This window comes from Dendropsophus ebraccatus, chromosome 4 (genome assembly GCF_027789765.1).
Source record: "Dendropsophus ebraccatus isolate aDenEbr1 chromosome 4, aDenEbr1.pat, whole genome shotgun sequence".
Lineage (NCBI taxonomy): Eukaryota > Metazoa > Chordata > Amphibia > Anura > Hylidae > Dendropsophus > Dendropsophus ebraccatus.
In genome coordinates this window covers 24,525,571-24,597,659 of record NC_091457.1, presented here as the reverse complement: position 1 = coordinate 24,597,659, position 72,089 = coordinate 24,525,571, and the positions used below count along the sequence as shown (strand labels likewise).

Here is a 72,089-nt window from a genome sequence, read left to right as displayed (position 1 = left end):
GAGCTTTTTGTGAATTAACGGATTGTCTCGTGGCCCGTTGTTGGTTTGGATTATGGGTCATTCGTATGTGACTCGAGGCGCGCAGCGAGCTGATGTTCGCGCGGAGGGACGGCAGCTCGGTTTTCCTAGGGATGTGGCTGTGGTGCGCTGGCTCGGCAAGGGGGGCATGTCGTGGAATCGCGTTCTGCCGGAGTTTCACTGTTTCGCACGACTGGACAGGCCTCCGGATATCTTGGTGTTGCACATTGGAGGTAATGATCTGGGGGTTCGTCCATTCCGCGAACTGATTCGTGATGTGCGCTACGACCTGTTGCGCCTCTGGAGGACATTTCCAGGGGTGCTGGTGGTTTGGTCGGATATTGTGCCTAGAAAAACGTGGCGGGTGGCCAGGTCGGTTGAGAAGCTTAATAAGGCTCGCATCAAGGTGAATCGGGCGGTGAGTGCTTTTGTGTCTCGGAACGGGGGTGTGGCTGTGCGGCACCGGGATTTGGAGGAGTGTTCTGTGGATTATTGGTTGGGTGATGGCGTTCACTTGAATGCTGTTGGGATGGACCTGTGGGCGTTGGCTTTGCAGGAGGGTATAGAAAGGGCCCTGGGTCTGTGGAGGAGCTCTCACGTTTGAGGTGTTCAAAGTGCTCGCGGTGGCGGGTTAGGGGGTCCTTGGGGTTGGAAAAAATGAAAAAATAAGGGGGGCACGTGGGGAGGTGCACCCCTATTTCCCCTTGGTTGTATATTGGGTCATCTGGGGACATGAGGATTGTGGGCTCCTGACTGGGTGGTGTCCCGGGGAGTAATCTGGGGTTATGGATAATCGGCCAGTGTGTTTTTGAACTGTGGTAGGGCTTCTGAGCCTGTGGGAACCGGCTGGGGGTCAGTGGTAACAGTGATATAGACGGTTGGTTTAACCGATGGGTTGCCGGTTGAGTTTTAGCCTCAAGGACCTCCTTCCCGTTCTAGTAAGTATAGGAATAGTACGGTTATGGTTATTTATTTTCTTGATGGGTTTATGTTAATTATTTTTTTGTCAATAAAATTGGCTGCTGTGGCCAAAATTTTCCAAAAATCATGGTCGGTCTTTATTTACTGGGGCTATGAGGGGTGGTGGTTGGAAGGTTACAGAATGATCAGCTTTCCCTTGTCAAGAGAAGGCCGGACGAGACGAAGTTTAAGGGAGGCCTACATGACAGGGGAAATGGCACGGAGGGGGTTAATAGGGGAGCTGGAACTCGAGCGGGAGTTGCTAGGGGGAGGTCCTGGGTGGGGAGGAGATATAAGGGAGGCTCTTCCGGGTTGGGGTCAGTTACCTCACGCGGAGCAGCAGCGAGGAGTCCCGCCCGCCCTCCCTTTTTACTATGTTTTTGTTAGTGGACGGAGGGGGTTCCCTGCCGGGTTAGTGGGGGTGGCGCGGTGGGGGTTGTCTTTTGTCATAGCAGCGGTTGGCGGGTTAGGGGGTCCTTGGAGTTGGAAAAAATGAAAAAATAAGGGGGGCACGTGGGGAGGTACACCCCTATTTCCCCTTGGTTGTATATTGGGTCATCTGGGGACATGAGGATTGTGGGCTCCTGACTGGGTGGTGTCCCGGGGAGTAATCTGGGGTTATGGATAATCGGCCAGTGTGTTTTTGAACTGTGGTAGGGCTCCTGAGCCTGAGGGAACCGGCTGGGGGTCAGTGGTAACAGTGATATAGACGGTTGGTTTAACCGATGGGTGGCCGGCAGGGCCGTCTTAACCATTGGGCATGGTAGGCGGCTGCCCGGGGGCCCATGCGTCCTAGGGGGCCCCTGCCCTGTGACATATTCCCTGGCCCTTTAACTGGGAGTGCTCCTGATCAGCGCTGGTAGATAGGGGCTGTGCACAGCTCGCTCTTGTGGCCGGAAGCTGCATTCTGCTTCCGGTCACTAGAGGTCTCTCTCACCCCCTGCATTCCCGTGCGGAGCAGGAGAGTGACGTCACCAGCAGAGCCCTGAGAGGAAGGAGAAGCTGGAGGCCTGAAGCACAAAGCCTGAGAAAGTATGTGCTGATACCAGAGGGGGGAGGCTAGCTGGCAGGGAAGGGGTTAATCATGGGAGTGCTCTCTGCAGGGATGCAGACAGGGCCGTGGGTGAACTGTAAACAGGGGGGGGGGGGAACAGGGGTGTAACTCCTCTGAGTGTGTATATATATCTCCATTCAGTGTATACAGCAATGTATTATATACTTATCCTCCTCCTGAGTGTGTATATATATCTCCATTCAGTGTATACAGCAGTGTATTATATACTTATCCTCCTCCTGAGTGTGTATATATATCTCCATTCAGTGTATACAGCAGTGTATTATATACTTATCCTCCTCCTGAGTGTGTATATATATCTCCATTCAGTGTATACAGCAGTGTATTATATACTTATCCTCCTGAGTGTATATATATCTCCATTCAGTGTATACAGCAGTGTATTATATACTTATCCTCCTCCTGAGTGTGTATATATCTCCATTCAGTGTATACAGCAGTGTATTATATACTTATCCTCCTCCTGAGTGTGTATATATATCTCCATTCAGTGTATACAGCAGTGTATTATATACTTATCCTCCTCCTGAGTGTGTATATATCTCCATTCAGTGTATACAGCAGTGTATTATATACTTATCCTCCTGAGTGTGTATATATATATCTCCATTCAGTGTATACAGCAATGTATTATATACTTATCCTCCTCCTGAGTGTGTATATATATCTCCATTCAGTGTATACAGCAATGTATTATATACTTATCCTCCTCCTGAGTGTGTATATAATCTCCATTCAGTGTATACAGCAATGTATTATATACTTATCCTCCTCCTGAGTGTGTATATATATATCTCCATTCAGTGTATACAGCAGTGTATTATATACTTATCCTCCTCCTGAGTGTGTATATATCTCCATTCAGTGTATACAGCAGTGTATTATATACTTATCCTCCTGAGTGTGTATATATATATCTCCATTCAGTGTATACAGCAATGTATTATATACTTATCCTCCTCCTGAGTGTGTATATATATCTCCATTCAGTGTATACAGCAGTGTATTATATACTTATCCTCCTCCTGAGTGTGTATATATATATCTCCATTCAGTGTATACAGCAGTGTATTATATACTTATCCTCCTGTCAGTGTGTATATATATATATATATCTCCATTCAGTGTATACAGCAGTGTATTATATACTTATCCTTCACCTATCACTCCATTGTTGTCTCCCTGTATGTATACTGTATAATACAATATACAGGGAAACAACAGGGTTCTCATATATAATAGTTATGTTGTTGCCCCTCTGTATATATGAGACATGTTGTTGCCCCTCTCTATATATGAAACATGTTGTTTCCCTGTATATTGTATTATACAGTATACATACAGGGAAACAACATGGTTCTCATATACAATAGTCATGTTGTTGCCCCTCTGTATATATGAGACATGTTGTTTTGCCCTTCTCTATATATAAGCCGTGTTGTTTCCCTGTATACTGTATAATACAGTATACACATACTCCCTGTATTATACAGTATACAGGGAGACAACATGGCGTATATGCAGAGGGACAGCAACATGTCTCATATATAGAGAGGGGCACCAATATATATTAATTAGGCTTTTACCCACCACCTGTATACCCCACATATACCTGTACCCCCCATATATATATTTGTACACATATATCACTATTATAGGCTATATAACCACCTACCTACTGCTCCACCCTTATACCTGTATCTATATGGTAGATAAATAGGTGGTAAGGTATATTGCCTGTAATAGTGATATACTGTATGTGTGCAACATATATGACAATCACTATTATAGGCAATATACAGTGGTGCCTTGGATTACGAGCATAATTCGTTCCAGGACCGTGCTTGTAATCCAAATCACTCTTAAACCAAAGCAAATTTTCCCATAAGAAATTATAGAAATGCAGACAATTGGTTCCACACCCAAAAAATAATGATTTATTATTCTGAATAAGATGTAAAACAGATGAAACAAACATATTGTGATATTATAAGTTACTGTACAGTAATGGAGAGGATGGGAAACACAAGGGCGGACAGAGACTGCAGGGAGCAGGAAGGAATGAGCAGGGCAGATGTGGGTACATACATGCAGCACTCTCTGTCCGGGGAGAAAGGGGTTACATCTATGGAGAGATTACCTCCACAGACCTGTCCCCTGATGTAAGCCCCAGCCTAAAGTGGATCTGATATGATTTGGCAGGTGAGGGAGGCTTCCTGGGTCAGAGTACAGGGCTGTAGACCCCGCTATTCAGACCATGTCCCTCCTCCACCCGCCCTCCCACCCACCCAATACAGGGAGCTCTTAAACCAAAACAATGCTCTTAAACCAAGTCACAGTTTTGAAAAACTGTGAGCTCTTAAACCAAGTTACTCTTAAACCAAGGTACCAGTGTACCTTACCAGATAAGAGGGGCGGCGGCCGCTAGGGGGGGGGTGTTAATTCGCACCTCTGCCCAGGGGCCCATAATGCTGTTAAGACGGCCCTGGTGGCCGGTTATGTTTTAGCCTCAAGGACCTCCTTCCCGTTCTAGTAAGTATAGGAATAGTACGGTTATGGTTATTTATTTTCTTGATGGGTTTATGTTAATTATTTGTTTGTCAATAAAATTGGCTGCTGTGGCCAAAATTTTCCAAAAATCATGGTCGGTCTTTATTTACTGGGGCTATGAGGGGTGGTGGTTGGAAGGTTACAGAGTGATCAGCTTTCCCTTGTCATGTGAACTGACATGTCAGTTTTCGTTGTGGCCACTTGCAATCCCGGCTGGAGAGTATACTATGTGTATAAACTCTGGTCGGGATTCCATTGTGTGCAGCACAATGTAAATTCTAAATTAATCACGTCCGTTGTTGCAATTTGCTTAATTGCCAATTTACGATGTGTGAACTTAAGCCCCTATTCCACGGGCCGACTTAAGGAGCAAACGAGCGCTCTCAGTGCTGCCAGGGTGATCGCTAGATCGTCCGGGCAGCCCATATCATACAGCAGCGTCTGCTGCCGACGGAGCAACGGCAGCAGATCGTTGCTGTATCAGTTGTTTGTTTTTCAACATGTTGAAAGACAAACAACGTCAACGATCAGCCAACATGAACGATGTCGGCTGATCGTTGTTTTCTATTTCACTGGACGATTATCGGCCGTAACTTTAGCCTAAAGGGGAAGGTGTGATCAGAAAAGAAGGAGAGGGAGCAGCGATCAATACTCATATGTGGCGCTATATTATAAATGGGGGGGGCACATCCTTTAATGTTTGAGACCCATGGAAAGCATGCAGCACTGTTTGTATAGTGATGACAGTCCCATCTCATCATATATTATTAGGCTCTGTAATCTATATTTATGATTTTATAACTTCTAGGAGGGCCGGAGCGGAGCCACAGGCGTACGTGCAGGCCCGCATGACTGGGTTTGTAGGCGGTCCTGCACGTAGGCCAGAAAAGGGGAGGAGTGATGTAGGCGGCGTAAGCGCGGGCGGGCGGCATTCGGCGCCAGGACAGCGAGCAGTGCGGTCGGGTGCCGGCGATCTCCTCACCTCTCGATGTCCAGCGTGGCGGAGCTCCTGGAGCGGCTTCGCGCGGCTGCCAGCTCATCAGACGCCTCATGGATGGAGGTGAGACTGCGGGAGCTACTAGCTGCCGCTCCCCCGGCGAGGGATCCCTCTCCCCCTCCTCCCGCACAACCCATGCGGCGTGCCCCCAGGCGCACTCGGCCTCCGGTTCGGCTGAGCCCTGAGCTTGCGGGCACTCGTACCGGGCGGCGCCCACGGAGCCCCTCCAGGGACCCTCCAGGCCGAGTCCCGAGGCCTACTGCTTCCAGCAGACGGGCTCGGCCTGAGAGGAATCCGTACAGGCGGCCCAGTACAGCGGTGCGGCGCAGGTCCTCCCCCGGCCGGGGGGCGGGGCCTGCCCGTGCTTCCTCAACGGCCCTCATCGCCTCGACGGCTGCGGTATCCGGCGATGAGCCAGTCGGACCGCCGGCCTCCACAGCACGACGGGCAGCAGGGGGGTCACGTAGGCCCTCTAGCACCTGGCGTGGTGCTTCCTCCTCGGGGGGGCGCAGGCCTCCCTCGGTCGCGGGGGTGGGTCCCGCCCGCTCCTCCTCGCCCCACGACAGCGGCAATGCGGCAGCGAGGTCTGGCGACGATCCAGTCGGCCCGCTGGCTGATTCCAGTGGGGATGAATGGCAGCAGACCGCGCGGCCTAGATCAGTGATCAGTAGGCCCCAGGATGTCCCGAGCGGGGTGCTGGACATGGCAGCCTCGGGCCTGCTCGATTTTGCTGCTGATAGCCTTCCGGCCCCCGCGGTGGTCGTTGGTCGCGGCCGCCCCTCCAGCTCTACGCCTCATGCCACAGGAGTGGCTGCCAGAGGAAACGAGGACTCCACGGCATCTGAATTCCGGGACCGTCAGGCGGATCCTTCCGTTCCGGCTGGTGGGCACACAGCACCTGCGCAGCCCGGTGAGTGTTTGTCTTTGTCTTTTCCGTTCCCACCTATACTGATGTCACAGGGGAGTGAGAATAGGCCCGAGGGTGGTTCACAGGTCACGTTGGGGGGGGCTTAGGGGTCAGTGGACAGGGGGACAGCATTAGCGAATTGCTCGGCAGTGTCAGGCAGCTCCTGGCTCAATGCGATTCGGGACTGGGCTTTGGGGGAGGTGGATCCCCTATAAATGCATGGGTGCAACAGCAGTCGGGTTCTGTTGGTACCCGAGTTGAGAGTGCGATAATGGGGGGGCAGGGTACTGTGTCAGCGGGGCAAGGGGGAGTTACGGTCTCGGTGCAGACAGAGAAGGAGAAAGAGGCGGATCAGGTGAGATTGGATGACAGAGCCCGGGAAGAGGTGTATGTTTGTTTCGAGGGTCCCCTGGGTTCCCATTTAAAAAAGGAAACAAGAGAAAAGATATGGAAGGACGAGTATGTAGAGATATTCTCGCTCCTTCCATTGGAGAAATTTAATTTAGATAAAGCAAAAAAGGATGATAGCAAGAAAGAGGATGAGGAAAAACGGAGATGGCGTTTGATCCCCCAGACGTTTAAAAATTGGCTGCAAGCGTTTGCCTTTTTGGCGAGCGTTATAGGGGAAAAGGCGCCGGACAATTGTTCAGCCCTTTTTTGCTACATGGACGCTATCAATGAGGCTCATCGGGTGTACGGCGGCCAGGCTTGGCTCCGTTACGACGAGCAGTTTAGACAGAGGAAGGCTGTGCGACCGAGTATTAGATGGGATCATAAAGATATCGGTCTCTGGCTGAGAGTAATGGCCCCCACTTGGTATGGGCACCCCTTTCAGGGAGTGGCCGGCAGTGCCGGCCAGGGCAGTAGCTCAGGAACAACGTCTCAAGGGGGACAGGCTGGCGATAAAAAGACGGGGGTTTGTTGGCAGTTCAATGAGGGACAGTGCAGATGGGGATACTGTTGCCGGTTCAAGCACGCTTGCTCCATCTGTAACGGGACAACTCATGGTTCGGCAAAATGCTTCCGGAAAGGGAAGGGTAGAGGCCAAGGCTCAGGGGGTTCTCATGGGGGAGACGCCAGTGAGGCTCCGCGCGATGCTGCCGCATCTAAGTAGGTTCCCTGACAGGGAGAAAGCGCAACTGCTGGAGGCGGGTTTTCGGGAGGGGTTTGTCATCCCGGCCCCTGCTCACGAGATCCCGTTGTCGCTGCGTAACCTGAAGTCTGCTTATCAGCACCCGGAGTTGGTTCGGGACAAATTGATGAAGGAGGTAAGTTTGGGAAGGATGGCGGGACCATTTGTCTCGCCACCCTTGCCGAACTTGGTGATTTCCCCCTTAGGTTTAGTCCCAAAAAAGGAGCCGAATAAATTTCGGCTCATTCACCACCTATCTCATCCAAAGGGACTGTCAGTCAACGACGGTATAGACCCTGACCTCTGTTCGGTGGTGTATACGTCGTTTGATGTGGCACTGCATTGGGTCAGATTATACGGGAGGGGGACATTATTGGCGAAAGCGGACGTGGAAGCGGCGTTTAGGTTGCTCTCGGTTCATGCGGACAGCGTGCGGTTGCTGGGGTGCTACTGGGACGGTGCATATTTTGTAGATCGTTGTTTGCCCATGGGGTGTTCCATCTCTTGCGCTTACTTCGAAGCTTTTAGTTCTTTTTTGGAGTGGGTGGTAAGGGACGTGGCGGACATCCAGTCCCTGATCCACTACTTGGATGATTTTTTATGCATCGGCCCGCCGGGTTCCCCTGTATGCCGCACACTGTTAGGCACCCTGGAAGGAATGGCGAGGTCCTTCGGTGTCCCGTTGGCTCCCGGAAAAACTGAGGGTCCGTCGACGGTGTTGAGTTTTTTGGGCATTACCATAGACTCTGAGGCTATGGAATGCAGGCTGCCGGAGGACAAACTCCAGTCCTTGAGGCATGAGGTAGATAGGGCGCGGCGGTTAAAGAAAATCACATTGCGGGAGTTGCAGTCGCTGCTTGGAAGGCTCAACTTCGCCTGCCGGATCATCCCGATGGGGCGGGTCTTCTGCAGGAGGTTGGCTGCTGCTACATCCGGCATTAAGGCCCCTCATCATTTTGTGCGGTTGACTTGTGACCATAGGGAGGATTTGGGGGTGTGGGGGTGTTTTTTGGAGCAGTACAATGGCAGGTCGCTGATTATGAGGGAGGTGATGGACAATGCCGATTTTGAGCTATTCACGGACGCAGCTGGTAGTGGAGGGTTCAGGCCTACTGCCAGGGTGAATGGTGTGCAGCGCGTTGGCCGACAGCTTGGGGGGGACGGGATTGCTGAGGAATCTGGCCTTTCTGGAGCTTTTTCCGATAGTGGTTTCAGTGTTCTTATGGGGGGGGAAGTTCAGGGATTGTAAAGTACGTTTTCATTGTGACCATATGGGGGTGGTGATGGCCATTAACAGTTTAACAGCATCATCTCCTCCTGTGGTCAGGTTGCTGCAGTGTTTGGTTTTGGAATGCTTGGGGCTGAATTCGTGGGTGGTGGCGGTGCACGTGCCTGGAGTCCTGAATTCAATTGCTGATTCTCTTTCTCGCTCGCAGTTCGACCGATTCCGGCAGCTGGCACCGGAGGCGGAAGAGAAGGGCCTGGAGTGTCTGGAGCATCTGTGGGACTTGGGCTGCAAGCGGCGGAGCGGTTTATCCGGGGTTCCTTGGCCGCTGGTACGTGGGCCTCCTATGAGTCAGCTTGGCGGTTGTGGTCTGCATGGTGCGCTGGTTTGGGGGGGGGGTTGACTCGGAAGAAGGGCAGCGCGTGGCACTGCTTTGTTGGGTGGGGTTTATGTCTGTTGAGGGCTGGTCGGTGGCCAAGTTGAATAGGATTCTGACGTGTTTAGCTTTTGGGTTTAAGGTTCGCCGGCTGCCGGATATTACAAAGGACTTTGTGATAGGGCAAGCTGTTAGGGGTTTTAGACGAGGTCGGGTGCAGAGGGATACGCGCAGGCCGGTGGGGTATCAGTTATTGGAACGTTTGGGGGGGGTGGTTGATAGCATTTGTCGCTCTCCTTACGAGGCGGTGTTGTTTAGGTTGGCTTTTTCCCTGGCCTTTTTTGGGGCCCTGCGGATTGGGGAGTCGGTGGCTCCTAGTGGCAAGACAGCGGGAGGGTTGCTGAGGGAAGATGTGTGGTTGTCACAGGACAGGGTGGAATTCTGGATTAGACGGGCGAAGACGGATCAGGAGGGGCGGGGCAGACGGGTAATCCTTGGGTCAGTGGAGGATTCGGTAGTGTGCCCTGTCCGGTGCATGGATGGATTCTTGAAGCTTGGTCCGTTTGTTTCGGGTCCGCTATTACGCCATGTGGATGGGTCGTTCTTGTCCAGGTACCAGTTTACGGCAGTTTTCCGCCGTTGTTTGGAGGCTGTCGGTTTGGATTCATCCCGGTTTGCACCTCATTAGTTTCGGATTGGGGCAGCTACGGAGGCAGCGGGTTGGGGTTTGGGGGCGGACTTGGTGAGGCGGATTGGGAGGTGGGAATCGTCTCGGTATAGATCTTATGTTAGGTCCCAATGGTTGTGAGCTTCTGGAACGACTGAGGGAGGGGGGTTTGTGTGGCTGGGGTGTAGTTACGGGATGGGGGGGGGTGTTTTGGATAGTACTTGTGTGGTGAGTGTTTGTCATTCCAGGAGCAGCCCCCTGCCTAGTATGGATCCTGGATCACTCCTATGTGGTCCGAGGAGCGCGTAGGGTGGACATGCGCCCGGATGGCAGACAGCTCGGCTTCAAGAGGGAAGTAGCGATTGTTCGGTGGTTGGGGTTTAGCGGGCTGGTGTGGAGCAGGGTGTTGTCTGAGTTCCAGCGTTTTGTGGGGCTTGATAGAGCCCCTGATGTTTTAGTCCTACATGTTGGGGGAAATGACTTGGGGGTGCGGCCAATGCGGGAACTAGTCAGGGACATCCGCAATGATTTGTTCCAGCTGTGGCTGCGTTTCCCGAAATGATAGTGGTCTGGTCGGACATAGTGCCGAGGTTCACCTGGCGTACGGCTAGGTCTGTGGCCAGGCTTAATAAAGCTCGGATAAAAGTTATCAGGACAGTTTCGGGTTTTGTGGGACGCAATGGGGGTGTGTCAGTGCGGCATGGTGAGCTGGAAGGGGGGCTGGAGGCGTATTGGTTGAAGGATGGCGTGCACTTAAACGCAGATGGTACGGACATGTGGGCCTTGGGGATCCAAGAAGGTATTGAGAGAGCTTTGGGGCTGTGGTGGGCCTCGCAGACTTGAGGGGGTCAAGGTCAGCTCGTGGTGGCAGGGGAGGTCCATGGGGTTGGAAGTAAAATTGGTGGGGGGACGGGGGGATCATCGTGGGGTATGACCCTCCTCCTCAATAGTCGTAATTAGTTCTGGTGGTCTGGCGCAAATTTTGGGCTCTCACTGGGGTGTAGCACCAGAGAGCAATAGGTGGCATGACAGCCACAGGTGGATGGTGTCTCCGAGTTAGGCGGGGCAACTGGAGGCAATAACAAGAAAAACTAAGTTAAGTGGGCGTCAGACCTTGTGTAGCTTCAAGGACCTCCTCTAAGAGTTTAGGAGTTAATTATTGTTTTTATTGCAATTTTATTCTATTAATTGTTGTTAATTGTTAATAAATACTGGCTGCTGTGGCCATAAATTTTCCAAACGGTGACTCTGTGTTTATTTGCTAAGAGGGGATTTAAGGGGGTGGAGGGAAAAAGGAGGGGTGGCGGAAAAGGGTGTGTGTAAGGGGATACAAGTCTTTGGTGGAGTGGTGTCCGGGCTGACCGGGCTCTACAATACCAAAGTCATGCGAGTGTATGGACTAGCATGAAAATCAAGAAGATCTAATCCTTGTGTAAACAGGTGATGCGTGTCCAATAACAATATTGTTAATGGCCGCACAAACTATACAGGGATCGTTCAGGAGTTCCTGCCGCTCAATAAGTTATGCTGTCTTAGGGCATTGCAAAGAGCGCTGATCTCACTGAGCGTCACTCATTTGTGGCCACAGATGGCCGAAGATTATTAAAGTTACCAAACAGCCCAGATACGTCAGGACATTCCCAATTTTGGGGTGCTGTCCCAGAACACACACAGTGACCACAATATCCACCACCTCCATTGCTGCCCTGTGTTAATTAATGTTGCTGCATCCAATGCCCGACAATCCCATGCAACGTTAATTACTGTTCTCTGGATGACACAGGCACAGAGAAGCTGTGCCTGTGTCATCTGCGGCGGGTCCCAGCTGTCAGTGATTGGGATAACTGCCACCAGGGGCTGGCTGGCAAATTTTAGCCTGGGGGGCAGCCACATAGCAGTGGCCCATGAGTAGCAGGCCAGCGGCCCATCCTTCAAGGACAACTCTGGCCCTTACCTATTATTAAATCTATCTATCTCCTTTATCTATCTATCTCTTATCTATGTATCTATCATCTCTCTCCTATCTATCTATAATCTTTCTCTCTCTCTCTCCTATCTATGTATCTATCATCTCTCTCCTATCTATCTATCTATCTATCTCCTATCTATCTCCTATCTATCTATCTATCTATCTATCTCCTATCTATCTATCTCCTATCTATCTCCTATCTATCTATCTATCTATCTATCTATCTATCTATCTATCTATCTATCTATCACATGTCTGTCTAATATCTATCAGGCAGTATGAGGATTGTGCTGTAGCTGATGGGCCCAGCATGGGGCACATATTTCAGCTACAGGTTACAGCAAATTTTAGGATTTATAAAGAAAAACCAAAAACACATATATAAAATTAAAATAAAACATTTTTCTATGCCTAATACTGTACATGTCTAAATAGCCATCAGTTATCAGCACCATGACCACCACCATCATTACAATTAGAGGTGAGTGAATCTACAGTACAAATGAAGTGAAGTGCCTCATTCCTATATCTGCATTCAGCTTATCAGACTGTGGGCTATTCTACTCTGTGTCACTCCTCCCCGAGTGCTGGGAAAAGATGGATCCAGTCCTGGGAAACTGGATCCCAGCACCCGGGGAGAAGCGGCAGCAAGCAGAGCGGACTGCAAAGCCTGCAGCCTGATAAGCTGAATGCAGATAGAAAGCGCTTCGCTCCATTCCTACTGTAGATTAGCTCATCTCTACTCACAACATAGCAACTGATACCACTATACCGGAGGGTCAAACTCACTACCCTCCAGCTGCTGCAAAACTACATCATGATGGTAACAGCTGGAGGGCCACAGCTGACACCTGTGTTCTGTATGGTGACTGATAGAATCCACAATATAAACAAATATTACTAATCATACCCGGATATACTAGTGCAGTTACATCCAAGGCGTCTTCTCTGTGTGAGTTGCAGGTGATGTGTTGTTAAGCAAAGTTGTTTCGCTTTCCATCTCCATCTGGCCCGGCCATCACAAAGACTACTCCAGTCCATGAATAGTCTATGCAGAATTAACCAGAGAAACATGTTAGACTCTTGGCTCCAGCACCACCCTTACCTCTATACACTCCCCATCTCTATTGCTCCACACTATAACAGTGCCCACTTTATGCCCCCCATAGTATTTAGATCCAGGCTGGCAGGCTCACTCTATGTCCTCATCATAGGCAGATTATAATGAGGGCAATCTGTGCTACCGCCCAGGGCCCTGGGCTCCGGGGGACCCAGGGACCCAGGGAGATTGCCCCCATTATAACACAGCCACGCACACCACTGCTCATGGCTGGAAAATATCCTCAGCCGGAATGCACCACACTGATTGATGCCGTCTAGTCTCCCTTTTGATTGCTAGCCCCCAATCTCCACAGCTACCCCCAAACAGTAGCGTCCGTGTTGGACGTCCGGGTCATGTGGTGCACCCTTGTCACCGAGGGTCAGGAGCGGCGGTGTCAAAGTGTGCCTACCAAGGAGGACATGCCAGGGAGGATAAAAGGGGCAACCGGAAGAGATGTTGCAGCTGCTGGTGATGACAGACTACCTGTCTGTCTCTGCTGCTTCTTATGGTGAGACTGTCAGGTGCCAGGGGCAATATGGGTCATATATGTCTGTATATATGTGTCTATATCACTGTACAATACTACAACCCACAATTTCTAAACTGCCCGGGTCCTGTGGTACCCTTAATGCGCCCCTGGTCCTCATATAATAGAAAGACACCCCCAATCTGTACCCTCATATAGCGGATAAGCCCCCCATTGTGCCTCCATATATAGAGGATAGACCCTCTTTGTGCCTAACCAATCAGATATAGTAATTAAACCCCTCTCTGTGTGTCCATATAATAGTTAAACCCTCTTTGCCCCCATTACACAGAGAAATGCATAGCCAATGGTGGATGCAGGTGGACAGGTTTAGTCTATGTTCACACAACGTATTATCAATTAATCAAGGCTGTTGTTGCAATTTGCAACAATGGCCATGATTAATTGATAATTTACATTGTGCTGCAGACAACGGAATCCTGGCCGGAGTGTATACACATATACACTCCGTCCGGGATTGCAAGCGGCTGCAATGAAAACTGACACGTCAGTTTTGTTTTGCTGCTATTCATTGAATAGCGGCCGCACAAGACTGACAGTTCACACAATGGAGAGTGCGGCCGGGGCCGCACTCTCCATTGTGTGCAATGTTGAATTGGGATGGGGGTGCACATGGCTGGGTCACAGAACGGTCGGTGTCTTACCCTGTGTGTGAACCCGGCCTTAAAGTGCACAATCAGCCGACAAGTGAGCTGATTGCTGGTCATGTAACATGGGGCGATATCTGATTAGGCAGAGAATCGCTCTATGTTATAAACATTTATGGTGTCATTATGTCATATGTTCCCCAATCTGTGTGCCCCCAGTTGTAGCAAAAATCTCACAGCTGGAACTACAACTCCCACCCTGACCTCACAGCTGGAACTACAACTCCTATCCCGACCTCATAACTGCAGCTACAACTCCCATCCTGACCTCATATCTGGAACTACAACTCATGTCCTGACAGCTGGAACTCCAACGCCCATCCTTACCTTATGGCTGGAACTAGGGGTAGGCAATATGGGCAAAACATTAAATCTCGATTTATTTTTTTTTCTCAATTCTAGATTTAAATCTCGATTTTTTATTTTTATTTTTTTTTTTTGCTAATTATGATGGGTGTAGTAGTAGAGGCATAGTGGATAAGGGGTGTAAGTAACAGTAGAAGCGTAGAAGGTGAGGGGTGTAGTAGTAGATAAGGGGAGTAGCAGTTTTGGGAGTAGTAGTAGTAGTATCAGGAGTGGGGGTAATAGTAGGAATGGTAGTGGGAGAAGTATTGGGGGTAGGAGTAGAGCAGTACTGGGGGTAGTAGTAGAGCAGTACTGGGGGTAGTAGTAGAGCAGTACTGGGGGTAGTAGTAGAGCAGTACTGGGGGTAATAGTAGAGCAGTATTGGGAGTAGTAGTAGAGCAGTACTGGGGGTAGTAGTAGAGCAGTACTGGGGGTAGTAGTAGAGCAGTATTGGGAGCAGTATTGGGGGTAGTAGTAGAGCAGTATTGGGGGTAGTAGTAGAGCAGTATTGGGGGTAGTAGTAGAGCAGTATTGGGGGTAGTAGTAGAGCAGTACTGGGGGTAGTAGTAGAGCAGTATTGGGAGCAGTATTGGGGGTAGTAGTAGAGCAGTATTGGGGGTAGTAGTAGAGCAGTATTGGGGGTAGTAGTAGAGCAGTATTGGGGGTAGTAGTAGAGCAGTACTGGAGGTAGTAGTAGAGCAGTATTGGTGGTAGTAGTAGTGCAGTATTAGGAGCAGTATTGGGGGTAGTAGTAGAGCAGCATTGGGGGTAGTAGTAGAGCAGTATTAGGAGCAGTATTGGGGGTAGTAGTAGAGCAGTATTAGGAGCAGTATTGGGGGTAGTAGTAGAGCAGTACTGGGGGTAGTAGTAGAGCAGTATTAGGAGCAGTATTGGGGGTAGTAGTAGAGCAGTACTGGGGGTAGTAGTAGAGCAGTATTAGGAGCAGTATTGGGGGTAGTAGTAGAGCAGTATTAGGAGCAGTATTGGGGGTAGTAGTAGAGCAGTACTGGGGGTAGTAGTAGAGCAGTATTAGGAGCAGTATTGGGGGTAGTAGTAGAGCAGTACTGGGGGTAGTAGTAGAGCAGTATTAGGAGCAGTATTGGGGGTAGTAGTAGAGCAGTATTAGGAGCAGTATTGGGGGTAGTAGTAGAGCAGTATTGGGGGTAAAGGATCCCCTATACTCACCTAGAGATCTGGCAGGCTTGCGCACAGCTCCTCTTCTCCCCGCTGCAGACGCGTGACGTCACTAGCGCGCGGGTGGCCGGAAACAGCGTGGCGGTGATTGACAAGGCAGACAGCCAATGGGCTGTCTGCTATTAGTGCGCCTGGGATTCCCGTCTGACGGCATCCCCCTCCTTCTCCTACAGCCTGACGCTGGCTGGGTAGTGCGGCTGCAGGAGCTGGAAGGAAGCTGGGGGCGGGGACAGAGCCAGACATCCTCCTCCGGCCTGTTGCTAGGTGAACGGCCGGCCGCTGCGGCCCTGGGTCCTTTAACCTGCGGCCGGGGGGGGGGGGGTGAGAGCGGGGGAGCAGAGGCGGACTTCATTCTCCTCCGCACACAGGGTAGGCGGCCGCTGCAGCCCCTAACCTGTATCCGGAACACACGGCCCATTGATATTGAGTAAGACCGGCCCGGGGGGCACATGCCCCCCTGCCCCCCGGCCCAGCCCGCCCCTGACTGCCACACAGAAGGGACACAGAGGGGAGGGCTGGCACAGAGGGAAGGGATGGCACCAAAAAGGGGTACAGAAAGGAGAGGACTGACAGAGGGGAGGGCTGTCACAGAGAGGGGAGGACTGACACAGAGAGGGGAGGACTAGCACAGAGAGGGGCACAGAAAGGGGAGGACTGATCTGAGAGGGGACACTGAAAGGGGAGGGCTGGCACAGAGAGGGGGCAGAGATGGAAAGGCTGGCACAAAGAGGAGAGGGCTTGCACAGAGAGGGTAGGGCTGGCACAGATGGAATAAAATACTGTAATAAAAGTGATGTGTTGCCCTATGATTGTGGGAGAAGTATTTGGTATTGTTGGGGGGTGTCTTGGGACGTGGGTGTGGTTGGGACATGTCTATGTCCCTCTTTACACTCAGCCAAAGTTGGGAGGTATGAATTATTATGTTTGATAGGACCCTTACCCAATGTTTTGAATACGTAGGAGGCAACTACACAGGGTTTGTAACACATCAATTGGTGTGGGGGCCCACTGTGCTACCCAATCGGTTTGGCTAGGTCGCTTTTCAAGAGTGGCCTGAGTATAAGTAGTGGCCTGCCAGCAAGGCAGTGGAGTAGGTCCAGACTCTGGCAAGTGGCACAAGTTCAAGGTCAGCCATGTGGGTCAAACATAGGGGGTCAGCATATGCAAGGTGTGATGTCCCACCACGGTGTTGCTGGTATACACACCCTTCGCAAAAGCCTGTACTCTAAGTAAATGTGGTGATGCAGTCGTACCTAAGTTTTGCCACTAGATGTCGCTAGTATGTATATCATAAAACTGTGTATTTCACAGCTGTAGTATTCAAGGGGTTATTGTTCTTTGTGATTTATGCACCAATGAGAGCTCTTTCCTCTTAAATGAAGACACAACTCAATTGTACATAATACTCATGTTTTTTTTATTTTTGTAGTGAAGCCTATAGTTGTGTACAGTAGTGGTCTTTGGCACCAAGCACCCTAAGCAATCGCTTGGGGCCCCCACGCCCCGCTCTTCTCTTGTGCTCAAGACCGCTAGACAGGGCCGCTGCCCCGCTCGCTGCTGTGATCTGAACTGTAACTATGAGCACTCGTAATGAGCGCTCACAGTTACATGCAGCAGCAGCACTGACAGGGCGGGAGCCATTGGTTCCCTTCCTGTCAGTCACTCTTGTGCCTGCAGGAAGTGTTTTCCCTGCGGTCACAAGTGGCTGCTCTGTCCTTGTGGTGTCGGTGCTCCAGTGACATCACTGGAGCATCGGCGCCAGAACAAGGGGAGTGCGGCCACAAGAGTGAAGAGAAGAGGAGACGCCCGGACCCAGGTGAGTATAAGTGTTTGTTTTATTCTGTTATATACTATATAGGAGGGAGAGCACACAGGGGCCTGTGTAACTGGGGGAGCGCACAGCGGGGGTCTATATAAATGGGGGGAGCACACAGTGGGGCTATATAATGGGGAAGACACAGGGGGGGCTATATATAACTGGGGGAGCACACAGGGGGGCTATAGACTACTGGGGCTTCACAGAGGGGTCTATATACTACTGGGGTAGCACACAGGGGGTCTATATATTACTGGGGTAGCACACAGGGGTCTATATACTACTGGTGGGGCACACAGGGGGTCTATATACTACTGGGGGAACACACAGGAGTCTATAAACTACTGGTGGGGCACACAGGGGGTCTATATACTGCTGAGGCAGCACACAGGGGGTCTATATATAACTGGGGGGCGCACACAGGGGTCTATATACTACAGGGGCAGCACACAGGGGGTCTATATACTACTGGAGGAGCACACAGAGGTCTATATACTACTGGCGGGGCACACAGGGGGTCTATATACTACTGGGGGAACACATAGAGGGTCTATATACTACTGGTGGTGCACACAGGGGGTCTATATACTACTGGGGGCAGCACACAGGGGGTCTATATATAACGGGGAGCTCACTGGGGGTCTATATATAACTGGGGGAGCACACAGGGGGTCTATATTTAACTGGGGGAAGCACACAAGGGGTCTATATACTGCTGGAGGAGCACACAGTGGTCTATATACTACTGGGGGAACCACACAGGGGATTTATATACAACTGGGACAGCACACAGGGGGTCTATATACTTTTGGGGAGCACACGGGGGGGCTATATATAACTAGGGGAACACACAGGCTTCTATACACTACTGGGGGAAGCACACAAGGAGTATATACTACTGAGGGGAAGCACACAAGGGGTATATACTACTGGCGGCTGTGCACAAGGGGTATATACTACTGGGGGCAGCACACAGCGGTCTATTGTTGTGGAGTGTGTGTTGGGGGGGGGGGCCCAGACATAACTTCGCTTGGGGCCCCAGAAATGCCAAGACCGCCCCTGCATATAACTCTTTTTTAGGTATTATAGAGAGTAGTGGGGAAGCTGATTAAAGAAGAAGTCTGGCGTCAGGGAGGAGGTAGCTGAAAATAACAACATGAACCTACTGTACCTCCCCGACTCCAGTGCTGGGATTCGCTGTTTTCCACTCCAGTTCCTGGTCCCCCGGCTGCTTCCTGGTCTGAATGGGGATCCGGGTAGTGATGTGTCAGCCCTGCTCAGAGCAGGGGGATCGGGAACCGGAGTGGGGGACATCGGACCCCAGCGCTGGAGCCAGGGAGGTAGGTGCATGTTTTTATATTCAGCCACCTATTCCCTAGCTCTTTTGAAGAAAAGAAATCCCGGACGCCAGACTTCTCCTTTAACATTCTATATAATAATCAGGAAGCTGTCAATATATATCTAGACTCTACATGACACAACACTGTGCCTAAATAGTTTTTTTTATTATTACAGTGATGTCACCGTCCGTCCCCACCACATCAGTGACACATCGCCAATTGCTACTCCCTCCCCTTACATGCTCCTAGCTCAAGGAATACTACAGCAATGCCGTAACTTATATTCTGAATTAAATACTTCCGAGTGCTCTATATTCCTTTATATACCAGAACTTTCTGTTCCTGTGAACGATCCTACATATTAATGGTTCAGGGTTTGATGCAAATGGACAACCCTATGACATGCAGGAGGAGGCATTTGTGGGATTCAGCCATGCAGTGTCTTGGTATACATCCTTTAGTCACCAACAGTATGGTTCTCGATACTCACCGAGATGTGGGTTATTTCTCATCCCTGGTATACATACATACTGCTCAAATGGCAAACTGGGATTTTAGGCTGGGTTCACACTACGTATATTTCAGTCAGTATTGTGGTCCTCATATTGCAACCAAAACCAGGAGTGGATGAAAAACACAGAAAGGATCTGTTCACACAATGTTGAAATTGAGTGGATGGCCGCCATTTAATGGCAAATATTTGCTGTTATTTTAAAACAACGGCTGTTGTATTGAAATAATGGCCATTATTTACTGTTATATGGCGGCCATCCACTCAATTTCAACACTGTGTGAACAGATCCTTTCTGTGTTTTTAATCCACTCCTGGTATTGGTTGCAATATGAGGACCACAATACTGACTGAAATATACGTAGAGTGAACCCAACCTAAAGGAAAAAGGTTCTTGTAGTAACACAAGACAAATAGCACAGAACTGTATAATTAATCTAGCCCTTGTCATAGGTGTAATAATCCTGTGGTGTATACTCTATATAGGCAGGTTATGAAGCTTTTCACGGGAATAAATGTAAGCAGGGTGCTGGCTGTGGATGAGTATTTTTCTTTTTTTCCCCTTTAAAGCGACTCTGTACCCACAATCTGACCCGCCCAAACCACTTGTACCTTCGGATAGCTGCTTTTACTCCAAGATCTGTTCTGGGGTCCGTTCGGCAGAGGATGCAGTTATAGTGATAAAAACAACTTTTTAATTCGGCAGCGCTGTGTCTAACGGCCGGGGCTTACATTTGTATATGCATTAGGCTGGCACACCCTCTCTGTCCTTCCTCCCCACCCTACTCATCATTAGGAATACTCCAGGCAGATTGCTTCCTATTCCCCACCTGTATCAGCCCGACACATGGGCTGGATCGTTAATACACCTGTGCAAAACTCAAACAGCAGTAAATGTTCCTGGATCATTCCTAATAATGAGGAGGGTGGGGAGGAAGGACGGAGAGGTGGTGCCAGCCTAATGCATATACAAATGTAAGCCCCGGCCGTTAGACACAGCGCTGCCGGATTAAAAGTTGTTTTTATGACAATAACTGCATTACCTGCCGAACGGACCCCAGGACAGATCTTGGATTAAAAGCAGCTATCTGAAGGTACAAGTGGTTTGGGGGGACAGATTGTGGGTACGGAGTCGCTTTAAGTACCACCCCCTAAACACTGCCACCTTAGGCAAGGGCCCGCAGGTGCCTAGTGGCAAATACAGCCCTGACTGTATGAAACAATGTATAATGATTCGGTAAGTATTAATACCTAAACAATGTAAACCACTGTTTATCAGGATGCTGTTTCCCACTATCTATCTATCTATCTATCTATCTATCTATCTATCTATCTCCTATCTATCTATCTATCTATCTCCTATCTATCTATCTATCTATCTATCTATCTATCTATCTATCTATCTATCTATCTATCTATCTATCTACTGTTCAAACAGGTTCCAACAGCACCAGGAAAATAAAGGCTGGGTGCCTGCTATCAACGCCCGATCAAAGGCGATAGCAATATAAAGTCCAAAAATGTAGCGGCACTTCCAATGCAGTGAGTAAGTGTTTATTTGCTCAAGAGTACTTTTCTTATGCATTGACTCTCATTGTTCTCAGAAGAGTTATAGCCACTGGGACCAAAGTCTAAAGGGGAGATTTATCAAAGTGGTGCAAAGTGAAACTGGCCCAATTGCCCCTAGCAACTAATCAGATTCCACCTTTCATTCCTCACAGACTCTTTGGAAAATGAAAGGTGGAATCTGATTGGTTGCTAGGGGCAACGGAGCCAGTTTCACTTTACAGCATGTTTGATAAATCTCCCCCTTCATCTTTTCTTGTACTGCTTAGTCCTCCACACATTGTTGTGCTCCTTTTTTTCTCAGGAACTTTGGCGGTATGGGACCCTGCTATTACTCGTAACGCCCCTGGCATGAGAACTCATAGCATACTTGTTTACGCAGCCATATTTGGCCAGATTTGTCAGCTATAAGCTCCTCGGTTCCCTATTATCAGAATAGCACTCAGTGTCCTGGAGTACTGCTGCTTGATCTCGATTGTGGGAAAAGCAATGTAGCCGATAGCTATCTCACTAGCAGGGTGGCGGGCATAACACCTGCTATGAGCCCAAAATTAAGGGGGAATCTAGACATAAGCATATCTCCCAACATTTTGGACAGCCAAAGAGGGACAGTTGTGGTTCATGCTAGGAAAATTTTACAGGCATTTCTTTTTAATTTAAGACTATGGTCACACTACGTAAAACTACGGCCGTAGTTCTCACCGCAGAACTATGGCCGTAGTTTTTAGGGGTGGAACATAGCCTTATTATGAATGGGATCCCGGCCGGAGCATACACGCATTGTATACGCTCCGGGATCCCGTGCGGCAACGGAAAAAACTGACATGTCACTGACAATTCACTGAATTCCGGCCGCAGAAAGACCTGTCAGTTCACACAGTGAAGCAAGCGGCTCCGGCCGCTCGCTTCATTGTGGGCTATGGAAAGCTCTGATGCGGGCGCCGTAAAGATCACCCGGGATGATCCGGGCTGAGACCGGCCGTTCCGTGACCCGGCCGGGGTCACGGAACGGCCGGTCTCACACGCAGTGTGAAGATAGCCTAAGGATGCATTTACACATCCAGGATCTGATGCATTTAGTTACATCGATATCTGCAAATCTGCAGATCCTGTATGTGTGACTGCATCCTTAGGCCGCATTCACACATCAGTAACGCTGTCTGTAATTGTGGACCCAAAACTGCGGACAGGATTACAAATGTGGTTCAGTTCCTGTCGGCATTTGCAGGGACCCACTTTCATATAGGTGACACAGACGCACAATGGCTTCATAGTTTTGTAGCAGCATGGATCATGTCCCCAAATGGATCAGAAACACCTACAGATGTGTGTATGGGGCCATAGAACTCAATGAGTCTGCATGTGCGGCCATAATGTCACATGATTCATGGGAATATAACAATTTTTAGGATCCAGCTTGCACCACATGATAGAATAATATGCAAGTTTGGGTCTATTATACAGTAAGGCCGGGTTCACACTGAGCAAAACTAGCGGAATTCCGCAGCGGAATTCCGCGGCGGAATTGTCCGCCGCGGATTGCCGTTAGCTTCCCTCTCATAATTTGAGTCAATGGGAGGCGTGCGCTGCTGTTCTCACGTTGTCTCTCCGCGCTGAAGAATGAACATGTTCATTCTTCAGCGCGGACAGAGCAGGAGCGCGCGCCTCCCATAGACTCCCATTATTAGAGGGAGGCTAACGGCATTCCGCAGCGGAATTCCGCTAGTTTTGCTCAGTGTGAACCCCGCCCAAGAAACCAGACAGTTTCTAGAGCAACAGTGACGGTTTATTAATGCAAATCTAATTCCTAGGTCAAAAAGAGGGACATGTAAGGGGCAAAGAGAGACAAATGGACATGGGTCAAAAGTAGGGTCTGTCCCTCCAAAAGAGGGACACTTGGGAGGTATGCATAAGGTGCAGATATTGATGCCTACGGACAATGTAAGGAAGGCCCATTCTAAGCGTTATTATAGAACCCCATGGTTACCCCTGCTGTGTGCATTATCGAAGGCCCATTCTAAGCGTTACTATAGAACCCCATGGTTACCCCTGCTGTGTGCATTATCCTCACTCTACTGCATTACATTTTGCTGTGACATCACTACTTGATCTCTGTTCTGTGACATCATATGTGCATTATCCCATTGATATCAATGAAATATATTATCCATTGTGCTGTAAGTTAACTGCACACATTACACGAATGTGACATAGCTGTCACAACAATTGTAACAACACTCACTGGCCAAGATATTCGTTTTAGTGGCCAACCTATTTGGGGACTTAAAGGGGTACTTTGGCAAAAGTCTTTTTCCAGGGGGAGATGAACTGTCATACTGACGGCTGATCACCTGTGATGCTGGCACTTGTGCACCTTTTGGCTAGGTTCAAATGTTTAACAGCGTCCGTTGCTGCTGTTAAACAGCCGGGCGCACGGAGGTATTGGCTGCAGGCACGTTCTTCTTTCACAATTGATTTGCGGGCACCGGCGGCTGTGCCCGAAAAACAATTAGCCAATCACTCCAATGCAATGTGTGGCCGTGCTGCACATTGCGCTGTGTGAACAGCTGATGTTTCCAGACGCTGTTCAGTGAACAGCGTCTGGAAATAATTGACAGGCACATTATTCTAATCGCTGTGAGAACACAGCGGCCGGCATTGCATTGACTTCAATGCAATGCCGCCCCTGCAGTAAAGAACGGACGCTGAGGCAATTGCAATCAGCGTCCGTTCTTTACTTAAAAAGAACGTTGTGTGAACATAGCCTTTTACTGCATATGTATTGGAAAAAAGCCTGTTAGTAACCTCCATGAAAAGGCGTATTGGCGGACAGTAACACTCACTGACTGAGATTTATTAATGGATGTAATTTATAAACTGGTATAACCTGCCTATAGCAGTGACATCACTGTGTTTATTTTGACTGTACTATGACATCATTATTTTTATTATTCCTGAACTTTGATTTTAGGAATGTACAGCAGGCACAGCACCTGATGGTGCCGAAAACGGGAGTGCCAGTATCACTATAAAGCTCCTTAAAACTGCCTGTTTCAAATAAAACTCCTTAAAGGGGAACTCAGGTTAAGAAATATTAAACCCTGTTAAATACCCATACCTAATCTATGCTTGTTTGTAATATGTTTCTATTACATGAATAGGGCCATTTGTCTGTAGCACATCCTGAATCACAGCCTGAAGCTGCTAAAAATCCTCACTGCCTAGTTAAAGGGGTACTCCGGCGCTGATAAAAAAAAACAATCAATCAAACATAGTTTTTACATTTACCCTCCCTCCTGAGTCTGTCTCAGTTTGAATTTCCCGCTGTTTGCAGGTCCCAGAAGCTCCAGTTGGTGGCTTCATTTTTTCTTTGCTTCCTGGTTTGGGCTTTCCCATGATGCACTTTGTCTCCTGTGATGTCTAACTGAATCTGTTAAACTGTTAGGTGGCTTACATCTTGTTCAGTTTATCAGAGCTGAGCAACCGGAGTCATCTGACAAAGGGAGGTTGGCTTAACAGGGCTTAGACCTGCCTCCCTCTTCATGATGTCATTGTCATAAAATGACTTCCACAGAAAAGCCTGGGGTCAACAGTCATTAGGTAAGAATGAGTTTACCTTACTTCCTGGTGGGGGGTTGAGGGGGGGGGGAGATAGGGAAGAAGGGCAGATAGGTGATTGAAGCATATTACAAAGTTATATAACTTTGTAATGTGTTTCAATTACTGGGAAAAAGCTTTTCGCTGGAGTACCCCTTTAACTCTGTCTCTGCTCCTCTGTCTTCCCCCTGCCTTCTGAGACAGACGTCACATGATCTCTGTCTCTTTTGTTGCCAGGCAAGCTGTAACACCTCATCTGTAATTCTGCCCACCACTGACATCACACGGTAATCACCTGGCCAAGGGGCAGGGTAACAACAGCCTCTCCAGAGTAGTATAGGGGAAAGGAGACACAGTTGTTTCATCTCTCTCTAATCTATCTATGTAGATGAACAGATAGATAGATATTGTGCAAAGCAGAAGCAGATCAAGCCAGTGTTGGGTACCCTGTAGTTGGTTATGTGCAATGTATGCTGGGAGATTATCGTTTCCTTGCTGGGTGCTAATATTTAAAACTGGGATCATTTGTAAAAGTTTAAATATAGATCTAGGAGAGGCACAGACAAGTGGAAAAGGTGTCAAACAGTGCGGAAAAGACGGTTTTGAAATTCCATTGTGGGAATATAGCCTTAAAAAAACATGGCCACTTTTCTCCAGAAATAGCATGACTCTTGTCCCAAGTTTGTGGTTTTGCAGCTCAATTCCATTAAAGTGAAAAGAGTGGCATTGCAGTACTACACACAAGTGCGGCTGTTTTTGCAAGAAAGTAGCTGTGCTTTTTCGAATCCCGGATAGCCCTTTTACCTTTAGCCAAAAGTGAGACATTTAGGTCAGCACGCCAGCTATTCTTGAGCGTATTGTTAAAGTTTTAACCGTATTTGCCAACAGACTCCACGTAAAAAAATGTTTTTATGAGCGCAATCTGGCAGCAAAATAGTTAATTTGCTTAAGTAATTGTCAGGTGTTTATGAGCTGTTTGCATCATCCTTTGTGTATCTTCCTTCTCAAATCGCGAATAGTCTGAACTCCCTTTGCAAACATGAACAAGAGATCACAGCTAGAGCCGGCAGCTGCTTCAACCCCGTCCAATAACGCTCCTAGGAAGAAGAGAACAGTAAGACAGTTGGAAACTCCTAATGAACATAAAATTAATGAACATTGTTTAACCTTCCCATGGACCATTTCACGCAAGCAATCTGGTTTCTTTCCACCAAATTCAATTAAGTTTAGTGCATGTGAAATAGTTGATTGTTTAGAACTGTCATGGTGCCACGCTGCAAACTACACCATGGATGGCAACCGGACTGAAAATACTAACGGATGTTAAACTACAAAGGCCTCGTGTAACATTTAGGAGACTTCCAGCCAAGACTTAACAATGAATGTATACAAGAAAAATCTATTGATTTATTTAGGCCTTTTTATATGGTACACTGCTTTTCTGGTATATACATGGAAGACGGGCGCCGGTGCAGGAATGCCACTGCTGCGGCCCTTTTTTTTGAACCAGCACCTGGTTCCCACGTATGACATCGGTCTATTCCCTGGCATCGACCAGGGGTGAAGCACTGGAGGCGGGCCAGCCCGCCCTCAGTGGGATGAAACCCCCGTCCTACTTATGATGCGCTTCCATTGATAAAGGGGAGGAAGTTTCCCCCCACTGGAGGCGGGCCGGGGCTTACATAGTTACATAGCAGTGAAGCACTGAAGGCGGGTTCACACACTGTCTATTTTTGGCTGCAATTATTTTTAGGCCCAATAGTGTCCGTTATTTGGCTTCAAAATGACGCCCATCCTAAAAGACGTCCGTCAAACGGCCAATAAACAGACTGTGTGTAAACATAGCTTTACTCAGCATGACACTACAATTATGAATTGTGGTGCTACCTCTAAATTTCTAAATTTTGGTGTTTCCAATTACAATACTTAATTTTTTTTTCATCAAAAATGTCATCTTTGACAAAATATGCATGTGGATATGCAGCTAAACAAACTAATTCATAGCACTCACCACTTGAGGGTATGTATTTCAGTGCTGGGAAATCAACATAAGAGTATCAGCCTACAGTCATTCTGCATCCCCTGCTGCTATCTCAATCTATGCAAAATAGTTGTGGCTCACACTTTACATTTGTTTCTCATTGTACACCTTCACCAACTCCTGTATACCTGCTGTACTCACAAGTGGCTAACGTTGTGAGTTTTCTTCTTCTGTTTTATTGTTTTGTTATACTTAGTAACACCTGTACAGCATCAGTAAATAGGTCGTTTCACACAACGTCCAAAAACGGCCGTTTTATATTAAAAAAACTGCAGTTTTTGCCGCGATTTAACTGACTGCAATGGCAATGCATTAAAGTCAATACCAAAGTAAAAACGTCCGTTTTTCAATGCATTGTGTGCATTGGACTTCCGTCCTCCCATTGACTTCTATGCATTGCCATTGCAGTCAGTTAAATCGCGGCAAAAACTGACGGTTTTAATATAAAAACGGCTGTTTTTTGACGTTGTGTGAACCTAGCCAATGACAATAAATAAGAAGCCTCAGCAGGGGTGATCATTCTGAGAAATAAAAAGGTGCTATGTGCTTAAAGGGGTGCCACTTTATAATAAAATTGTTCAGTTAACAATATTAGTAACTGTACTCACTGTATATACTGACAGCAGCTTCCTATGTACCTTATAGAGCTAACATCAGACTTCCCTCCTCCAGGCTGTGCTGCTCTGTGGTAATTCGGTTCATAAGATGGCCGACATGGAGGAGCATGTGAGCATGCCCCACCCCAGTGTGCTCCACTTAGCCTGTATATGCCTATGGTGGACACTGGGAGGGCGGGGCATGGTCACATGCTCTTCCATGTCGGCCATCTTATGAACAGACTCACCACAGAGAAGGACAGCCCAGCCTGGAGGAGGGGAGTCTGATATTAGCTCTGTGAGGTACACAGGGAGCTGCTGTCAGTATATACAGTGAGTTCACTTACTAATACTGTACACTGAACAATTTTACTATAAAGTAGCCAACCCCTTTAAGTAGTGTTGGACAAAGATTTGTTTTAGTAGAAGTAAAGGGCTTTTCCAGCTAAAATATGATGCTTACAGTACTGTATTGGTGCTACAATCATGTGTCATGCAAAATTGGTGCACCCTGGAGGGTATAATCTGGCAGAACAAGTGATTGGCAGGGGAGGGGGTACAGTCATTGAATAGAGATGAGCGAACTTTTCAAAAGTTTTGTTTCGCGGGCTTACCAAACTTTAAAGGGACAGTGTCACATTTTTGAAAAAAAATTTAATAAAAGGTGATAAGAAAAAATAAGTGTGTTGTATTTTTTTTTTTTTTTTTTACATAAGGCTTGGGTGTTTTTATCAAATTAATGTTTGCACAGGGGGCTGCCATGTTTATAGTGTCTGTGTGTGACGTCATTTCACGACACACACACAGACACTATACGGCACCTCCTTAACATTGAAGTGAACCGACGGAGTCCGTCTGGTTCACTTACACTGGAGGCTCCGTCACTGTGTACTGCGCATGTGCATGGACATGCGCAGTACACAGCTGAATTGCAAGGGGTGGGGTGGCGGCGCCATTTTCTTGAAGGACCTGTCCAGCTAGAGGCACGAGAACGAGGGAGGAGAGAAACCGCACAGTGAGTTGGCAGAACTGTGTGTGCAGGTCTCTCCCCTCCCCACACACAGTGTTGAACTGGGCAACTCCCCCCACTAACAGTTCCCCTCCTAGTACAGCGCCGCGGTGAGCTTCATGCACGGACAGGCTGTAATACACTGTCCCGGAAGCTCACAGCTGCCGGCTCTCGGTGCCCGGACTTCTCTCCTGCTCAGTAGCGCCGCGATGTCACATGTCCGCTGCTGAGCAGGAGAGAAGTCCGGGCACCAAGAGCCGGCAGCTGTGAGCTTCCGTGACAGTGTATTACAGCCTGTCTGTGCCCGAAGCTCACCGTGGCGCCTTACTGTACCTGTAGCCTCTCCCCGTCACTCCAGCCTCTCCCAGCCTGTCACTCCAGCCTCTCCCCGTCACCCCAGCCTCTCCCAGCCTGTCACCCCAGCCTCTCCCCGTCACTCCAGCCTCTCCCAGCCTGTCACCCCAGCCTCTACCCCCCTGTCACACCAGCCTCTACCCCCACTATCACCCCAGCCTCTACCCCCCTGTCACCCCAGCCTCTACCCCCCTGTCACCCCAGCCTCTACCCCCCTGTCACCCCAGCCTCTACCCCCCTGTCACCCCAGCCTCTACTCCCCTGTCACCCCAGCCTCTACCCCCACTGTCACCCCAGCCTCTACCCCCACTGTCACCCCAGCCTCTACCCCCCTGTCACCCCAGCCTCTACCCCCCTGTCACCCCAGCCTCTACCCCCCTGTCACCCCAGCCTCTACTCCCCTGTCACCCCAGCCTCTACCCCCACTGTCACCCCAGCCTCTACCCCCCTGTCACCCCAGCCTCTACCCCCCTGTCACCCCAGCCTCTCCCAGCCTGTCACCCCAGCCTCTACCCCCCTGTCACCCCAGCGTCTACCCCCTGTCACCCCAACCTCTCCCAGCCTGTCAACCCAGCCTCTCCCCCCTGTCACCGCAGCCTGTCACCCTAGCCTCTACCCCCTGTCACCCCAGCCTCTACCCCCACTATCACCCCAGCCTCTACCCCCCTGTCACCCCAGCCTCTACTCCCCTGTCACCCCAGCCTCTACCCCCACTGTCACCCCAGCCTCTACCCCCCTGTCACCCCAGCCTCTACCCCCCTGTCACCCCAGCCTCTCCCAGCCTGTCACCCCAGCCTCTACCCCCCTGTCACCCCAGCGTCTACCCCCTGTCACCCCAACCTCTCCCAGCCTGTCAACCCAGCCTCTCCCCCCTGTCACCGCAGCCTGTCACCCTAGCCTCTACCCCCTGTCACCCCAGCCTCTACCCCCACTGTCACCCCAGCCTCTACCCCCCTGTCACCCCAGCCTCTACCCCCCTGTCACCCCAGCCTCTACCCCCGTCACCCCAGCCTCTACCCCCTGTCACCCCAGCCTCTCCCAGCCTGTCACCCCAGCCTCTACCCCCCTGTCACCCCAGCGTCTACCCCCTGTCACCCCAACCTCTCCCAGCCTGTCAACCCAGCCTCTCCCCCCTGTCACCGCAGCCTGTCACCCTAGCCTCTACCCCCTGTCACCCCAGCCTCTCCCCCCTGTCACAGCAATAGCCTGTACTCTCCTCTGTGTGTGTGTGTATATATATATATATATATATATATATATATATATATATATATATATACACATGTATATATACATATACATATATACACAGGAGAGTACAGGCTATTGCTCTCTGGTGTCAGCAGTGTCACACGTTACATGGGTAGAGGAGGTGTGTATATATATACACTTTCCTGTATGTGTGTGTGTATATATATATATATATATATATATATATATATACACACCTCTGTGTAACGTGTGACACTGCTGACACCAGAGAGCAATAGCCTGTACTTTCCTGTGTGTGTGTGTGTGTATATATATATATATATATATATATACACACATACATACACACAGGAAAGTACAGGCTATTGCTCTCTGGTGTCAGCAGTGTCACACGTTACACAGAGGTGTGTGTATATATATATATATATATATATATATATATATATATATATATATATACACACACACACATACACACCTCCTCTACCCATGTAACGTGTGACACTGCTGACACCAGAGAGCAATAGCCTGTACTCTCCTGTATTACATACCCTCTACATGTGGAATGTATGACATGAGCTGTCTGTATGAGTGTAACAACAATACTATGTGCATGCGGGGGATGGGCGGTGAGAAGTTTGGGAGATGAGTGTGAGCAGGCGAGCTGTCTGAGGTTCTGCAGCAGGTTGAGGTGTATTAGGAGGTTCTGCAGCAGTTGAGGTTTATTATGAAAGGCTAGGGACACACTTGTATATGTGTACTGCTGTGCAGACAACAACAAAATGGCGCTGCCCAGCAGTACACATAATAGCACCTTTCCCCTCTTTGTTTCCCCTGTGAAAAGAGGAGGGAGGTGATGATGTCACAGCAGTTGAGCAGACTGCCTCTTTTTTTCAGCAGCCGACTTTCAGGCTGCTTTTACCAGCAGTTTCCTGGTGGAGCTCCCCCTGGTGGTCATCACTGGGAAATATGGAAAATTAGATTGTTAATTTTTCATATTTCCTTAGATGTAAAAAAAATGAAAACCACATATAAATTAACAAAAAAAATAACAAATTCAGTTTTAACACTTTCAAAAATTTTTTTAACTTTGCGACACATTCCCTTTAATGTTGTCCGAAACAATTTTAATCGAACCACACTAAAACAGCTAAACGGTTGCAGGAATTTAGCTGTTTTACTGTGGTTCCAAAAGTTTGCTCGTCATACTTACTTGTCAGTGCCCCCCCCACTCCCCCCTGGTGTCCTTCACTCTACAGGAAGTTAAAAGACACGGGAGACCCACAAGAGGAGTTTTTTCCGAACTTGTTCAGAACTGGGCAAAAACTTTGGAACAAATCTTGGTTCGGGAGGCTCAGCTTGCTCATCTCTAACAATGAATATCAGCAGAGCGGGTCAGCCAGGTGGATCGGGGTCCAGTAAAAGTAAATACAGTGGTACCTTGGTTTAAGAGTAACTTGGATTAAGAGCTCACAGTTTTTCAAAATTGTAACTTGGTTTAAGAGCATTGCTTTGGTTTAGGAGCTCCCTGCACTGGGTGGGAGGCGGAATGGGGGAGGGGCGTGGCCTGCATAACGGGGTCTACAGTACTGTACTCTGACCCAGGAAGTCTCCCTCACCTTCCAAATCATGGCAGATCCACTTCAGGCTGGGGCTTGCATCAGGGGACAGGACTGTAGAGGTAATCTCTTCATAGCTGTACCACTCTCTCCGGACAGACAGTGCTGCTATACTGGGCCCACATCTGCCCTGCTCATTCCTTCATGTTCCCTGCAGTCTATCTCAGCCCTTGTGTTTCCCATCCTCGCCATTATAGGGATCTGCAGTTCCATCCTGTATCTACAAATCTAATATACATTATACTCCAAATGCTGATTGCTATACTTTAGTTTGTTTCATCAGTTTTACATGTTATTCAGAATAATAAATCATTATTTTTGGGGTGTGGAACCAATTGTCTGCATTTCAGTGATTTCTTATGGGAAAATTTGCTTTGGTTTAAGAGTAGATTTAGATTACAAGCACGGTCCCGGAACGAATTATGCTCGTAATCCAAGGCACCACTGTCACACTGATATGTACAAAGATCATACAATATGTAACTATTTTGGTGACCAGAGAAAAAACACAAAAAACAAATAACAAATAACAAAAGTTACTGTTAATTGAATTAGATGGCCCCATTTTACTAATCTGATGTATTTTGTGGTAGTTTTACTTATTACGTACGAGATTACGTACATTGTCAGTGGTATTTTCACCTTTATATAAAAGTGTACTAGCTAACATGTTCTTTCCAACACATGATTTATAGCACCACCTAGAGGAAACACTCACAATTGCGACTAATTTTTTCAATGGCTGATGAATGCTTTGCAGACACTTTGCGGATGTATCTAAGAGTTTTCTATACATCTGACTGGGAGTTGCAGAAATATATGCATGTGTTACAGAAACAACTCTATTCAGGTAACCAAAACTGATCTTAAAGGGGTTGTATGGGATAAACACATAGGGGGGAGATTTATCAAACTGGTGTAAAGTAGAATTGTCTTAGTTGCCCCTAGCAACCAATCAGATTCCACCTTTCATTTTTCAAAGAATCTGTGAGGAATGAAAAGTGGAATCTGATTGGTTGCTAGGGGCAACTAAGACAATTCTACTTTACACCAGTTTGATAAGTCTCCCCCATAATCTTTTATACTGCTGGGGCTGTGAGGGACAAGACAATGTGGTAAACTTACCCGCTCCACCGCAGCTGCCAGTTGCTAGGCTGTCCACTCTCTGTCGCCGTCAGCTTCTCCACAACATCCGCTGATGTGCTGCTCCCACCAGAAATGGCTGCTCAGCATTGACTCCATGCTGTCTACGCTGAGTAGTCGTTTCCAGTGGGAATGGGACGTCAGCGGATGTTGTGGAATTGCTGACAGCGGTGGAGAGCAGGAGGCCTGGGAACACAAAATACATATATACTGTACATAGGGAGGCAGTCATAACAATCAATGGTCCAGGAAGGGCCAATGAATTGTAGCTCAGCATCAATTTGGCAAAGCCTTAGGCCAGCGTTTTCCCAACCGGGGTGCCGCGGCACACTGGGGTGCCAGGAGAACTCACCAGGGGTGCTGCAGGATCTCGGTGGGAAATGTGACACTGTCACTTTAATATCCCTAGAAGCTGCTGCCGCACAGCTTCTAGGGATATGCCTATCGGTTTGATGTTCTTCTCACTCACACAGTGAGCGGGTGGAACATTCAATTGAGCAGAATGTAGGAGCAGGACCTGTTGGTGTCCTGCTCCTAGATTCAATCCTATAAGCCGATGGCACTTCATGCCAGCAGCCTATAGGACTCCGGGACGTGACCTCTCCGGCAGGCGTGATGATGTGACGTCATCACGCCTGCCAGAGGTTCCGTCCCTGCGGCTCGCAAGATGGAGCCCGAAGAGGAGGGAGAGGTGCTCCCTGCAGCCACACAGCCCAGATTAGGGGAGTAGAATTTTTTTTTTTGTGCACAGCAGGTGAGGGCACAGCATAGAGAACATTATTACCAGGGGCAGGCAGGGGGGCAGCATGGGGGAGATTATTACTAGGGGCAGGCAGGGGTCATTTATACTGAGGGGGCAGCATAGGGAAAATTATTACTAGTGGCAGGCAGGGGGCATTTATACTGAGGGGGGCAGCATGGGGGACATTATTACCAGGGGCACAGCATGCAAGGGGGCATTTATACTGAGGGGAACAGCATAAGGGGCATTATTATGATGAAAGGCACACTAGGGCGTATATTATTACTATAAGAGGGGCACAACAATTGGTATTATTACTATGTGGGGGTACAACATGGGGCATTATTAAATGTGAGGTGCCTTAGATGTATGTCTGGCAGGTTCTAAAGAGATGAATTGTAGCTGGAAGAAATCGTCACGGTGGTCTGGACCGGATGGAGAGGAAAAGGGAAAGTAATGTCTTGGATCAAAGAAGATGTCACCTGTGAGTCACCAAATGGAGGTTTTTATATTGTGTAGAACATTATTCATTAGGGGTGCCCTAAGCTAAATTTTTTTCTAAGGGGTGCCCAGAGGTGGAAAAGGTTGGGAAGCACTAGGCCTTATTTACATGTCCAGGGATTTTTAAGCACCGTGGATTAAGTCTTCTATCTAGCTCTGCGATCTGTGAAAAGACGTCTGTGATTGCATCTGCTTTGCATGTTTTTTTCGTGGCACAGGCCTTATGATCCGCAATTACGGGCAACATCGCTGGACGTGTGAATTAGGCCATAGGCCATTATTTAGGGAGTTGCATCTTTTGTTTATGTTCTAGGGCTATGTCCACACATAGTATTTCTCTCAGTCTTTTGGTCCTTTTTTTTTCCAATCAAAATCGGGATTGGAACTGACCGGATAAAATTATAAAAGGTGCAGTTTCTGACCAAGAGTCCGAAAGACTAAATAAAAAAAAATAAAAAATACTATGTGTGAATATTTTTGTAATTTTGAATTTATGGCCACAGAAATGGGTTCAAACTTGGCTCCAACCTATGCCAAAATGTCCATGTATACACTGGAGGGGTAAGTCTATGTATCTGACAACTTTGAGGATGTCTCAAAATGGTGACCCTATAAGAGATTACAGAACAGTTGCATCCAGAGACTCCAAGGGGGCGTCTTCCCTGATAGAAGTCATTCACTTTCTCTTTTTTTATCCATCTGGCTCCATTTCTTTCAGCCACAACTCATCTCTAAAAACTTACTAGACAAACATCTTAGGCTTCATATTCTTTCAGTACCCTCCTTACTTTCCTCCCGTTGATGTCTCACACAGTAAAGTAGGTAGGTAAATGAGGTGGAGTTGTCCCTGTAAATAAACAGGTTCCCCCAGTAAGTAATGAGTACCCTCATTAGATAGGTCCACCCTGTAGCTAATCTTTCACATAAGGTAGGTGCCTCCTTTATGTAGTTGTTCCAATGAAGTAGGTAATTACCCCAGATCCACTCTGTAGGATATTTTCTCCATTAGCCAAGTCCTCCTGTAAGTAGTCTCTCCATTAGAAAGGTCCCTTTTGTAACTAACTCCCTTCTTTGGCCAGATCTCCTTGTAGGTCACCCCGACCCCAAGGTATCCAGGTCCCCCTTATAGGTAGTATCTAGAGATGAGCATGCTCAAGTCCAATCTTTCAGCATTTGAATATCGGTGGCTGAAGAAGTTGGATGTCATTCATGGGCCTCCGATGAAGACGGATGGTCATGGCACCTTGTCTAAAGTTGCGTTGGAAGAAAAAACTTTAATTTTACAGCAATATCAGAAACGGACCTGCTGATCAGGTTGCTTTTCCCAATGAGTTGTGTTTTCTGCTTCATTGAATGAATAGATTTTGGTTTGTCAGGTGATAAACTTCCGAGAAGAAACACTCTGCCACCATTGTTGGACGTGTTACAGTCGGGAGAACGTTGTAGCATTGTCTCACCCATTCATCCATGTGGAAGATGCGCTCAACAGATTTGCAGGGAATGTCCACATAATAGCTGCAAGCTACAATAAAAAGCAAGTTAAAGGGCAATTCTAGCAAAAAAAAGTAAAAAATTTCTTTCGGTATCAGAAAGTGCCAGAGATTTGTAATTCACTTCTTTTAAAAAAAAGTCTTTCAGAAGTTATCATCTGCTGTATGTCCGACATATCTATGTCTATGTCTATGACATACCGCAGCTGGTAAGTACAAGAAGACTTGAGATTTTTTTTTTTTTTTTAACAGAAGTAAATTACAGATCTCTGGCACTTTCTGACACCAGTTGATTTGAAAGAATTTTTTTTTTACTGGAGTTGCCCTTTATGTTTCATTTCCTTTTAAATATCATTGTGTAACAATGAATATGGAGATGTCTGTCTCTAAATATCCATAGGAAACTTATAGAGTATTCATGATGAAGTTTACTTTAGCGGTTCCATTCATGTCTTGCTGTGAACAGCTAGGAGCAGCTCCGCTTGAGGTGTTAAAACAGGACTTCTTTTTATGAAAGAAAATGAATTTGGAGAACAAGATCTGCCAGAGGGAGTCTGGAAAGGATGTATGGACTCGTATAAATAAATGAAAACTGGCTGCACTAAAGTCTTTATTACTACTGGAAGTAGCCAGAGGCTTGGAGGCACTGATGAGAACGCTCCATAGGGCTGCAGGCTACTGTGAACAGGTTATTTATACAACTCAGTCACTTATAACAGGATGAATCCTAACTACAAAGTGTCCATTCTGTTTTTTCCTATTATGGTATTAACCTGTACCTTCTCCTGTTACTGGGAGTGAGATCAAAGATTGCCTATATAATGGTGTTTTTACCAATAGCAACAACCTCATTTCAGGTACAGTAATACCTTGGTTTAAAGGAGAAGTCCGGCCAAAATTAATTTTTGATATGTTGTTACTTATGAAAAGTTATACAAATTTCTAATGTACATTAATTATGGGAAATGCACATATAGAGCTATTTCCCTTAATTTAGTAGATCAGGAAGTGTTAGAAATATCTCTGAAGAAGTGACGTCACGACCCAGGGTGTAATTCCTATGGAGTGTCCAGCAGGGGGCGCTCTCTATATAGAAGTCTATGGGACTTTATTGTTTCTATGGGTTTCTATGTAATGTAATGTAATGTAATGTAGTGTACAGTGCTTTATTGAATGAATACATCTATGGAATACTTTGGGGAGCAAGTGTCCTTGCTCCCCAAAGTATTGCATAAATGTATTCATTCAATACACAGTAAGCCCACCGATCCGCCGCATTTCCGCCGATCCGCCACACGCTGATCCGCCGCATTCCCGCCGATCCGGACCATATACATTGAACTACAGCTCCCATCATCTGCTTCTAGTATGAACAGGTGATGGGATATGACATGCCGCCGGGCGCAGGGGGGAGCCGCTCAGTACACAGCAGCTCCCCCCTCCTCCTCCTTCCGGGATAACTTCCGCCTATAGCACTGCTGAGTCCCTGCCTGGCCGCCGCTCTCTCCCCCCCCCCCCCCCCATACATACCGGCTCCCGATGCATCCTGGTGTCCGCGCTGATGCCGGGAGCCGGTATATGTGAGCGGAGAGCGGCGGCCAGGCAGGGAGTCAGCATTGGTATAGGCGGAAGTTATCACGGAAGGAGGAGGAGGAGGGGGGGAGCGCTCCTGTGTACTGAGCGGCTCCCCCCTGCGCCCGGCGGCATGTCATATCCATTACCCAGCTACAGCTCCCATCACCTGTTCATACTAGAAGCAGATGATGGGAGCTGTAGTTCAATGTATATGGTCCGGATCGGCGGGAATGCGGCGGATCAGCGTGTGGCGGATCGGCGGGAATGCGGCGGATCAGCGGGAATGCGGCGGAAATGCAGCGGATCGGCGGGCTTACTGTGTATTGAATGAATACATTTATGCAATACTTTGGGGAGCAAGGACACTTGCTCCCCAAAGTATTCCATAGATGTATTCATTCAATAAAGCACTGTACACTACATTACATTACATTACATAGAAACCCATAGAAACAATAAAGTCCCATAGACTTCTATATAGAGAGCGCCCCCTGCTGGACACTCCATAGGAATTACACCCTGGGTCGTGACGTCACTTCTTCAGAGATATTTCTAACACTTCCTGATCTACTAAATTAAGGGAAATAGCAGTATATGTGCATTTCCCATAATTAATGTACATTAGAAATTTGTATAACTTTTCATAAGTAACAACATATCAAAAATTAATTTTGGCCGGACTTCTCCTTTAAGAGTAACTTGGTTTAAAAGCGTTTTGGTGTAAGAGCTCCCTGTACTGGGTGGGAGGGGGAGTTGGGGAGGGGCATGGTCTGCATAGTGGGGTCTACAGCCCTGTACTCTGACCCTGGAAGTCTCCCTCTACTTCCAAATCATAGCAGATCCACTTCAGGCTGGGGCTTACATCAGGGGACAGGACTGTGGAGGTAATCTCTTCATAGCTGTTAATCCTCTCTTCCCAGACCACATCTGTCCTGCTCATTCCTTCATGCTTCCTGCAGTCTCTGTCAGCCCTTGTGTTTCCCATCCTCTCCATTACTGTACAGTAACTTATAATATCACATATTCTGCTGTTTCTGAATGTTTGTTTCATCTGTTTTACATATTATTCAGAATAATAAATTATTATTTTTGGGGTGTGGAACCAATTGTCTGCATTTCTATGATTTCTTATGGGAAAATTTGCTTTGGTTTAAGAGTGGATTTAGATTACAAGCACGGTCCCGGAACGAATTATGCTCGTAATCCAAGGCACCACTGTACTATATTACCCCAATGTCTCCAGTGTGTTCTGGTTGTCCAGTAGTTAAAAGGGGATGTACAGGATAAAAGAAGAAAGGGGGGAGGGGGTGACACACCAGTCTATGGCCTTATTCACACGATCCGTGCCGCGAAGCTCCCCTACACCCATCCCCAGCAGCAGAGATGACACGAGCGCATGATATACGCTCCTGTCATTGCATCAACTACTCACCTATTTCCCTGTGCTGATCGGCTACACACGCTCACCAGAAGTGGCCTGGACTACGCTGCCAGGAGAAGGCGGCAGCACGGTCCAGGCCACTTCTGGTGAATATGAAGCAAGCAGGTCTGAGGGAGTAGGTGAGTAGTAGATTCGATGACAGGAGCGCACATCATGCGCTCCTGTTATCTCTGCTGCCGGGCGGTGTGCGGGCCGTTTGCCACGATCCACACTAGGACATGTCCTATTTTTTCACAGTGCGGGTCGTGGCACGGATCATGTGAATGCATATTTGATTTTTCCTCTTCGTGTTTTAAAAAGCCAAAGCGCTTGCATTTTTTTTTAACCTAAAGACCCACATGAGCCCTTATTATTTGCAAAACCATTGTACTTAGGCCTTATTCACACATCCCGTAATCTACAGATCTGTATTTCCGTATTCGAGTTAGTGCACATTGTTGTCTATTGGGCTATTCACACAATCAATAGATTATAAGGACGCAAACCAATGCTGAAAAAAAACAAAACAAAAGTACATGTCCTAGTGCGGACCTAGATTTTTTTTTTACGGATCCTCTCATAGAAATCAATGGGATCTGCTATTTTGTAACCTGTTTGGGATCCATATTTCTGTAAAAAAAAAAAAAATCCATTATTTTTAGTGGATTGTACAGGTGGATAGCAGGAGGAATCTACAGACTTGAAATAAATACTGAATGTGTGCATAAGGCCTAACCCTCCAGTCTTCTCGCAGTCTTCTTTCAATCAGAATCAAAAGATGTGATCAGCCGAGGATCGGCGTTATCTCGGCCCTAAAGCCCCTATTCCACGGGTCGTTTAGAGGAGCAAACGAGCACTCTCAGCGCTCGTTTGCTCCTTGTACCCCGCTCGCTACCGCCGCTATTCAACGCGGCGGCAGCGAGCGGGTGAGTGCGGGAGGGGCGGCAGGGAGCTGCGAGGGGGGCTGCCCAGGTGATCGCTGATCGTCCGGGCAGCCCATAGGATACAGCAGCGTCTGCTGCCGATGCTCCTATTCAACGGAGCACCGGCAGCAGATCGCTGCTATATCAGTCTCTTGTTTTTCAACATGTTGAAAAACAAGCGACTGCAACGATCAGCCGACATGAACGATGTCGGCTGATCGTTGCACTCTATTCCATGGGACGATTATCATTCGTAGCAGCCGATATCGGCCGAATACGGACGATAATAGTTCCGTGGAATAGGGCCTTTAGCTGATCACCGCCACCTTTTACCTGGGTCGACTATTGGCCAAAGGAGCATTTCTAACAATGTTTCTTATCATCCCGTGTAAAAAGTTCCTGTAGTATGATAACCTGTACACACTATAAAAACTACGTAAAGCACTTTAAGAAGAGTTCCATCTGTGAATTAAGTCATTATAATAATTTATATCATTTTATTAATTTGTATTTCTTTAAAACATATAAAAATAATACATATGGCTTGTAATGGCACAAATTAGATAGAAGAATCAATCATATTTCCTAACATGTACTTGGCAGAGCTGAAACGTTAAGAGTTTGTCTTAAGATTAAACTAGGCTAAAAAAAAAATCATTTAAGTCAGCTTTTTATTTTTATTGGCTTTTCAATAGTTCATAAAGAAAATGGCAATAGCACAGGCTTTTCTATCCATTTGGGTTGGTTGCAGAATAAAGATAAAAAAAAAGACAAAAAAACAACATAAAAAAAAAAACAAAGCACACAAGCATGAACTTGAGGCTTATAAAAACAGTTGGCATCATAACTCACTTGCTTCTATTGCTTTTTAGTGTATTGTGTTGTAGTCTCTCTTTAGTAAACTGTTAGGGTGGGTTCACACTACGGAATTCTCGCGGATAAACTCCACGGAATTCCGCCGGCTGTACGCGCTCACGGACGCGCGCCTTACCACCTGCTCCATAGACACCGTTCTATGGGCCAGCTGATTCCGCATTCCGCAGAAATAACTGACATGTCAATTCTTTCGGCGGAATGCGGAATCAGCCGAACCATAGAACGGTGTCTATGGAGCCGGCGGAAAGGCGCGCGTCCGTGAGCGTGTACAGAGTTCCAAAGAGTTTATCCGCGAGAATTCCGTAGTGTGAACCCACCCTTACCGTTTATATACATCAAGTCAATGATATCAAAAGGTTCAGCACCAACGTAAAAAAAAGGTCATGTGGTTCAAAATTGCCCCAGTACTGCACCAACTTTATTTGCAGTACCACAAACAAGAAACAAAAACCAAGGCAAAGTTTGGGCACAATTTGCAACTAATCGCCGTACCATATATATTGTGTATTTTAGACACATTTTCTAAATGTGGCTTCAGATGCAACACTAAATGCCAAGATTTTGGCACAATTTTATCCAACTAATATTTGGTCCCAAGATTAACCAAATTTATCAAATAGCCTGAACCATTGTGATAAGTCTGGTGCATTCTTAAACTGTCTAGTCTATGTTTACACTGTCTAAATATTATACAGTAAATCTTCCCCGATTTATTATTAAGAATTTTTCGATCTGAAGTCAATATCACTATCAAGTCACAATCAAAAAGCAGCAACAAGCTTGAATATCACTGTAAGGCTATGTGCGCATATAGTATTTCCATCAGTCTTTTTTTTCAACCAAAACCAGGAGTGGGTTGAAAACACTGAAACTGTGCAAATCTTTCCATTAGAATTTTGCCCTGTCAGTTCCACTCCTGATTTTGGTTGAAAAAAAAGACTTCAAAAATACTATGTGAACATAAACTAAGGCTGGTTTCACACTAAGTGCAAAACAATGGCAATATAATGCTGTTCTATATACTTTTCCTTCCTCTTGAAGGACTTATGCAAAATTAGAGACACAGCCGTTATTCAAAAAACATCTACACTCCTGTCCTTGTATGTGGTAGTGCACTGAAGTGAATTGAGAGGAGTAATACCACACAAAACCTGAGGACAGGGGTGGTGCCGTTTTTGAAAAAAAGTAGCTATATTCGTCGAAGGGCCCATTCAAACTACAGAATAGTCACCGAAATTCCGTTTGAAGCCCTTGCCTGCGGACTCCCTGCCGAATATCTCTTTCAATAGGAGACCTTGCGCGCCTTGAAACGGGGCGGGATCCAGTGCGGAGTCTAAAGGCGGGGGTTCTAAGCAGAATGTCAGAGCAGATTCTGTATTGTGAACGGGCCCTAATCCTGCATAATCCCTTTTAAAGCAAATGTACCGTCAGGTATATTCGCTTTAATATAACCAAAGGATAGAGCGGCGCCAGTGCGTGGAACAGTCTTTTGAACTGCAGCCAGGTTCCCATGTATGGCGCCGTTCTATCTATGGGTACCAGCCCGGCCGGCCCCCAGTGGGAGGAAACCCCCTCTCCTCTATGACGCGGCTCCATTAGAATAAATGGAGCCGCCTCATAGAGGGGAGGGGGTTTCCTCCAACTGGGGGCGGGTCAGCTTGCCTCCAGTGCTTCAGCCCCGGCCCACGGTTCAAAAAACAGACCGCGGCACTGGCTTCCACGCGCCAGCGCCGTTCTATCCGTGTGTTGTATTAAAGAGAATGTACCTGATGGTACATTCGCTTTAAGTCCACTTCCCATCTTTAAAAAACAAAAAACAAAAAGGCATCAAACACTGCCCCAACCACAGGATGTGTGAATGAATCAACCCTACACTCAGCTCTGCAGTTTGGTGCAACTTTTTATGCATTTTGTTAGCCATCTAATATATGAGGCTTCTAACGCTGCCATAGTATGACAATATAATATTCTGTAGGATTCCTCCAAATGCCTTCAAACTAAGTAAAGTATGTGTCCATATATCCATATACATCTACGTAGAGCCATATTACAGCCCCGTATAACTAGGAGGTACAGTAATATGGCAGTGTCCATGAGGCCAAATTCAGACCATGATGGATCTAAACAGAGGATGACTATCACAAAGCAGGTTGTGTGTATTCTATATGGAAAAGTGCAGTGCCAACATTATGGAAGCCTCCTCAGCATTAGCATGAGAAATTGACACATAGCATAGCAAGCTGAGTAGCAAATGCATACAGACGTGTTGTGTATTTTTACCGATAGACAAATCACCATGGGTGAATAACAGCCATTCTGAATCTTAGCGACGCTAACTATCCGTGCTGATGGTAAGGAACACTGCAACGCATGTATGTTCTCATGTTAACGTTCTAAAAAATACATTTATAAAATGTGCAAAAGAACAAGATTATTATTATTAACCTGAAAGACTGAAAAAGATAAATGTTTATTTTGGTCTTCGCCCATATGTCAAATTCTTAGACGTAGACTACTCCTGCTTAGATTGCACTTAAGAGTGTAAAAGTGGCTGCAACACACTTCAGTCACTTCCTACACAAGGAGTCATCACAAAGAATACAAAAATAGCAAAATATTAAACTTTGTGTGTGTAATGCATATGGAAGAATAATAGGTCCAACGTGACGCTGTCCAGTTACATCTCTGAATCGGCATACATCCCGTTAATTAAATAATCTACTTGGGTATAGTCTTTCTTCTTGTAGCTCTCATAAGCCTGAAGTATGAAGAGCACAATAACGGCTATAAAGAACATGTTCCCTAACAGCAGCACTGCCAGCAAAAAACTGGTATTCTGCACGCGTTTCGCTACCTCCTCGGCAACGATAACGATACTGTCATTATTTTCATCATCTTTCTTTTGGTCACCACCTCTAAAGGAAGACACTGTCGATATCTTGGTCGATATCGACACATGAGAGTCTGGATTGGGAGTTGTGCTTGTGGTTGGGTTGCTGCTGGTTGATGATGGAGTTGATGGCTTTGTGATAGAGGTAGTTTGACTAGGTGAAGATGTTGTCTCCAATTGTGGAATGACTGGAATAGGGATAGTAGTTTTCGGAATGGTTATCTTTGTTCGAGTTGTGGTACTTAAGGGTTTGGTTGGCTCTGACGTGATGACTTGTGTAGTCGTCGTTGTCGTCTTGGCAGTGGTTGGAGAAATGGTTGTTTTCATTGGAACTGGTTCTTCACTAGTCGCTGGAATCATTCTTGACGTAGCACTCTTTGTATTCTTAGCCTTTGTGGTTTCGGCTGGTAAAGGCTCTTTGGTGTTAGTCGACGGGTGAGTTGGCACAAGTGATACCATAGTTGATAAAGTTGGCTCAGTGGTTTTGATGGTTGTTGGCATCACGGGTGGGAATGTACCTAGAGTTGTTTTTGCTTCAATGGTTTCTTTCTCAGTTACTAAACTGGTATTTTTCTGTTCCGTTGTTGGCTTTGTTGTTACACTTTTAGCTAAAGGCTTTATAGGGTAAATAATTTTAGTTGTACTAGTTGTAGATTCTGTAGTAATGGTCTTTGAGGTGACAGGTTTTGAAGTCACTACTGTGCTTCTTGAGGTCACTGGAGAACTTTTTGCTGTTACAACTATTGGCTTTGTACTCTTTGTGGTCTGAACAGTAGTTGTAGTTGTCGGGATCTCTGCTGTACTAGAGGTTGCTACAGTAGTTACAGTCTTCTCTGTGCTTGTGGAAGTTTTATTTGCTGGATGTTCATTACTATTTGGCACAGCTTTGGTGGTAAGTGTTGTAGGCTCTAAAGTAATCGTAGATTTCCTTGTGGGTATTTTTGAGGGTGTTGTAGCACTTGGGGAAGAGTTATCTGCCATCGGGGTGGTTAGAGAAACGTTCCTGTTTCTAGATTTTCCTTTAGAACTCCGTTTTCTTCTTTTCTTTAAATAATTTCTACCTGTTGAACATTGAAAATAAATAAATGACCAAATAAATATAAAAAGAACATTTTTAAAGGTCCGCTAAAATTTAATAAGCTAACAATTTTTCAGGCCTAGAATCCAGACGTAAGATGTCAGCAAAGGCACAATGGAACACAACAAAACCTGGATTAATTCTGTGTATTACACTTGCCTAATTATGTCCAAGGATAGTATCAATTTTTATGATTTGTCAGACAGGTAAAAATAGGGTGATGAGAGTATAGAGAGAAATTGTGAGGCCTTGCTGGCTGTAGATTTTGGTACCTGTGTGGAGCCACTCTACATAGAAATTCCTAAAACTTCAGAAACGGGTTGAGTACCCCATCTATATTATTTTATGAGCAGCCAATGGATACGCCATAGTGAGTAAGAAACAGGTGCATGAAATACTTTACATAAGCTCTTCACTCCTCATGTGGGGCAGTGGCAAGGAGCAGTTTTTTCTATATTGAAAATATTGCACAAAATGCCTTATTGTCACTTGTATTATTACTAGGTTTGCCTATTCCAGCATATGTACTAACATAAAAGAAAAAATGACAATTGATCATACTCAAAGATGCCAGCGCTGGCAACTTTGAGTATGACCACTTGGTATTTTTTCTTGTATGTTATTGCTTTAGGGCCCCTTCTAGGGAGCATCAGGCATGTACTCTAGCCGGCTCTGGCAACCCCACCACATTACAGGACGTTGCACCGGTTGAAGGCACCATACCCAGGATCACATGTTCCCCCGTACCTTGGGGTGATACGCACAAAGCCCAAGGGGCAAGAAGGTGAGCACTGAATCTGTTCACCTGCTCTACTTCTTAAACCTTTACGGTATCACACGAGGAGCCGCCTATAGCCCTATTTTTATTTCTTTCATGTAGACAGGGCCGGCGTTAGGGGGGGCAAGCAGGGCAAATGCCCAGGGCCCCCATCCCCCAGGGGCCCCCTACCGCAGTTCCAGTAGGAGAGCGTAATGCAGAGTCTGGCAGTGATCCCTGGCTGCTGCTATCAGGGGTCACGCAGAGGCTGCAGGACGCTGCTTGGTGTCTGCTCCGTGTGTGTGGCTCCCCTCCCCCTGCCTCCAGCTCCTCTTACTGCACGTGACTTCCTCCTCCTGGTGTGGAGCTGTCGGGACGATGGAGGAGAGGATGACAGCCTGCTGCATGGTACATGAGGGGGATTCATTACTACACCCAGCATGCTAGAGGGGGTAAGTATTCTGTTCTGTAGTGTGTAATGTGTATGAATGTAAGTGTATAATGGATGAATGTAGTGTGTGTTACATGTCCTGTGTATAGTGTATGGACTGGATGGTTTGTATCTGTATAATGTGTTTTCATGGATGTGTGAGTGTATATATATATTAGTGTGTGTATATTAGCACTGCTGACTCCCAAGTGTAGAAGTGAATAGACTGTGTATAGGAGCTGCAGCCATTCTCTGGCCTCATCAGTCCTATGTAATTCCTGTCGGTGACCACTGAGGCCGCTGATTGGCTGCAGCTCCTATGTATATAAGGCAATACGGTGTATTTTATTGAGAAAAATAATAAGGTGGTATTCAGTCCTGGTGGTGGTCACTGTATGCTGGTAATATTGGTCTGTATATAGTGTATATATAGTCATTACTGCCATAGATTGACTGCCACATAATGACACTATAAACAGACCAATATAACCGCCATACAGTGACCACCACATAATGACTATATACACTATATACAGACCAATAGTACAGCCATAGAGTGATCGCTACATAATATTGGTCTGGATACAGAGTCATTATGCAGTGGTCAATCTATGGCGGTAATATTGGTCTGTATATAGTGTGTATATAGAGTTATGTGGCGGTCACTCTATGGCGGTAATATTGGTCTGTATAAAGTGTCATTATGCAGTGGTCACTCTTTGGCATTAATATTGGTCTGTATATAGTGTATATATAGTCATTACTGCCATAGATTGACTACCACATAATGACACTATATACAGACCAATATTACCGCCATACAGTGACCACCACATAATGACTCTATATATACACACTATATACAGACCAAAAGTACAGCCATAGAGTGACAGCCACATAATATTGGTCTGTATACAGCGTATATAGAGTCATTCATTATACAGTGGAAAGTCTATAGCGGTAATATTGGTCTGTATATAGTGTATATAGAGTCATTATGCGGTGGTCACTCTATGGCGGTAATATTGGTCTGTATATAGTGTATATAGAGTCATGAAGTGGTCACTCTATGGCAGTAATATTGGTCTGTATATAGTGTATATAGAGTCATTATGGGGCGGTCACTTTATGGTGGTAATATTGGCCTGTATATAGTAAAGTTTTCTTCAATAACGGTATGGAGGTAATATTTGGTCCTGATTATAGTGATTTTTTTTATTTTATTTTTTTAAAGCAATTCATATAAATAGTTCTTGTGTTTACACCACTAGGGGCAGTCCCGGCATGTAGGGGCAGTCCCGGCATGTAGGGGCAGTCTTGGCATATAGCGGCAGTCCCGGCATGTAACCTTCTGAACTGAGTAAGGGGCCTAATACATGGAGCGAAAATAGTCCGAATCAGGACGCTATCGCTCTGTGAGGGCACTGGGGAACGTGATCAGGTAGTATATATCTTTATTGTTTACTATATACAGCAAGGATTGCACACACATCACTAATGATATACTGTATATATACACATAGGGGGAGATTTATCAAACATGGTGTAAAGTGAAACTGGCTCCGTTGCCCCTAGCAACCAATAAGATTCCACCATTCATTACTCAGATTCTAAGATGGTGGAATCTGATTGGTTGCTAGGGGCAACTGAGCCAATTCTTCTTTACACCAGTTTGATAAATCTCCTCCATAGCTTTTGCTGTAGTAGGCTCTCTAAGCGAGCTCCATTCTACCAGATTGGCGCTCACTTCTGCAAAATATCAGGCCGGGTAATACGGCCTTAAAAGTGGCCGTACACTTCCAATAACTGCTGGCTGAACAATCCTTCAGCTGACAATTATCTGTCCCATCCGGTCCCGTCCTCCCCATACACAGAAATTTGGCACATCTGAGTGTTCCTGTGTTCTCTATGAGAGGGGAAAGCCATAGCCATACAGATCTGATGGCGGCTTATCTCTCTGAGAACAAAGAGGTTGGGTGTTGATTTTCCATCAAGCTCGACCCCCTATGTCCACTGATATCATCTGTCAGAGGACTGTCTACAGAGCCCCATACACCTTACGCTGATGGCCAAACCCACCAGGAGCAACAGGTACCACCAACAAAAGAATAACATGTATGGGGACCTTAAATTGTTGCTAAAATATTTCAGCATTTGGGGCCCCACCTTCAACTTTGCCCAGGGCCACATCTAGTCTAAAACCGGCCCTGCATGTAGAATATGTACTATTCAGTGTACAGTTCTCAAAACTTACTTAAAGGTGGATCTGTGATCATTTGGGCTCCAGTTGTGTGGCACAATCTGTTACAAAGCGTTACTGCACACCACTTCTTGAGTAAAAAAGATTTGCTGCAGACATTATTATCTGGAAAAAAAATTATAGAGAAAGATTTCTAAGTTATCTTACATTTTTAATATCACAGAAGAAACCATGATACTATCCCATTTACAGGGACAGCAATCCTAAAGGTTATATAACCAGAAGACTGTTATATATTAGTGATATGTAAAGGGATAAGGAGGGGCACTGTAATGGTATAGGAATATATTAGTAACTGTGATTCCACACTAAGGATACTTTACATGTCCGAAAAATCTGTACTACGGGCTACAGTTTAACGGCCCCATTCATGTGTCTGTACGTGTTACGAGGCAGTGATCTGTGTCGCAAAAAAAAAACTGACAGATTCTAATACAAACCGCAATTGTGGAGAATGAATAGGTCCGTGTATTGTGGACAGCTACGTGTGCACATCCTTAGTGCTGTCTGTAGCTACGGGTCCGCACCTATAGGCAGCCCAATGGATGTGTGAATGTAGTGTATGCCTTGGCTCTGGATTTCAATTTCATTTGGCAGCTATTCAGAGACGTTAACATTTGAAATAAAAGAAAATTTCTACAAATTGGTGAGTGCTGATTTTCTTCTTTACGTTGTATTTACTTTTAAGGCACCGTGTGGACCCTCAAGAGGAGAGTGAAGGCTTACCTTACATTCACACAGTCTTGCCCCCCTTTCCTATCTTCTGTCTTTTACAAAGTGATTTACAAATATGTTTCAGATCACATAGACCATTGGTCTCCAAACTCCGGCCCTCCAGCTGTTGCAAAACTACAATTCCCATCATGCGGACAGCTAAAGCTTTGGATTTGGCTGTCCAGGCATGATGTGAAATGTAGTATTGCAACCGCTGGAGGGCCGCAGTTTGGAGACCTATGACAGACATAGGTTAAATGGAATAACACTGCTTGAAACAGTGACCATTTAAATTCAAGTATATTAGCAATTTGTATACAGAATTGGAGATATATCCTAATACGATTTGAATTGCTTTAAGTTTTAACAAGTCACACTTAACGTAAAAGTTGTCCTGCGTTCCAAACCAATGTTACTGGTGTAAACCACAATAGATCATACAATCCCCCCCTAAAAATACCCTGCAACAATGAACAGCAAACACCAGTTCCTGAAAGGAGCAGTCCAAAAGCCGTGCGTTACGTATAATCCATCTTCATTAGAAACACCAGATGCTGACCTGTTCAGCTCCAAACACATTCAGATCACTCACAAGAAAAATGTCCTTCGAGTAGAATGAGAAGCAGCCTGGGAATTGGGCATTTGGTAAATATAATCATAGTTGACAGATACGGATTTGAGACATCCATATATAAACACACACTTTACATATTAATGATATACCGCAATTGAAAATTCCATCTGCGCAAAAATATGTGAGATGCTATAAATAGGCGGAATTATGACTTACCGATAATTCACTTTTCATTAATCCTCATGACAGCACCTACACATGGAGGATGTCACCTTTGACCCTATCAGGAACAGGAAACACAAAGAGGTTAAAAGGGCACTTCCCATCGTTCCCCTCAGTGTAATTATAACGAACCCATACAGGATTATACACAAAAAAGGGAGGGAAATATAAGGGTGCTGTCATGAGGATTAATGAAAAGTGAATTATCGGTAAGTCATAATTCCGCCTTTTCAGTGCATCCTCATGACAGCACCTACACATGGAGACATACCAACTTAGCCTTTTAGGGAGGGACCACTGCTTGGAGCACCTTTCTCCCGAAAGCCAGATCTTGAGAAGTGCCAACGTGCAACCGATAGTGCCTGTAGAAAGTGTGAGGCGAGGACCAGGTTGCTGCTTTACAAATTTGTTCGAGGGAGGCTGCTGATCTTGCTGCCCATGAAGCTGCCGTAGCTCTTGTAGAGTGTGCTTTAATACCTGTAGGGGGATCCTTCCCCATAGAAGTGTAGGCTTCACAGATTGCCATCTTAATCCATCGAGCAATAGAAGATTTTGTCGCTTTCTTGCCCTTGTTTGGGCCTTGGAACTGTATAAGAAGGTTTTCATCCTTTCTCCAGGCTTTTGTAGTATCTAGGTACTGTAAGATAGCTCGTTTAACATCAAGACGGTGAAAGGCTTCTTCTTTCTCATTTTTTGGGTTATCACAGAAGGATGGTATCACAATATCTTGCGATCTGTGAAAATCTGTAACCACTTTAGGAAGAAAAATTGGGTTAAGTTTAAATACAATCCTATCATCTAAGATGGTACAGAAAGGTTCCATGATTGTTAAGGCTTGAATCTCTCCCACCCTACGTGCTGTGGTAATGGCTACCAAAAAAGCTGTTTTGAGTGTGAGATATTTTAATGAGACTTCATTTAGGGGTTCAAAAGGTAACTTTGATAATCCAGATAAGACTATATTTAAGTCCCATGGGGGAGAGAGATTTTTGATGTTTGGTTTAATTCTTGCCACCGCTTTAAAGAACCTTCTGACCCATCTATGATCTGCGATTTGAGTATCATAAATGCAACCTAATGCTTAAACCTGTACTTTTAGCGTGTTGATAGAAAAGCCTTTATCCAGCCCGTCTTGAAGAAAATCAAGGATCCTGGGGATATCTGGATGTAGCATGTCCGGAGGAAAGTCACCACACCATGATTGGTATTTTTTCCATTGTTTTAGGTAGATGGAAGAGGTGACTTCTTTTTTGTTTTTTAGAAGAGTCTCTACCACTCTTGGCGAGAGGCCTTTGGCTGACAGGAGGGACTTTTCAAAAGCCAAGCCGCTAGATGTAGATTTTCCAGATTCTGATGACGTAGAGGGCCCTGGGTCAAGAGATCTTTCTGAAGAGGAAGCAGGATTGGATCTTGAACCGCCAGTGACTTCAACAGACTGTACCATGCTCTCTTGGGCCACAGTGGAGCTATGAAGATTACTGTGGTCTGACCTGACCGTATCTTCTGTAACTCTTTTGGAATGAGCGGTAGAGGGGGAAACGCATACGCAAGTTTGAAAATCCATTCTTGTTGAAGTGCGTCCAGGGCCATCGGCCGATCTAGCCGATTCAAAGAGCAGAATGTTTCTACTTTCCTGTTTGCTTTGGAGGCAAATAGGTCGACCTCTGGATAGCCCCACCTGTCTACTAACATGGAGAATATCTGGGAATTAAATTCCCATTCTCCTGGAAGAACCTGGTGACGACTTAAGTAGTCTGCCACCACGTTCTCTGTCCCTTTGAGGTGAACCGCAGAGATGGATGACACCTTCTTTTCTGCCCAGGAGAAAATTTGTTCTGCTAGGGATTGGAGTTGAGATGATCTGGTGCCTCCTTGATGTCTCAGGTATGCCACCACAGTTGCATTGTCTGTAAATATTTTGATGTTTTTCTGGATAAGGAATGATTCGGCACTCTTCAGCGCCTCTAGTACTGCTCTCAATTCCCTGTAGTTTGATGATTGATGTTTGTGGCTCTCTCTCCACTGACCCTGAAAATAGAGGCCCATGAGATGTGCTCCCCAACCCCATAGGCTGGCATCCGTGGTAATCTGAATGGTTGGTTCTTGATTCCACCGAATTCCTATTACAAGGTTCTTCTCTGTCATCCACCAGATGAGAGAGGATTTCACCTTTTGCGAGATCGTCATCTTTTTGTCTAGAGACAACGGAGACCTGTCCCAACATTGTAGAATGCTCTTTTGTAGAGTTCGGGAGTGATGTTGACACCAGGGCACTGCAGGGATGCAGGATGTCATCAGCCCTAAGAGGGACATGGCGTTTCTGATTGATGTCATGGTTTTCTTCCTGAAATCTCTTACCTTTGATGTTAGAGAGCATACTTTCTCTTCTGGAAGAAATGTCATTTGGACTTGTGAGTCTAGGATCATTCCTAAGAATTTCTTCCTGGGAGATGGAATCAAATCTGACTTGGCAAAATTTACTATCCACCCCAGGTCCTGAAGGCATTCTATCACCACCTGAATGTGTGCGTTTAGAATTAGGGGAGAGGGGGCAGTAATAAGTAGATCGTCCAAGTAGGGGATTATGGTTATATCCCGTTGTCTCAGATGTGCCACCACCTCCAGCATAATCTTGGTAAATAACCATGGGGCGGATGAGATTCCGAATGGAAGGCACCTGAATTGGTAATGTAGGGTCTGGTTCTCTGTTTTCATTGCAAATCTGAGGAATTTCTGGTGAGAGGTATGGATCGGGACGTGGAAGTATGCGTCCTTCAAGTCTATTGTTACTAGGGCTGCGTTCTGATGTATCAGAGGGATAGTTGTTTTTATCGTCTCCATCTTGAATTTTTTGGGCCTCAGGAATCTGTTCAGGTATTTTAAGTTTATAATTGTCCTGAAAGTCCCGTTGGGTTTGGGGACTAAGAATAGATTGGAATAATGCCCCAACCCGATTTCCTCCTGAGGTACTGGAACAACTGCGCCTAGGTGAATTAGATCTTCTACCCCTTCCATTAAGCGATTCCTCAGAGTGCGGGATTGACATGGGGTAACCTGGAATTTTGGGGGGGGGGGGGGCGAGTCGAGAAATCTATGAGATACCCCTCTTTCAAGATGTTTAAAATGAATAGATTTTTTGTTACTTTCTCCCAATTGGTGGTGAAGAGAGAAAGTCGTCCCCCCACCTGAACACAGTCATTTATCTTTATTTTCGGAGGAGGGGTTGAGGAGGAAACCTCTTCCCTTACCTCCTTTAGGGTAGGACCATCTGCCACTTTTACCTTTCCCTTTGTACTCCTGCTTTTTCTGGGTATAGGGACGAAAAGGTTTCTTATCCTTTTGTGCCTTTTTGTATGGAAAGTCTTTCTTTCTGTCAGCCGCCTTTTCTAGGATGTCCTCCAGTACAGGTCCAAACAAGAGGTTTCCCTGGAATGGAATTTGGCAGACTTTATTTTTAGATGCAATATCCCCATGCCAATGTTTCACCCATAATGCTCTTCTTGTGGCATTGGATAAGGCCGCTGATTTAGCTGCCATTCTCACGGATTCTGCCGAAGCATCAGCCAAGAATCCTGCAGCCATTTTAAGTAAAGGCATGGTAGCTAACAGTTCTTCTTTCGACGTTTTGCCTGCCATATGATTTTCTAACTGTTCTAACCATATATATAGTGATCTAGCCACACTAGTGGCAGCGATATTAGGGTTTAGAATGGCCGTGGAGGCTTCCCAGGACTTGCGTAGAAGACCCTCCATCTTTCTGTCCATAGAATCTTTTAACTGAGTAGCATCCTCAAAGGGTAAATCAGTTTTTTTGACAACTTTGGCCACCTGTACATCAATTTTAGGTATATTAGTCCATGACTCAGAATCAGCTTCATCAAAAACAAATCTCGATCTAAATTCTTTAGAAATTTGAAGTCGTTTCTCAGGTTCCTTCCATTCAGAAAAAATTAGATCTTTAATGTTTTGATGTATTGGAAAAAACTTTCTCTTTTTTGGTTTTAAACCGGCAAACATTGCGTCTTGTGCAGAAAGGGTTTGTTCAATATCATCTAATTCCATGAGAGATCTGACCGCCTTAATTAACGTGTCAGTATCCTCAGAAGAGAAACAGAATTTCCCTGGTTCTTTCTGGGAAGTACCCTGAGATGACTCCATAACCACATCATCAACATTATCATCATTATTAACATCATCATCTTTGTTTTCAGTTATACATTCTGATTCTGAGTCTGAAATATCCCATGATTTAAGTTTTTTAGCAGGTGGAGCTTTATCTGAAACAGTGGGGGACCCCGGCTGGGCCAGAGGTGTAACAGCTGGGTTATTAGGAATCAGTCCGGCCATAGAGGCCTGGATTTCCCGGCGTATTATGGCCTTCAATTCTTCTGAGACAGATACTTGTGCAGGAGGGTTCAGTTTTGCAAGACAGATTTTACATAGCATTTTAGTATATACTTCAGGTAGTACAGCAGCGCATCCAACACAGCATTTCTCTTTGCCCCTTGATTTTTTTGGAGCCTCCATATCTCCCTATAAAGAGAAGGAGAAACCAATATGATAGGAATCACCCTGGAGGACTAACTATCACAACGCCCTTAAATGAGTATTTTGTATCTCTACTCACTGAACCAGCTGGTGGGCTTCTCTCTGCAGCCTCCCCACACTCCTCAGCAGCGTCCATCACACAACACAGCAGGACACAGTGGGTTACTCACCAGTCTTGTAGCTGCAGAGATTCAAATTTGGCGCCGAAATCTCGGGGCCGCGCCGCCTCCTCACTTCCGGGTAGCTGAGGACTTCTCCCGGCGTCCGCATGACGTCATCAACGTGCGCCCGTACCATGTGCACGCATCGGCGTCCGCATGCGCAGAAGTATCTACTACCGCCAGGGGGAACGCCACAGGGGAGCCGCAATGGAACCCGAGGGCTCTGCGGCGTCTTGAAGCTCCCCCGCATAAACTCCCGGAGCGCTGCAGGGGGAGCGGGGACCGGAGGCATCCAGAAGATGCGACCGACACAGGCTGATACTGGGAAGGACCCTTAGGCCGTTCCACAAGCCCCGTCCCAGGACCCGTGACCACACAGGATCACAGGTAACCTCTGTGTTCCTTGATCCTGTCAGGAACAGGAAAAACACTGAGGGAAACGATGGGAAGTGCCCTTTTAACCTCTTTGTGTTTCCTGTTCCTGATAGGGTCAAAGGTGACATCCTCCATGTGTAGGTGCTGTCATGAGGATGCACTGAAAAGAGGTGTATACAATAAAGGAACATAGCAATGAACAACCAAGACTGTTATCACAGGAAAGGACTGTCGTACCACATCTGAAATGCCCAGCACTAGCTACATAACAGCTTAGCGTCAACCTGTTAGCTGCAATTCAGGGTTCAAACCGCTGAGACTGCTAGATAGCTGTTAAGAGAAGACACATGGTACCTTTCATATATCTGTCTGTGCTTCCATAACGTAGAAATATGCTTTGCTACCAAAATGTTGACACAGTCTTATAGCTTTCAGTGAAAGGATACTAGTCGTACCTTCTTTATGCTGAGCATTGCTTAAAGGGGTTATCCGTTTGGGTAAAATATATGCGGAATCATCCCCCTTCCTGGGTACTAACAATTCATTCCATACACCTTCTTAAAGGGGTACTCCAGCGTGGGGGCACTTTTGCGCTGGGACCGGGGACGAGGTAGCCGAGGGAAAAGATGCCACTCACCTCCCCGGCTCCAGCGGCGGGTCCCGCATGGTGGCGCTCCGGTGCCCGGTTCCCGGCCGCTTCCGGGTGTCTGACGCGGGCCCGAGACGTGACGTCTCAGGTCCGCTCAGCCACTCAGTAAAGGAGGATCCCGCCTCCTTCACTGAGTGGCTGAGCGGACCTGAGATGTCACGTCTCAGGCCCGCGTCAGACACCCAGAAGCGGCCGGGAACCGGGCACCGGAGCGCCGCCATGCGGGACCCGCCGCTGGAGCCGGGGAGGTGAGTGGCATCTTTTCCCTCGGCTACCTCATCCCCAGTCCCAGCGCAAAAGTGCCCCCACGCTGGAGTACCCCTTTAACCTTATCTGTCTCCTTCACTCATTTCTGCTAAAGTGATAGAAATTTCTCTTTGAGCTGTTAGGTACGACACTACTCTAAACCACCTCCTATCCCCTCCCATCCAGACAGCTGATGTAAACAACTTCCTATTTACAACTTTGTAGCTTCTTTGTAATGCTGAAAGGGTTAATTTGAGGTCAAATTGCTGATGAACTCACTGTGATTAACCCTCCCAGCATTATAAAGAAGCTACAAAGTTGTGAATAAGAAGTCAGCTGTCTGGATGGAAGGAGGGAGGAGGGGGTTGAGAGTAGTGTCGGACTGAACAGCTCAAAGAGAAATTTCTATCTCTTCAGCAGAAATGAGCAGCTCCAAAGAGATAGAAGGAGACAGATAAGGTAAAGACTAGAGATGAGCGAACCGGGTTCGGGTTCGAGTCGATCCGAACGTTCGGTATTTGATTAGCGGGGGCTGCTGAACTTGGATAAAGCTCTAAGGTTGTCGAAAGTTTGGGTTCAGATCGACTCAAGCATGCTCCAGGTTCGCTGATCTCTACTAATCTCCAGTAGGGGGATGATTCAGAATATATTTTAGCTAACTGGATAACGCCTTTAAAGAGAACCAATCACTTAGATTTTGCTGGTAATGCTACTAGCAGCGTCCGGAAGATGTGCAAAAAGATGTGCGGCGCGAGACAGCTGGGAGCTAGTCATCTGGGCTGTGATTAGTTAAGGCTCTCTGCCTGTCAACGTGCTCTGCAAGCCTCTCTGCAAGTCTCACGCGCAGCTAAAGTGTCTGCAAAACACATGGGACACATGGTAAGGAGCATTTTTGCACATCTTATAAAGGCGCTGCTAGTAGCATTATCTGCAAAATCTAAGCGATTGGTTCTCTTGAAAGCCCAGCAAAAAATTTCACAAGTGCCGAAGAGGCGTGGCCTATAGTTCACTGCACCCTTGGGCTGCTTGTTTGTGGCACTTGAACTGTCAGATCTCAAAAGGAAGATAGTGATGCACTCATGGTGAATGCGCTGGAAGCCGTGCCACCCTGTCTGTTTATCAAACAGGTAGAGGGTGGGAATTTGGAGCAGAGGCCACTTCAAAAAACACCATAAAAGTACTATATTTTTTCCGAATCAAAGAGACACTTTGCACAAAAGAAGGTATAACTAGTATACTTTTATTGAAAACTATAAGACTGTGTCAATGTTTTCGAATGGATGTGTAACAAGAATGCTTGTCCACTGGGACATCCAAACATTGCCAAACACTGAACTTAGCAGTCTCCAGACGTCCCATAGAAAGTGAATGGAGCAGTGGCCACTCTATTCACTTGGTGGAGAACAAGGCCTTATTCTCGTGACTGGAGGTCGAACCTAACCCATCAGCTAGATATCCCCTATCCTGTGCTTAAATGGTTGTCTAGACAGGGAATTTTATAGCTATAAATGCCCGGGGAGGGGTATAATATACTAAATGCCATCGCCATAATATACTTCCACGCCATCGCCAGTATCATACAACTCTATCCCTGCCATGTGGCTACTTCTGGGTTCTCCTGGGTTCTCATGGTGCAAGTCACCCAGATAAGTCACTCACTTACTGTTATATAAAATGTATTCCTGCCGCACATATGCCAGACACAGATAATAAACATCCAGTCCAATGTGCTGTAGCAAAGTAATGAAATAAATGGGTACTGACAGCAATCTAGAGATCTAATAGTGGACATACTTACCTGTGGACAGGCTGTCCCTGCAGATTTGTCTGCATTCCCTCTCATTCCTAATCTCAGGACCCTTCTGCAGGTGGACTGCATTCTCTGCCGATATCCTAATCCTGCTGTCACATAGGCACAGGTTCACGGACCATAACAGTATGAGAGTCTTCCACATGGTGGTGGGATTCTGCACAAAGGCATCAATGACAAGTGTGTTTCAGAGCAGCATAATGAACCTATAGCAACACAACAAAGCAAACAATTAACTTACACTGTGACAATCATCGGCCATGCTATATATGCAGGGTAATAGAATACCATCAAGGGTTAACTCTCCGCCAACAAGCCATCCATCATCCAGATTTATATAGGATCACTTTTGTGGCAGAAAGAGGTGTAGCTTGTTAAGAAACAGGACTTGCAACTGACAATGTCTAGAAAGACTACTTCCAAAAAGGTTCGGTGTAAAGTAAGGGCAGGTTCAGACTACGGAATTCTCGTGGATAAATTCCGCGGAATTCCGTTGCCTGTACGCGCTCACGGCTGCGCGCCTTTCTGCTGGCTCCATAGACACCATTCTATGGGCCGACTGATTTTGCCGAAAGAATTGACGTGACAATTCTTTCGGCGGAATGTGGAATTACCCGGCCCATAGAATGGTGTCTATGGAGCCGGCAGAAAGGCGCGCGGCCGTGAGCGCGTACAGGCGACGAAATTCCACTGAATGTATCCAAGAGAATTCCGTAGTCTGAACCCGCTATGAGGTTATAGCACAGGAAAAGCTGAGAAAATGCAAATATGTTGGAGGTAAAAGATTAATTTAAGGAGAAGTACGGGCAAACCTTTTTTTTTCACAAGTGCAGGGGGGCTAAAAGAAATAACATGCTCATACCTCCCAGGCTCCAGTGCTGGTGGCTGCATACCGATAATCTGGTCCCCGACTGCTTTCTGGCCTGAGCAAGGACCCCAGATGTAATGTGTCAGGTCCGCTCAACCAGACAGAGACTGTAGCCGTTGACTGGCTGAGCGGACCCGACACGTCATGTGTCCCCGCTCAGACCAGAAAGCGGCTGGGGACCGGATCGGCATTATGCGGCCACCAGATTTTAGTCAATAAATGTTAAAATTACACATAATATTTTGTTGTTGAGTAGTTGTTACGTTGAGTAGCTTCTACTGTGATACCGCAATCTTTTTGATTAGACATTCATAGGTGTGTGCAGGAGCCTCTACTCTGTACAGCAGCAAAATAAAATTTATATATATATATATATATATATATATATATATATATATATATATATAAATAAATTAGTGTATAATTCCTCCTCGGATTTCGAGGGGTAATTCAGGGCAGACATAAGGACTGGAGTATATCAGCTGACCCAAACCTTGCAGATACATTCTACAAGTGATGAAGTGTGAACACGCGCAACACACAGAGGCTGCAAATTTATTCTTGTTCTTGACGGATTCCTCGTGAGGCTGAAACCAGAGTCTCAGTGGGTGTTTTTGTTACATCGTCTGCAATTCATTAGGGACTTGCTAAAATACCTATTATAAACCTAACAGTTGATCAGTATATTGGCTCAACTATGGTCCTGGCATTTTCCACAATAGTTTAGACTGATTTGATGGAGATTTAGCAAGTTGCATTCTACATACACATGGATATAGTGGAGACTATTGCATAGGTATAAGATTTGATAGTGGAGTTCTGCCTCGGCTGCTGACTGGCTACGCGGGACTGACGCGTCACGTCTCAGGTCCTCACTCAGACCTAGAAGCGGCCAGGGACCGGGAACAAGAGTGGATGACAGCGGACCCCGGCACTGGAGCCGGGGAAGTAAGTGCATCTTATGTCCAACTTCATCCTCCCTGGTTGTTTTAAAAGAAATGGTCAGCGAGCGCACGTCTCCTTTAAAGAGGTACTCTTTTTTTTTTAATTTTAATCAACAGGTGTCAGAAAGTTATACAGATTTGTAAGTTGCTTCTATTTAAAAATGTCAAGCCTTCCAATACTTCTCAGCTGCTGCATGTCTTGCAGAAAGTGGTGTATTCTTTCCAGTCTGACACCGTGCTTTCTGATGCTACCTCTGTCTGTGATGGGAACTGTACAGAACAGGAGGTTTTCCATGGTGATTTGTTACTGCAGGACGTACAGCAGCTGATAAGTACTGGAAGACTTGACATTTTTAAATAGAATTAAATTACGATTCTATATAAATTTCATTTAATTTGAAAGGAAAAAAAAAAATTACCTAAGTACTCCTTTAAGTAATTGTAGAACTTACAGGTAATAGGCTGAGACTACACAATTAAACCACTTGGGGTTAGTGCAGCAGGCATTTCACTGCATGGTGACCTCCTAAACACACTAATAATGTGCTAAAGATATAGGACTGGACTTATCCTAGTGCACCCTCTAGTGGCAGATTTGGAGAAGTGCGCTCCTTCTGGCATCAGTCAAGATAGAAACAAATCACAGATCAATTCAAGAAACAAAACAATTTTCACAGCAGTCATTGGTCTTCGCTGGGAGTCCGAATAACACACTCACAATGTAATCGTGGGATGCCAGCTGGAAGTTATAGCAGCCTAAAGGCCCTATTACACGAATCGGTTATTGGCCATATTCGACCCTTACAGCAGATAATCGCTTTGTGTAACAGACAACAACAAACAGCGGACTTGCACAATTCCGGCTGATCGTTGTCTTTCAACATGTTGAAAAATCAACGATCATGATAGCAGCAACCTGCTGCAGTCACTCCATGGAATAAAAGTGGCAGCAGCAGACCACCACTATCTTCTATGGGCTGCCCAGATAATCTAGCAATCACCCGGGCAGCCTTCCCGCAGCTTCCCCGGCTCTTACAGACTCGCTGCCGACACGTGTAATAGCACCAGCAGCGAGCGGGAAACGAGGAGCAAGCGAGCACTGACCTGACAGATCAGCGCTCACTTGCTTCCTCTTGTCGCCGCGGGTAATAGGGGCTTGAGGCCTTTGCTAAGCCATGAGGATTGCACTGAGTGATCCACAGATAAGGTGTGACTGTGGTAGACTTTACCAGCAGATCGCCAATCTAACAGATCAATGCAATGCATATGTACTACATTAATCTTTGTGAGCAATTGACTGACTTTACTAGAACAGCCCCTTAGGCATCAGTGCATTTGACCTAAAAGATAAGGAAGCAATGAAACCTGTAACCCGTAAGGGATTCGGTTCCTGGTCATTAGTATCGCTATTTTTCCTCCAAAGAATAGAGAAATGAGCACCTTGTGCCAGCTCTGTGCTTCTCACTACTGTGCACGGCCTCGCTCTGTTTACTTTCTCCATGCTCACACCCATACACACTGTTATTCTGCCTACAAGGCAAACACGTATGGACTCCCAAAGCACTGAATGCAATGAACCGAACAGATTCAAACATAAGCAAGTGCTGTTCCTAATAGGAGATTCTAATAGGATGGCTCCGGGGTTAGCACTGTTACTTTGAAGCATAGAGGTGCCCCATCTATATATTGGAGCCTCAGAGTATAACAAAGCAAACAGTAATGCTAGGATATGCCATAATCAGGAATGCCACAATCCTCAGAATGAAGGGACCCATGGTATTAGTGCTGTGCCCCCTCCAAACTTTTCCCATTCACTTGAATAGCGCTGTGTTATAAGTGCCAACACAGTAGAAGGCAGAGCGCGCCATCTTGGGATTGGCAGTCATCCCAGATGTTGGACCTCCATGATTTTAATATTATGGAATTATCTTAGTGATGTGCCATGACACTATGGGAATAGTCCTTGAAGATTCTGCGAGACAGTCCCATATTCTGTCCCTACACAAAAGATCAATTACAGATCGCTGCCACCTAACTGAACTGTCCAATGTGGATCCGCGTTCATATTAAAGAAGTCCGGGGAAAATTTTTTATTAAAGTATTGTATTGTCCCCCAAAAGTTACACAAATCACCAATATACACTTATTACAGGAAATGCACATAAAGGGCTTTTTTCCCTGCACTTACTACTGCATCAAGGCTTCACTTTCTCGATAAAATGGTAATGTCACTTCCTGAATAACATGGTGATGTCACGACCCGACTCCCAGAGCTGTGCGGGCTGTGGCTGCTGGAGAGGATAATGGCAGAGGGATGCTCACTGTCCCTCCAGTGCTCTGTGTCCCTCAGTGTCCCCCTGCAATTATCCTCTCCAGCAGCCACAGCCCACACAGCTCTGGGAGTCGGGTCGTGACATCACCAAGTTATCCAGGAAGTGACATCACCATGTTATCCAGGAAGTAACATCACCATGTTATCCAGGAAGTGAAGCCTTGATGCAGTAGTAAGTGCAGGGAAAAAAAGCACTTTATAAGCATTTCCCGTAATAGGTCTATATTGGTAATTTGTAAATCTTTTGGGGGGAAATAAAATACTTTAAAGTGACTATGTACTCACAATCTGCCCACCCCAAACTGCTTGTACCTTCAGATAGCTGATTTTATTCCAAGATCTGTCTTGGGGTCCGCTCGGCAGGTGATGCAGTGTCCTAAAAAAACTTCTTAACTGGCAGCCCTGTGCCAAACTGGCGTGGCCTAGATTGTGTATGCATTAGGCTGGCACCTCTCTGTCCCTTCTCCCTGCCCTCTTCATCATTAGGAATGCTCCAGGCAGATTGTCTCCGATTCCTCAGCTGTGTGAACTCTGCACATGAGCTGGATCGTTAAGGCACCTGTGCAGTTTTCAGTGCAGAGGAACAGAAGAAATCCTGCCATTGGCATTCCTAATGATGAGGAGGGTGGGGAAGAGGGACAGAGGGGTGGTGCAAGGTTAGGGCACAGATACTCTAGACCACAGCAGTTTGGCACAGGGCTGCAAGTTTAAAAGTTCTTTTTTAGGACAACAACTGCATCACATGCCGAATGGACCCCAGGACAGATCTTGGATTAAAAGCAGCTATCCGAAGGTACAAGTGGTTTGGGGGGGTCAGATTGTGGGTACACAGTTGCTTTAATAAAAATTTACGCCAGACATTTTATTTCCAGTGTCCCTGCATATAAAATCAGCACAGGACCATGACAGAGACTCCTCACAGGGCAGAATGTCTGGGGTATTTTTAGGGGTAAGGCTGGGCTTACATCACCATTGTTTTATCTGCTTCATCACAGAAAGAAGTCTAGAACTAACCTAGATGGATGTAACCTGCTGCTAGATTCCAATAGGGCCAGGGAGCGTGAGCATACCTTTACTTACAAGGTCCTCTTCTGCATTAATGATGTTACTTTTTCGGAATATATAAAGGAGGCGGTTTGGTGTACTTGGATAGTCCTATAACTCTCCGTGCACCAATATGCCCACCCGCTGACTTCTGTAGTACACCTCCCTATGAATATTCATATCAGCACTTTTTATGGCTGCTTTCTTCCCCGTCCTCAGGTTGTGTGGTATTACAACTGAGCTCCATTCACTTCAATGGAACAAGGTGATAATACAACACACAAACAGAAGACAGGCGTGTTGTTTCTGGAAGAAAGCAGCCATGTTTTTCTAATCCTGAGTAAGCTCCTTACACTTTAGGCTTGTAGCAACCTGTGATTATAACTGGTCCTGAACATTACGCTACATCAGATTTTAGTATTATTTGTCCACTGACTATCCCGGCATAATAATACAGAATATATTCCAGGGAACAGAGACTTCTGCACTGTTCACAAACTTGTCTATTCACTAAAGACGGCAAGAATTAGTCATCGGCAGATATCTAGAATACAAGGTTTCCTCTACCAATCTAAAGGCAACCTGCCGGACAAATAACATTCCAGCTAAACTATGGGGGTAAAGTCAAGTCATAAAACAGCAAGGCTAAGAAAAAGGATTCTAGGGCATTGCGAAACTTCCCAGGATCTACTAAAATTTGGGGGCTGTCGCTATCACCATAAAGCTGTTAAGTTATGTATGCAACGCTCCTGTGAGCAGCATGGACATATGCATATCCGTGCTCTCATTGTCCCTTTAAGTTTTAAGAAATACCCCATATGTAGCTCTACAGTACTACTTGATGCACTTGAAGCACCGACCTCAGAAATTAGGGGGCATCTAGTGGTAAAGCTTGCCTTTATTTAGTATATTTTGTAGGCATAATATCAATTCATTAACAAAAGAAAAAAAACCACATTTTTGCTAGAGACGTTGACATTTTTGATGGAACATATGACTTTTTTTGTGGCAAGAACCTGCCTGCAGGTAAAACGCACTGCAGTACAGATCTATACTGCAGTTTACTATGCATGTCAGTTTATTACTGACAGGCATGATGATCAGACTCTGCTCCTGTGGTATTGTTCTTAGGGCCCTATTTTACCCGATGATTATCGTTAAATCGTTTGAATCTAAACGACAATCGTTCAGTTGAATAGCAGTTAACGATTAACGACCGAACGAGAAATCGTTGATCGCTTTATAAGACCTGGACCTATTTTTATCGTTGCTCGTTCGCAAAACGTTCGCATTGAATAAGACGTTGTTCGGTCGTTCGCAGTAGATACGAACGCAATAGCGAAGAAATAGCTAACAAAAAACGTTCGCAAATACGATCATAAGTTACGATTATCGTTCCTTGGAAATGAGTGAACGTTTTCAGGTCTTTCGCGATAGCGGTCGTTTGAGATTGTTAATCGTTAACGATTATGCGAACGATAATCGTCCGGTGGAATAGGGCCCTTAGGCTTCTGGTTGCCATGACTACCACTGGTACCATAGGATTGCACGGTGGTGTGCCGATGGGCAACAGAGGGAGTAACCTCCTTCTGTCAACCACCTAAATGCTGCAGTCGTACTTAAAACAGCAGGTTAGAAGACTAACTAGCTCTTATGTTCCTATAGAGAACGCTGAGAATGAAGGTAATTTTTGGGACCACAGTACTCAGTCTCCTGATCAGCCCTTAGTCCTGTAATAGTTAGGTAATGACAATGTCAAAAGAGGGCGTTACTTTCTTTTTCTTCTAACTATTTATAATGCACTTATTAAAACTAGAGGTATCTCTATGATAAGCTGCTTGTCACGCCTTTATAACAGGTAGACAGAATACGGATCAGTATTCCGGAAGTGAAAGTGCTTTCCAGTCTCTCAGGCTAGGTTCACACTGCGTTTTCAGCATCCGTTTAACGGATCCGTTTTTTTTAACGTCCAGAAAAATAGGGTCAGCAACGTTTTTTGGTCCGTCAAAAAAAACGGATCCGTTTTTTTTTTATAATGGAAGTCAATGGAAAAACGGATGCACACAAATGAATCCGTTTTTTGCAATCCGTTTTTCATGCGTTTTTTGCAAAAAACGGATGCTGAAAACGCAGTGTGAACCTAGCCTTAGACTACAGAGCGGCTCTTCTACATAGAGTGCGGGAAAGTTGTCCAACCTGATAGACATGAATTGCTTCTGCTCATGCAGATGATAATTATTTCCACCTCCAGGGCACACAGAATGGATATCAAACTATCACCTGGATTCCTCAGAATTCGGTCACGTTTTTATTTAAATCACACAAGATCTATGTTGAGTTTTTCTACCCATGATCCTTCACCTCTTTTTTTCATTGTATCCCTGAGCCAATTACTGGCAGCGGTGCTATCCCGATTCAGTCAGTGATTGGCTGAGCGGATTGTTACTGCTGAGGCCAGTCCGCCTCAGAAGTAGCTGCCAGAATACACAGCGGGGGACCCAAAGATGTGACAGGATATTTTTATCTATGCAACCCCAGCAATATATATAAAAAGATATAATTGCCTGGAGTAAGGGCTGGGCGATATGGCCATAAAATAAAATCTTGATTTTTTTAATTTTTTTTATTTGGACGATTTTCGATTAAAATCTCAATATTTTAAAATTCTTCTTGCAGCGTTAGATACTATTTTAATGACATTTGAGATAACAACTGTATTGCTTCCCAGTTTAACAGTGCTCCCCCTGTGACTGGGGCAGACTGAGGGGGACTGGGGGTGACCGATCCCACTGTACAGCTCCAGTACCCACAGCGACACTATCACCCTGCAGTCCCTGCTGTCTCCTCCAGAGACCGGGGACCTGTTTGTGTGGCCGGGAAGGGAGCGGGATGCTGTGTATAAGGGGTGGGGCAGGTCAGCAGCTGCTGGAGGCCGCCTGCGCCGCATCTTTCCAGACTGCCCGCCCGCCCTGCACCTCACCGCAGCGCCCGCCAGCCCAACAACGCCCTTCTACGGACTGCTCGGCCGTCCGCCTGACACTACCACGCCGCCCGCCCCGCCCCACTCTGGGCTGACCGCCCACCCACCACTGTACCACGCCCTCCGCCCCGCCCGCAATGATTATTTGTGAAAATCGAATTTAAGATTTTTTGAAAAATCAAAATCGATTCTAACATTCTGGGCGAATTAATTTAACTAATTTGATTAATCGCCCAGCCCTACCTGGAGTACCCCTTTAAGTAGATAGTATATAAGTTTGAATGCCTAAAACAGCGTATCACTTGATGTACCCATAGACTTTAATAAGAAATTGTTTACGCCTATACACTATCGGATGGTATACTAATGGCTTGCCCGTATACTCACTCAGCTCATTGCTTTTTTACAGCAGAGTGCTTTTCGGGTGCAAAAACTCGGTTCAGATTCCGCTGACGCCCACGTGACGCCTCCTAGGACTTTCTTGAACTTACAGCGCTGTTATAGAGAAGGAAGTTAGTGTCTTCTATGCATCTCTATGAGAACATAAGAGCACCGGAATAATGCTGTACCGTAGGAAATCAATCAGTCCAGGTGATGAGTATATGGATGAGTCTACCTCCAGGGTGATAAAAAAAACCCCCGGAAAGCTTCCTTAATATTTGTCTTCACATCCTGCTCAGCCAATCAGTGCGCTGCGACGCACCAGCGCAGATTGGCCGATCAGGACGCGCTGGGAACCCACGAAGCAAGGTGGAGCAGGAAGCAGGAGATGTATACGCTCCGGCGTCCGGGGGGGTTAACAGGGCGGGCTGCAGACATACTTGCAGCGGGATGTGCATCTGCTGCGAGTTTGTCTGCCCATAGGGTGTACTGGGCAGGGATCTGCAGCGGGTCTCGCTGCGGATCCGTTACCTGTGAACACAGCCTAAGGGTTCGTTCACACGTACAGAATCTGCAGCAGATTTGATGCTGTGTTCAGTCATTTAGATCAAATCCGCTGCAATACGGTGTGTGTAAAGCTACCCTCAGGGTGGGTTCACACGTAACGGATCTGCAGCGGATTTCAGTGCCCCCGAAGCAAACCGGAGCACGGACCTGGTAATGTATGCACCGCGCGGGGGGGGGGGGGGGGGGGGGTGTCTTGCGTTTTTTGTTAAGTGGGCTGACTTTTCCATACTCACAGCGGGATGTCAATCTCGCCTATATAATCTCATTGAAAGTGACAGGGAAGGATTCACAGCGAATTTCGGTGCAAACTCACGGCGTGAAATCTGCTGCGGATCGCTACGGATATCGCAGTGTGAAATCTGCTGCGATCTCGTTTGCGTAAAAGGTTCCCTAAGAAAGTACTGACCCTGTGTAATCCACGACTAACAAGATTATAACAAAAGAGCAGGTGACACCAAATAAGTGGACATCATTCTGCTGGGGTCAACAGACAAAAAAATAAAAATCTCAAGGTAGTCACCTGTTCATTAGACGTACCTTCAAACTCCCTTATAATTGTAGAGAGTGAATTTTTTAATAGCAAGGACTCCAGCACAACCCTTTTTTTTACAAGGCCCAGGACTCTTCGCATTGACTGTGCGGTATTGTAGTATCAGGCGGTATGCACTGCTGTGATGACTCTGCAGACATATTCTCCTCTAGGGTAGAATACCTCACTGTATACAGCGTCTGATGAAATATTCTTCTTCTGATGAAAGTGTAAAGAAACAATAATAAAAAAAATCTGGATAAAATGAGACACGTGTAAAGATGCCGCATGGGTCCTAGACACCTCTATGGCGGCTACATTACCTCTCCATATACAGGGCCGTAATATGGCCGTTTGCAGGAGCCCCCAGTATTGGTTCAGTTGGAAATTGTCAAGAGAAACAGGAAAAACCTGAAGGGAATTATTTATCTACATATCTGAAATTCTGAAAACCAGTTTTGTTAGTACATTTTGCAGAAGGTGAGAACCATCCACGGCCCGGCTTATTTCTTACTACAGTCTTATCTAAGCTGTATACCGCCTCATCTGCCGGATACTACCGCAGTGCAAAGTCCTGTACAAAACAGGTTACTTTGTATGAATGGAATTTGAGGGTCCACGTTTTAGTCTATTCTCTATGCATTTGGTCCTTGCGTGCCGTATGCATCAACCATAGACGCCATTACCCGACATATTTTACCCGCTGTTACACCTATTTGACATGTGGTATACACATATAAGTAGGAGGGGGGGGGGGGGGGGGGTAATTCCCCTGATGGACACTAAAAAAAGCAATGTGTAAAGACATCCCCATACACATAAGAAAATAAGTTGGCTGAACCTCATCAGGACCAGTCTAAGGTCTAACAAGTATGGGGGTCTCCTGACTCTCCGACTGGAACTGTTGAATTTCAACTGCCCGATCCTTTTGTTCTTGAATGGTGAAGCCACTGCCAAGGCATTGAGAACAGTGTGATCAAGAGAGATACCGTACATGCAAAAGCTACTGCGCACACATGGACATGAAGTGAAGCGAATCCAATACTTATTCTTATTAGATGGGTGTGATATTCTGAACTACAATAGGTGTACCATCACCAAACACCAGTGATGGTGGTGCCAAACTATAGACTTTCTGCTACTTCTACCGTTATTGAAACTTAAAGGGGTATTCCTCCCAAAATTATTTTTGCATTAATACGCTGCCCACCCGTAGCTTTTCATCTTTCCCATATAAAGTTATTATGGATTCTGCACAGTTTTGCTGTTATCCAGCTGCATTCACCCCCAGGGATTGCAGAGAATCATCAGACCTCAGTCCACACCGACACGCTCCCTGCTCCTGGCCCCCACCCTCCGTGTCGGCATCACGTGTCCTCAGTCCCAGCACAGTGAAGTGACTGAGAACACTGATGCGGTGGCTGCTGTTACAGAGGGAGACAGTGATCAGAGCAGCTGTGACAGCATCCCTCTCTAACAGCAGCCACCGGGTCACCCCCAGCCCAGAGCTCACCCCGTGTGTCCAGAGCCTCCCGGCGCACCGTCCAGCACTCACCCGCAGCACACGTGGCATCCCTCACTCACCCGCGGCCCCCCTGGCAAGCTCCGCCCCCGCGATCACCCGCGGCAAGCTCCGCCCCCGCGATCACCCGCGACTAGCTCCGCCCCCGCGATCACCCGCGACTAGCTCCGCCCCCACCCCCACCGCGCCCGCGTCCCCCCCAACTCAGCTCCGCTACACCGTCCCCCCCAACTCAGCTCCGCTACACCGTCCCCCCCAACTCAGCTCCGCTACACCGTCCCCCCCAACTCAGCTCCGCTACACCGTCCCCCCCAACTCAGCTCCGCTACACCGTCCCCCCCAACTCAGCTCCGCTACACCGTCCCCCCCAACTCAGCTCCGCTACACCGTCCCCCCCAACTCAGCTCCGCTACACCGTCCCCCCAACTCAGCTCTGCTACACCGTCACTTCCAACTCAGCTTTGCTACACCAACACCGCCATCTCAGCTCTGCTACACTGTCATCATCTCCTTCATTGTCTCAGCTCTGCTACTTCACCATCATCAGGCATAAGCATTGCATGATGGGAAATGTAGTTTCCTATCTTGGATATAGATCGGCTTTTAGAAAAACTTGTAACTCAGGAACGGCAGCAGCTAGAAAGATGGGAGACGGCTCAAAATGCTCAGGGGGACTTGGTGAGTAAGGCCAGCTAGGTTTGGGAGCATTACATTTTTTTTTAGCTCTTGGGGGGAGTACCCCTTTAAAGTAAATGTACCACCAGGCCCAGGCTGAAGCACTGGAGGCGGGCGACCCACCTCCAGTGGGAGGAAACCCCCGCTTCTCTATGATAGGGCTCCATTGATTCTAAAGGAGCAGCGTTATAAAGGGGCTGGGGTTTCCACCCACTAGGGGTGGGTCAGTCCGCCTCCAGTGCTTCAGCCTGGGCCTGGTGGTCCATTCACTTTAAAGAGATCACCAAACTGCGTAAGCCGTGCCCAAGACCTGGCAATGATCATTGTGCCTCTCCGTCTGCCACCACGATGGGGATAGTAGTTCTGCATCAGTCGCAGAGCCACACTGTATACCAGTGTATGTATATACACGACTGGTACAGCCATACACTGGTACAGCTATACACTGGCACAGCCACACACTGGCACAGCCATACACTGGTACAGCCACACACTGGTACACCTATAGGACATCACATGGACACTGATCTACAGGGCCTCTGCCACACAATAAAAGTTTACCCAATTTCCATAAACTTCTTAGGTTGTGGTGGTAAAGCCCTGCCAGTCACCCAGCAAGCCTCCAGACTGCTCCCCTATACAACGTGTGAGGGCTCCTGCAGCCAGAGGCGGACATCAGGCTCCTGTCAGACACTGTTCACACATCACACGTTTCCTGCCGCTAGGACATCACTATGCTCCCACTGTGTGCATACAGGAAGCGCAGTATACCACTCACTGCAGTGACAGCAGCCGCTAGGAGCCCGCTACTCACCCTGTCCCCGGAGATGGCAGCCGGCAGGGAGCGTCACATCACGGGGCAGAGTCCACAGTCTCCTCTCTGCCTCCACACCGGCGTGAATCATAGAGTGACAAGAAAGGGACAGACAGCGCCGCACATGCAACGTCACCACATACCCGCGCTACAGAGACGGCACTCCAGCCCACGCCGCGCCCCCTGCTGGTGAAGCACGCCTACATTCCTATGCATGGAGGAAGAGAGGCGGTGCAGTGACGTCACACCGGCTGAGCCCGCCATATGCCGAGAAGCGGGTAGTTGGAACGCCCCTAGTGGTCACATCAAGCATTTCTGTAACAATCTACTGAGAATGCGAAAAACTACAGTTATTTGAGCAATGTTTTAAAAACGGCAATATCATACACTGTAATGAAATATATATGGTCATTTGAGGATTGGATAACGGCCGTTTTATAGCGGCCGGTATTTTCATACGACCGTTGTTTCACAACGGACGATATTTTGCCTAATATAACGACTGCTCTTTGTGACTGCCGTAATATACAAGAGAAGATTTGTCAAAGCATAGCTTAAACCCATTTTGTCGGTCTTTCCAATTAGTTTAGTCTATATTCACACACTGTAAGATTGACAGCTGTTTTTATTGTATTCCTATAAAATATTACACATTATTTGCGCTTATATTACAACAATCATTTTGACGGTGTGTGTGTGGAAATGGCCTTAAGTGGCTTACAGATGTCTGTACCTTAAAGGGGTAGTTCACCCCAAAATTTTTTCTTTCAAATCAACTGCTGCCATGAAGTGCCAGAGATTTGTAATTTACTTCTATTAAAAAATCTCAAGCCTTCCAGTACTTATCAGCTGCTGTATGCCCAGCAGGAAGTTGTATTATTTCCAGTCTGGAGAGCAGGAGAGGTTTTCTATGGGGATTTGCTCCTTCTCTGGACAGTTCCTGACATGAACAGAGGAGGCAACAATGAGCACTGTGTCAGACAGGAAAGAAAATGCCACTTCCTGCTGGACACACAGCAGCTGATCAGTACTGGAAGACTTAAGATTTTTTAATAGAAGTGAATTACAAATCTCTGGCACTTTACGGCACCAGTTGATTTGAAAGAAATTTTTTTTTGTCGCACTACCCCTTTAAGATTGTGTTCACACAGCATGTTTTTCAGGAGAAAAACGTCAGTTTGTTCTTTATAATTTAATCCATTAAGGCTATGTGCAAAATACAGACACGAGGCATCAATCAGTGGTAAAAGGCGGCTGTCTATTGATGATAATGGCTGCACATAAGGGTTTTCTGAAGTGAGTGGGAAACACCCGACGCGTCTCTCTCTCTCTCTCGCGCTCGAGGGTATGCTGTTGCTTCCTGTCGACCGAATGCCTCCCCGCAGCGGGAATGCCTTTCTAACGCCAAACTGCGCTTTTTTTTTCCCGCCGTCATGCAGAGTTCCACCCCGAAACTCCTCTTTGCTTTGATGTTGAACGAATGCCGTCTTCAGTGGACTTTTTTTTGAGAAAGGGCAACGCAGGGCAAAGCAGGCTGCCCACGCGGCAGTACAGTTTGCGAGCCCAAAATTGGCACGTCGGGCGGAGGCAGCATGGCGCATCTGTGGCTTGTTGGTCTAGGGGTATGATTCTTGCATTGGGTGCGAGAGGTCCCGGGTTCAAATCCCAGACGAGCCCTGGCTATTTGAAGGAATATTTTAATGAACATAATTAGCATAAGCTTTTAATCCCCTCCTACGGAAGTATAAGTAGGCCCCGCCTCCCCAGTATCATCAGTCTAATGACAAGAACACAAAAAAGGGAGGGAGCCTTGTGATGCCAATGGGTCTCAGGGAAAACAAATTAACCTAATAATTTTTGCTTCCCTATCGTCCCATTGGCATCACAACAGATGGGGAACTAGCAAGATATCCCCAGGGTGGGTTACTCCAGAGCAGCGGCACTGAGCACAGATCTGGCGAAGGCTGTTCTGGCCTCAAATTTTGCATTCAACCTATAATGCTTGACAAATGTTGATAGAGCCGACCAGGAGGCGGCCTGGCAGATGCTTTCCAAGGGTACGGATGATCTTTCAGCCCAGCTGGAAGCAACCGCTCTTGTAGAATGTGCTCTTGTGAACTCTGGAGGAGTTTTGTCTGGCGACAAATATCATAATCCAATTGCATCGCAAATCCAGCGAGATATGGAAGGCTTTGAGGCTTTCTTCCCCCAGCAAATTTTCATCCTTACGGAAATCTGCAACTCTAGACATATAAATTCTAATTGCTCTAGAGACATCCAATAGAGATAGATCCACCTCATCTTGAGAATGACTTGTGGGAGAAAAAACTGGAAGGACCACTGGTTCATTCAAGTTCACAAATGAAGGCACCTTAGGTAGAAATCCCGGCAGGAATCTGAGGGTTACCTTGTCTTCTGCGAAAGTAATGTAAGGAGGGGCTGAACCAAGGGCTTGAAGCTCCCCTACTCGTTTGGCTGAAGTTACGGCCAACAGCAGAGTAACCTTGAAAGAGAGAAATTTCAAGTCTACCTCCTCCAACGGTTCAAATGGCGGAAGACAAAGGCGCCTCAACACAAATGAGAGGTCCCACGAATCCACTTGCCTGGTTATTCTGGGCCTCAATCTTGTAATTGCTTTCACAAAGTTCTTCACTTCCGGAAACTGAAATAGTCTAGA

At 46.6% G+C, this 72,089-nt stretch overlaps 1 protein-coding gene across 1 annotated transcript; it reads right to left on the bottom strand.

Annotated features, from left to right (window-relative positions):
- Positions 1-39,631: 39,631 nt before the first annotated feature.
- Positions 39,632-69,565, bottom strand: C4H11orf24 (chromosome 4 C11orf24 homolog). Its single transcript, XM_069965279.1, has 4 exons — positions 69,413-69,565; positions 56,745-56,962; positions 47,452-47,562; positions 39,632-43,993 (listed from the first exon to the last, which is right to left on the bottom strand). Exons 2-4 carry the CDS (start codon positions 56,899-56,901, stop codon positions 42,720-42,722), a joined length of 1,542 nt encoding a protein of 513 aa, XP_069821380.1. The 5' UTR covers positions 56,902-56,962; positions 69,413-69,565; the 3' UTR covers positions 39,632-42,719.
- Positions 69,566-72,089: the final 2,524 nt, after the last annotated feature.

Bases quoted from the DNA above. Each gene is read 5' to 3' on its own strand.
- C4H11orf24 (XM_069965279.1), bottom strand. From the start codon at position 56,901: ATGTGGAAGACTCTCATACTGTTATGGTCCGTGAACCTGTGCCTATGT. The intron at 47,563-56,744 runs GTAAGTATGTCC...TTTTTTTTCCAG, and splicing joins CAGGGACAGCCTGTCCACAG to ATAATAATGTCTGCAGCAAA. The intron at 43,994-47,451 runs GTAAGTTTTGAG...AATGTTCAACAG, and splicing joins GATCACAGATCCACCTTTAA to GTAGAAATTATTTAAAGAAA.